At 48.2% G+C, this 72,089-nt stretch overlaps 1 protein-coding gene and 1 long non-coding RNA gene across 2 annotated transcripts; one reads left to right on the forward strand and one right to left on the reverse strand.

Moving 5' to 3' along the window:
* The first annotated feature begins 13,297 nt into the window (after window positions 1-13,297).
* On the forward strand, window positions 13,298-40,143 carry LOC147709397 (uncharacterized). The gene is made up of 2 exons (XM_086925975.1): window positions 13,298-14,749; window positions 40,048-40,143. Exons 1-2 carry the CDS (start codon window positions 13,298-13,300, stop codon window positions 40,141-40,143), a joined length of 1,548 nt encoding a protein of 515 aa, XP_086782101.1.
* Window positions 40,144-40,509: 366 nt separating this feature from the next.
* LOC147709398 (uncharacterized) lies at window positions 40,510-41,121 on the reverse strand. Its single transcript, XR_015296548.1, has 3 exons — window positions 41,039-41,121; window positions 40,708-40,794; window positions 40,510-40,622 (listed from the first exon to the last, which is right to left on the reverse strand). It is a non-coding gene; the product is annotated as an uncharacterized LOC147709398 (long non-coding RNA).
* Window positions 41,122-72,089: the final 30,968 nt, after the last annotated feature.

Below are 72,089 nucleotides of genomic sequence, written 5' to 3' on the forward strand. Positions count from 1 at the left end.
ACTGCACACACAGGCTCTGCAATGGCAGCCCTAAGACATGATTAAAGGGTTACATAAGGGGGTGTCACAATCAGGGGTGCAGGTCCACTAGTACGATTTAATTTACAGGCTCCGGTTACAAGGAGTACCACTTTACTAGGGACTTATAAGTAAATCGAATGTGCCATTTAGGCATGAACCAATATTACTATGTTTAGAAGAGAGAGCACAAACACTTTAGCAGTGGTTATCAGTGGTAAAGTGTGCAGAATCCTAATAGCAGCAAAACTGAAGTCAGAAAAAGTGAAGGTGCGGATAGTCGCAGTTAGCTCACCCTCCTCTTAAAGAAGAACCCTGACCACAGGAATGCTGGAATGATTGGAGTTATCAAGCTTTCCTACCTTGTTCAAGAGCTGGGCCCTTTTCGCTGGCTGTGTAGAGTTAAGTCAGCATTTTAAAGCCGGCTCCTACATTCTTTTCCTTGGAAGCTCCATCGCAGCAGAGGGGGCAGCATAATGGCACCTAAAGGAGTTAGGCAGCAGAAGGATGTTGAGGCCCGAAGCGTGCACCGCCACGAGCAGCGGTAAGGACATCCCAGTAGCTGTAATCCCGCGCACATCATTCCAGCAACGGAAAATCCTTGGGAGACATCCGGAGATGTCTCGTGGTAATGGCGGCGGAACTGAGCAGCTCACCGCGAAAGAAAGGGTCGTCGATTTCAGAAAGGACAGCGCTAGCACCAGCATCCCACCGAAACAGACAAGAGAATCCAGGGACCCCAAGGATCTGGCACCCCGTCAATTGACCTTGAAGGAGTCCTTTTCTGTCAAAACCCCGGAGGTCTCGGCTGCTGCGGAAGACACAGCAGAGAGCGAGGCATCTCGGGCAGGAGAAGCTGAAAAAGTGGTTGCCGGGCAACAGCCACGGCAGGATCAGAGTAAGCACACTGACGTGACCGCAGCTCGCACAATCGAGGCTGAGGCAGAGGAAAAGCATGATTCCAACGAAGCCCTGAATCTGCAAGGATCTCAACAGCAGAGCGCAAGTAAGGGGGCAGATAATAATGTGAGGAATGACCAAGACCTACTGAGCCGTTTTGGAGGGGCTAATGGAGGTCTAATAGGAGAATCACGATCCCCCGGGGGTAACAACCAATCAAGGAGAAGAGCAATCGATGAGGCAGTGATGGTGGAGGGAGATAGGAGGAATGCCCCAGCTTTTGACGGGGGGGTCCTTGGCACCCCGGATTGTGATTGCTTCTATTCAGTAAATGAAGACTCTGATTCGTACCTCTCAAGTGATGGTTCAGATGAAAGTTTGTCTATTAGTTCAGATTCTGAATCTGCAGCGAAGTCATCTGTCCAGAAAGCCCCACCAGGTCGCAAGAGTTGCCAAAAAATCAAAAAGAGGACCAAATCTAAAACAAACTCCTCACATAGTCCTTCAGTACAAGTCTCAAATACAAAGCAATGTTGGGACTATTCGGAAACCTCTCTTTTATATCATGAGGATGCAGGGGAGGGCTCGCAAATGGAAGGTGAGAAACCTGATAACTCTCCTCAAGCCACTTCACTTGATTTATTATACACAACCCTGAAACAGATGCAGTCTGAAGCTAGATCAGAGAGTCGTAGAGCTAAGCTGGCATAAAAAAAAATTCAGAGCTCCATGAGAAAAATTAACAAACTATACGAGGAGATGGCAGACAGGGTCACCCATGTGGAGGAGCGGACTGGAAGATTGGAAGATGATGTTAGTCGATGGCAGGCATTCAAAGAGGCGCAGGAGAAGATCTCTGAGGATATGCAATGGAAACTTGAAGATTTTGAAAACCGCCAGAGGCGAAACAACATAAGACTCTTGGGAGTGGCGGAAGGACTGGAAGGACAGGATGTGAGGACATATGTAATTAACTTGTCCAAGAGATCTTTCCCTGATGTCACAACCTGGAATTGGGAGAGTGAAGTTCAGCGAGCGCACCGCTTCCCGCTGGTTCAAAGAAAAACTTACGGGACTGCGCAAGCTACAAAACCAAGATGTTGCTTTTTTGCTAGGCAAGATATTATGGATTAGGCAAGGCCAGAGGCAAGGCGTACATTTGAGGGGGTTACCTTTTTTGCGCGCCCAGATTTCTGTCACGCCACGGTGGAGAGAAGGTGGAGGCTTAGACAGTTGATTCCGCCACCACAGAGTTTAGGGCATGAGGCATACTTACTCTACCCAGCAGGGCTGAAGACTATTGTTAAGGGGCTTGTGAGGATGTTTTCTTCAGAAGTTAAGGCCCAGCAGTATATTAATGAGCTAAGGGAGCAGAAGGGCGGCTAGGTAGGGTGGGGGTCATTCATTTATTCTTTAGTGTATTTATATCTTTATTTCTTCATTGAGAGGGCAAGGGATTCAGGGCTACACACGAGGGTTAACACGGGAGGAGGGTGAGTTGTGGCTGCTGCACTCAAAAAGCTGTCCCACTTAGGTCATGAGTGACCTATTTGCCTGTAGGGGGGTGGGAAGGGTGGGAGGGGGGAATGGGTAGTTTTAACGGGGGGAAGGGGAAGGGGGGCTGGTAATTGGGGAAGAATCGAGGGCTTCACGGATTGGCACAACACTAAAAAGGTACACAATTAGTAGTAGCAGATTATTAAAACGGAGGCAGATAACTTGGGACACGAAATGTAGCATTGGAGTATTTATTTAAATGTATTTATTTATTTATTTATTATTTAAAACACTCATAAAGTGCACTGTCACCTTGCAGGCATCCTGGCGCTGACTGGTTCAGAAGGGCGGACTAGTAACGGGTGGAGCGTGAACCTTTCAAGGAGTTGCTTTGGGAAACAGCTATGTTTTGATCTTTCTCCTAAATGGAAGAAGTTCCGTGATTTGCCTAATCTCGAGCGGGAGCAGATTCCGGGGTTTGGCAGCAGCCACCTCAAAGGATCTGCCCCCTGCTCTGACCTTCCTGAATCTCGGTACCTTCACCAACTTAGCCGCTGATAATCGAAGCAGTCTAGTTGGAGTATACCATGCGAATTTCGATTGCAGGGGGGCAGGGCCGGTTCCATGGAGAGCCCTGAAGACTAGGCAGAGGGCCTTAAATTGGATCCTCTGCCTCATAGGTAGCCAACGCAGTTTCGCAAGGGTAGTCGGCCCATGTACTCTTCTAGGAAGCCCCAGAGCCAACCTAGCAGCCGCTGATTGTATACTTTGGAGCCTATCCAGCAAAAACTCAGGGGACCCCTAAAAAGGGCGTTGCAATAATCCAGCCTGCTGAGGATTGTACACCTTACCACTTGAGCACGAGCCTGAGATGGTAAGAGTGGCAAGACTTTCCTCAAGGAGCGTAAGATGGCAAAGCAACAGCCAGTCATTATTTTTACATGAGTCTCCATACTGAGCCTTTGATCTAGCTTGACCCCTAAGTTGCGGACTGAGTCCGCAGGCCATGTTTTAGTCCCTGTTTCAGGAGGCCAAAGGTTTTCTGGAAACGGGCGGGAGATCTTATTCCCGGCGCTAAGGAGCACCTCCGTCTTCTCAGCATTAAACTGAAGGGAATTATCCTTTAGCCATCGTGACGTATCACGCAGACAGTTGTGGAAAAACTCCACAGATGTTGAATCCTCTCCCTCAGAGGAGAGGATCATCTGCGTGTTGTCAGCATAGTTTACAATCCTGATGTTATAGGTTTTAATGAGCGAGATCAAAGGTCTAGGATACAAATTAAAAAGTAAGGGACTAATTGCTGAGCCCTGAGGGACCCCGTGAGGTACCTGAGTGAAGGCCGATTGAAAGGGGGGCAAAGACACCGCCTGCTGCCTATCCTGCAAAAATGATCGAAACCACATTAGAGCGCTACCTCTCACCCCAGCCTCAGATAACCGATTCAACAAGATCTTGTGGTTGACCGTATCAAAGGTGGCAGACATATCTAGCAGGATTAGAAACGTTGCCTGCCTCCTATCTGCACGCCTCTGAAGCTCATCCATAGCGGTGACCAAGGCCGTTTCGGTCACGTGAGCTGGCCGGAAACCGTATTGAACATCCTCTAATAATTGATGATGTTCCAGGTGTTTGGAGCGAGTAGTACTAACCAGACGCTCTACAATCTTTGCTGGAAAAGGCAACAAGGAAATGGGTCTGTAATTTTTGGAGAAATCCGGGTCTAAAGAGGGCTTTTTCAGCAGAGGAGATATCACCGCCCGTTTCCATTGGGCTAGAACGATACCAGTAGCAGGAGATTGATTGCATAATAGGCAGAGTGAGGGAAATAATTCCTCTTCATATTCCTTCCAAATTTTATGTGGCACAGTGTCCAAAGGAGAACCAGAGGAGATCCCCCTGGCTAGCCCACTAAATTCATCTTCCGTGAAGAGTGGGAATTCAAGTAATGATTCCTTTGGTACCCAGGCTGGCTCGCCAGTCCTGTCCACCGGCGACCCAAGTCTAGTGTCATGAGAGAAACCAGACTCAGGAGAAACTTCCAAATCCTCAATAATTTGCTCAATTTTCTCTTTAAAGAATTTGGCAAGGTTCTCACAAAGTTCTTGAGACGGGTCAATCGCATTCTTGGAGCACTCAGGGTTGGTAAAGCTGTTTAATATATTAAAGATGCTCCTAGAGCTATTAGTGGAATTACAAATCAAGGAGGAGTAATAGTCTGCCTTAGATTTCTTTATCAGACTCTTATATTCCAAAACGTTGTTTTTCCATGCCTCCCTAGATGCTTCCTCGTATTCCTGCCTCCACCTTCTTTCACCTTGTTTACAGCCCTGCTTCAAGTTTTTCAATGTATCATTGAACCAGGGGGAAGAAACATTCCCCTTGCAATTACGTATTTTTAGGGAAGCATGAGCATCCAAGGCAGCCGAAATCCTCGTGCAAAGTGAGGTATAGTTTTCCTCTGCTTGCTTATCCAAGTCAAAGAACTTTCTCACATTAAACACCCCCCTGAGGATTTCAAGCGTTCAAGAGCCCTCCAGTCTCTGCATCGAAATTCCTTAGTAGTCACAGGAGCCCTGATAAGAACACCATTACTATTTACAAAAAATGTGACGAGGGAATGATCTGTCCAATCCATGGGCAGGGTTTCCCCCATAGCCAGCAGGTCAGGGGCCGCGAACACCAGATCTAGAAGGTGTCCCGCCTTGTGAGTAGCTCCCATGACCTGCTGAGAAAGGCCGTAGCTTTCACAAGACTGAAGTATGTTAAGGAGACCCAAGTCAAGGGCGCCATTGCGCCAGAGGTTAAATTCCCCCAAAATAACCAGCTTATGGTGTGACGCAGCGATATTAGTCAGGGTAGCTAATAGCGCTTGTTGCTGCTGCAAGCTAAAAGCCCCTGGCGGTCTATAACATAGTACCCCAGTAAAAATAGTCCCGGAATGAGTCCGGATAGAAAGACCCATCAGCTCCCTACCCTCAGCCGGGTCTAGGTCAATAAAATTAATTTGACAAGATTCATTAAAAATAACTCCTACTCCTCCACCTCTCCCATTAGACCTAGGGAGATGTAAAAATTTAAACCCAGGAGGGCAAGCACAGCCGGGGTCAACCAGACAGTCAGAGCGAGTCCACATTTCCGTCATGAAAAGGATATTCAATTTGTGTGTCTCAATCAACAGCTGAATCTCTATACTGTGCTTAGGCAGGGACCTCACATTCAAAAGCCCACATTTCAAGAGACTGTCCGCAAGAAAGTCTGCTCATGGGTGGGCCGTGTGCAACAGTCTAAACGTTCCTTTGTCTGCATGGAGCTTACCTAATTGTATGAGCATCTCTCTAGAGTAAGGAGGACCGGATGGTAGTTGACCAGTCTCTAAGGGGCCGAAACAGGCAGCGTAACTGGCGCATGGCGCTTCCTTGGCGCGGACGGGCGCAGACGGGCGCAGACGGGCTTGCCTTTGGCGCGCCACCGGCGCGCCAAAGGCGCGGACAAGATGACGTATATCCAGTGTTGAGGAGGGTGGGATGCGGCCAGTATGGCGGCTATCAGCACTCTCTCCTACAGCATCAGCACGTAGTCTTCTGCGCTGGGAGATGAGAAGTGCTCGGCAGTGAGGCTACTAATATTAAAAAACTTTCGCAAATCAAATCAAAGCAACATAAGATTTCCAAATGCACACTGTTAAAAACGCACGCTAGCCTCCGGCTTTCCGCCTCAGAGGTGAGCCCAGTCAGAGTAAATAATCAAATGTTCCAAAAAAAGAAAGAAACAGTGAAAAAGTGGTGGCAGACATCGATGGACGACAGTATGATGTGTTCTAATGTATACTAGAATTGCCTCTATCAATGTATGTGGTTTAAATAACCACGCGAAAAGGCAGAGGGTGGCAACAGCATTAAGATTAATGCAATTAGATTTCCTTTGTCTCCAGGAGACCCATCTAGAAGGGACAAGGGCTTACTTAATGGAGCAATTAGGTTTTACTCTTTTGGCATACTCAAGGCAGGGGACCAGGACCAGAGGAGTAGCTATTATGGCTAAAAAAAGGGATGTTGAGGTTATTAAAAAGTAGGAAGATCAGTGGGGGAAATGGGTATTAATAAAGTGTCAAATAAATAACCAGGCAGTTACTATTGGAACAGTATATGGCTCAACTGAAGATGATCCATACGGGTTTGATTTTCTAGATACTGAGTTGGCCTCGTGGCCAGAACCAATTATTCTCTGTCGGGATTTCTATATAAATAGTGTGGTGGGACTAGGCACACAACATGGGCAGGTGTACCAAGGCCGAAAGAAGAGAGCGCATCGTTCAATTTGTAACCTGGTACAACACAACGCTCTTGTTGATGCCTGGGCAAGATTAAATCCCATGGACAATGGTGTCACTGTCTTTTCTGCCCCGCATAAGGTCTGTGTAAGACTTGATTATTTTTGTATCTCTAATTCCATACTCACTTAAAGTAAAATAGAGAAGTTTCCCCGATTGATTTCTGACCACAACCCGCTTGTCTTGACGTTAGAAACACTAGGAGGAAATAGTAGAATATATACTTGGACGTTTGAAAGAAAGTTGTTGATGGATGAGGGCTATGTGGCGCATATGAATAAATGGATAAGCTCCTATTGGCACATCAATAGGGGGAGTACGAACACAGCCTCTAGCTGGGATGCGTTTAAAGCTGGGGTTAGAGGTGAAACACTAAGCTACAGTATGTGTAAACAGTGGAAAGAAAGAGACAGGGCCAATACTTTGGTCAATGCAGCATCAGACGCAGAGAGGGAGCTATGTACCGCAATGTATAATGGAGTCCCCTTGGACACAATACTTTAAAAAATAATAAACATTAGAGCTGAGATAAATGAGGGTTTCGCAAACAAGGCTGCTGCCGTGTATTTAACATATAAGGAACAGTGCCATGAAGCGAGCGAGCGGGGCACACCCTGGCGGTTTTGCACAAGGCAGAAAGCGGCTTTAGGACAAATTAAGGAAATCTCAAATGGTCAGGGAGGGACAACTACTAATGTTGAGGAGATTAGAGAGATATTTAAACAGTTTTACACTACCATGGGAACTGAGGACCAAACAAGGGACCCAGCTGAAACTTATGACTACTTGGGGGGTGTTACGATGCCCCGACCCGCAGAGAAGGACAGAGAAGTTCTTGATGCTCCACTGACCCTTGAAGAGATAATTACGGCTCTTGGCAGCCTTCCTTCAGGTAAAGCGGTAGGGCTGGACCACATCCCTTTGGAATTTTATAAGATTTTTCAAAATGCGATACAACTTGACCTATTTAATACAATCCTGCAGGCTCAGATGGGACAGTCCGTGCCAGGGTCATGGGCAGGTGCAGATATTGTTGTAATTCTTAAGAAGGGGAAAACACTCTTGGAAACAGGGTCCTACAGGCCAATCACCTTAATGAACGCAGTCCCAAAAATCTATTAAAAGGCGTTGGCTGTGAGAAATAAGTAAAAGAATAGAGCAATTAGTTAGTCCCACTCAGCATGGATTTATTCCTGGGAAGGGAACTGCCCAACATATTTGAAAAGTTATAACACTATTCGATGCTACAGAAGTCACAGGAGACCCATTGTCGGCTATGTTCTTAGACGCAGAAAAAGCCTTTGACCGGGTCTCCTGAGACTTTCTGTGGGTAGACTTAAATCATTATGGTATTGGTTTTATTAAGGGAATTCAGGCACTCTACCAAGCACCTACGGCGAGACTCAGAATTAATGGAGGCTATTCTTCAGCAGTGTCTATTGCCCGGGGCACGCGTCAGGGGTGTCCGTGCTCTCTGCTGTTATTTGCGGTATGGATAGATCCCTTAATTCGTAGATAAGAAGCAAATGATATGATTCCACCGGTTAGGGTGCAGGGGCAAGTGATCAAAACCCTAGCTTACGCAGATGACGTTGCAATTATGACTCCCTCTCCGGCTAATGCCATCCAGGAAGTAGAAAGGGAGGCGGCATTTTTTGGCAGGATCTCGGGCTATGCGCTGAATGGACCCAAAACACAAATAATTAAAAACAATCACATAGACTGTGATGATGGACGGGTAGTTCAATCAGCAGTATATCTGGGGATACAAATTACGGTGGATTTAGAGAAACTGGTAGAACACAACATCGGTCCTATACTGGTATAAACTAAGAGGGATCTTGACCGGATACACAAACTACATCTCACCTTGGTAGGGCGCATTAATGTAATAAAGATGATCATCTAACCTAAATTTCTTTATCTCTTCAGGACAATACCACTGACCTTCGAAGGTATATGGTTTGTTGCTATTGAGCAACTCATAAATAGATTTATCTGGGCACAGGGTAAAACCAAGAGGGCACTTCGGTTCTTGACCCTCCCAAGGGATAGAGGAGGATGGGGAGTCCCCGATTTCAGACTGTATTAATGGGGTGCGGCCATTCAATATATGTGGGGTCTGATGGGGGAGACACTTCAGACCCACAAATAAGGATAGGATCATCTGACATATATGCAATTCTCATGAGAGAGAATGTGGAGAATTGTTTTTTGAAGATGTCAGATCCGAATTACTTCAAAAGGACTAGGTTCAAGACGCTGAAGGCAGCATATAACATTTGGACATCACTTTGTAAAAAGCTTGGGCTTGGAAGGTTTAATGCTTATACACAAATAAATGGAAACACCACTCTTCCCAGAGAGATCTTTGGAGATTCAGTGATGATGGATTGGGGACAACGGGGGATTAGGGAGTTGGGTAACTTGATGGGGGCAAATGAGGTTTTGCAGTTTCCCGATTTTTTTTTTTTAATTTGTTTTTATTGCAGAATTACATATGCTACATCGAGATGAGTCAACCATTACATTCAAGGCATTGCATAGCATTATCCATTGTCGTTAAGATTGTACACAGCCATTTAGCCCACATTCCGAAGGCTGGGCGGCGTACCGGTATGCGCCTGCAGTCCATTACGATGGGCATCTCTCAGGAATGACTGGATGACAACATGATTTGGCATCTGCTTTCTGTTTTCACCCCTAACTCCCCCCCCCCCACTAGCCATTGACCAATGCTATGAAGCCCCCTGTGTGGGCCACCTGAGTGACAACGGTGCGCACCGCAGCGGGGTCCGGTCTGTGTCGTACATCAGTGGCCAGCTCTTAGGACTGATTGCCGGACCTCACTATCATCCCTAAAATGTCGGCTAGTACCTCATGTCCCATGTCCATAGCCCCCGACCCCTCGCCTCATGCACTCCCCCTAATGGCCCTACTGTAACCTAGTAACACCCCTACAACCATCCCACCCTCCCAACGTGCTGCTGATATGGGTAATAAGTGTCAATCGTGAAAGAGAGGGTTCACCACTAGTCGGGCATGTGCAATCTATCTTCCTATCACCACAGAACTCCGCCCTCCGAGCGTGCCTATTCCTCGTCCTCAATCAGGTAGTCTCGTAGCGCCTGCACCACCACTTCCCAGGCCCTCGCCATCTCTAAGCTCTTTTCATTGTCTGTTCTGGTCGCCTGCCTCATTCTGATCACACTCTCACAGCTGGCCCACTTCAACAACTCATTCGTCCACCTCCTCGCTGCTGGGCCCTCTTTGGACTTCCAGTGCCAAGTAATCTCCCTCTGGGCCAGTGTAAGTCCCAGGTCAATAAACTTGCTCGCGATTTTTGTCTTCGCTGTGTGGGGAAACCAGAGCAGCAAGCACGCCGCCATATCAAATTCCACCTCCCGATCAGTAACTGCATTTAGTACCTCTCCCACCTCTGGCCAATAGTCCCCCAGCTTCGGGCACCCCCACAGCATATGATCCAGCTCGACCTCCGGTGCCAAACACCTCGGGCAGGCCGCGCCTTGCACTTGAAAGTGTCGCCTAAGTTTCCCCGGGGTCAGATAGGCCCTGTGCAGAATGAAGAAGTGTACCTGTTGAAAGCGGACGTTCCTGCTACCCTTCCACGTCCTTTTCAATATGTGACCACAAACTGTATCCGGTATGGGCTTGCCTACGCTCTCCTCCCATTTTGATTTCAGTGCATGTAACGGCTCTAGACCCTCGTTCAACATTCGGGACTGGAGGCAGGTCACTGCTTTAAATGTGCCCGCGGCCATCACCACGTACTGACATGCCATGGTCACATCCGGTTCTGCCAGCCCACCCTTTCAGTGTTTTTGGATTGCTGCCACCACCGCTGCATGCAGGAGATAGTGCCCTTCCGGGAGATCGAACTGATCCCGCAAATCCCTAAATGGAGCCAGCTTCCCGTCTATATAGAGGTCCCCTATCATCTGTAGTCCCAACTCCTCCCATTCTAACAGCGGGGACCAATCACCCCCGTGTGGAAGCGCCGTCAGCATCCCAAGAGGGAACTCCGGAGCATACGGCCGGGCCACCTTCGCTCGTTTCAAACTTCTCTGCCAACACAGCCGAAGCGTCCTTTCCTCCATGGTGAGGGCTCCCAACTCTAGCCTCTGTTGCATTACAATATATGATAAGACATGCCTCTGAATACCTATCCCCTTCAATTGGTCCGGGCCTCTAAATTCTCTAGCAATGTTTTGGGTCAACACCTGTAGTTGAGCCGCCAGATAATAGAGTTCAAAATCCGGTACCGCTAACCCACCGTCCTGCTTGGGCCTGACCAGAGTGTCCAGCGCCACCCTGTGTCGTGCACGTCCCCAAAGGAAGTCTATAACCATTGATCTCAAATCCTTAAATATCCGCTGAGGGATCCAGACTGGTAGGGTGCGAAAATAGTACAGCAGCCGAGGCAGCGCCACCATCTTCATCAATGCCACTCGGCCTTGCACTGATAGGGGAGGGAGGCCCAGAAGGCCATGCTGCCCTTCAGAGCCCTAATGCTACGACCGATATTCCCTTCCAACAGGCTGGTAGCGTCGTGGTAAATTTGGACTCCTAGATATGTGAAGGATGTGTCCTCCCATACCACCTCCATCGCGAGAGGAGGGTATTGTACTCCCACTCGCAGCGGGAACACACAGGTCTTGTTCCAGTTCACTTTAAGGCCCGAAAACCTAGCGAAGCTGGACAACATCCCCACTGCCCATTCCAGCGCCCCCTCCATATCCTCCAGGTAGAGCAACAGATCATCTGCATATAAGGAAATATAATGCGCCTCCGCGTCCCATCCAACCCCATTGAACATTGCCCCCGTCCATGCTTGCGCCGCTAGCGGTTCCATCGCCAAGGCGAACAACAGAGGGGACAGAGAACAACCCTGTCTCGTCCCTCTACATACCGGGTAGGTGTCTGAAACCAACGATCCCAGTCGCACCCTGGCCGTGGCAGAGGAGTAGAGAACTCTCGTCCAGCGCCCGAATCCATCTCCCAACCCGAATTTCTTCAGGACCTCATCCAGATAGTTCCATTCGAGGCTATCAAAGGCCTTCTCAATATCCACCGATAAAACCGCCGGTTCATGCTCTGAATCCCGGGCGGCACCTGAAACACGGAGTAAGCGGCGAATGTTTGTGGACGTGCTCCTCGTCGAGATAAACCTGCCTGGTCTTCGTGGACCAGTGAGGTCATATGTGGCAGCAGCCTGGTGGCCAGTATACGACTTAAGATCTTGTAATCCACAGTTAACATGGAGAGGGGCCTATACGACCTCACATCAGAAGCCTCCTTGCCGGGATTTAGCAGCGGTACCACCAGGGCCTCCCTCATTGATGCTGGTAAGCGGCCCAACGCCATAGCCTCAGAATACACCGCCAGTAGTTTAGGCGCCACACTATCTATGTATTTCACATAAAACTTGATCGGGAGGCCATCCACTCCCGGTGTCTTATTTCTAGCCATTTGCTTAATGGCCGCCCTGATCTCCGATAGTGTTATCGAGCTACCCAGATCCTTTGCATCTTCGCTATCCAGTACCGGAAGGTGAACCGTCTCAAGATACTCACTAATCTCCGCTATCTCCACCCCAAGCTGGCTCTCATACAGTGTTGTGTAATACATTTTGAAGCGTGTCAGAACTGCTGCCTGTAAGTAGGCCATCTCCCCTGACTCTTCTCTGATACTCAGAACAGGGCAACTAAGCATGGGCGTAAAATCCGTTCCGCTCACGGATTTTACGGATTTTCGGTAAATTCGCAATCCGCGAGATTTGCGAATTTACCGCAAAATCCGCAAATTCGCACGCAGCGGATTTTTTTTTCTTGGTGATACAATTTTGCGGCGCGCGGCGTTTACTTACCGTCATTCATCGTTTGCCGAGTTATTTTTCTTGATATTTTGCGAGTGCTGCGCCATTTTGGATCTTGCTGCAGGATCCCGCGGGAATTTTGCAAGCGCGATTACGTAATCGCGGCTTGCCAACTTGTACAGCGAGAGTTTGTCAACGCGAGTACGCCGTGATCACGTATCGCGATACTTCGCAATTGCGAGCTTGGAGATGCGGCGAGCAGCAACAATCTCGCACTCGCGAAAATAAAAAATTTGCAATTCTGCACAAGAAATCCACCAGCAAGCAGCATAAACCTTCTGGAAATGAAGATTTTTATCTGAATAACTCCTCAGGTTGGCATTTGCCTGCACTTTTTTTGCGAGGAGTCCATTTTGGGGAGGGGTGGGGGGTGGTAGGAAGGAAGTGCCCCACAGTCTTCAACTTCCTGTTCCTGTCCAGCAGGTTCCTCCCAGTGCTTTGTCCATCTAGGCGGGCGCCATCTTGGAGCATCCCGACGCTCGAGCTCTTCATTGCGATGCCTACTTAAAGTCGTCCTCTCCCGCGCAGCGGGACCGCGCAGTGGGACGCCGTCGCTTAGCCGGAGTCTTGCCAGAGTCCTGCCCGTCTGCGCTCGTCCGCGTCGAAGAAGCATGAGCGGGGCCTGGACTCTGGCATTTAGTCATCATACCATCATGCAGAATACCTTGACGCTCAGGTACAATCGCGCCGCTCTGCTTTCTATTAGAGAGAGGCTCACGGTGTGTGTTCATGATCCTGTGCACACGTTGTCGGGTCCTTATGACTGTGCCTGTGGCAGTTTGTCACTTGATATCCCGTCTGGGGTGCGCTCTGTGGAAAGGAATGCCCCTAATACACGTACTAATATCTCTGAGCGTGTACTTAGCATCTGGAGTCTGAACGTGAGATCATTGGTCAAGCACCATCAGTCCTTACGTGACATGATCGAAAAGGACTCTCCTGACCTCATCTTCCTCACTGAGACTTGGCTTCAGGATGCGGACACTGCAATAATCAATCTGGCATTCCCTTCCAACTACACAGTGTTCACTCTTAACCGCACTTCTAGAGGGGGTGGCATAGCTATGGTGATAAAATCCTGCTTCCCGGCTGAATGGAAAGCTCTCGACTTACCACTTGGTGAGAGCGCTTCTTTTAAGTTAGCCTTCAGTCATCAGTTTACACTTAGCGGTATGCTTATCTACCGCCCGCCAGGGAATGACACTGTCTTCAAGGCCGCTCTTGCTGACGTGGTCAGCTATTTAGCTCCGAGATGTGCTAATTTTAACATCGTAGGCGATCTCAATATCCATTTTGATCAGGGGTCATTAGCACCTATTAATACCTTGCTAGCGGACCTTGAAGCCATGCAAATGGTCCAACTAGTTACCTCCTCTACCCACACAGGAGGTCATATCCTTGACCCCTTCTTTACCACACTGGAGCGGGCTAGGGTCTCTGACCCGATGGTGGTAGGCTGGACTGATCATCTGCTGGTTAAAGTTTCATGTCCTATAGATGACCCACAATTTAAACCTGTGGACAGACTGATCCTTAAAAGAAATTGGCATAAGCTCAAACTGGAGGAGTTTTATAAGATCTTGGAGGCGCAGCCCCTGGGCAATCTGCTGAATGTGGAACAAGGATACGAGCAGTTTCGTAACTGGGTCCTAGCCGCCCTTGACTCTCTTATACCGATGCGCTGGTCGAAATGCCATGCTAAAGTTCCCAGCCCATGGTATAATGATACTCTTGCCGAGCTTAAGAGAACGTGCCGGCAAGCTGAGAGGGCGTGGAGGAAATCCTTTGATCCCACCTTGAAATCTTTGTATTTTGCCCAGCTTAAGATCTATCACAGGGCAATCTGTCAAACCCGGGCCGCACACTATGCTTTCGAGTTTCAGAATAGCCCCAACCCGTCTAAACTAATCTTTAAGGTTCTCAAAGACCTTATGGGGAAACGGGCCACCTCGGTGGAAATCTGCACGGACTCTCACTGTGAAAGTCTGGCATCCTTTTTCGTGGAGAAAGTGCAGGCGATCTACCGAGGATTTACGTCATCTGTGCCCAATGCTGAGCAAACTGGTGTGATAGCTACGGTTCATGAAACTCTGTCCTCCCTGCCAGTAATGTCTGACGAGGTCTTCGATACTCTGAGCCTCAAAATTAAATCCGGTTCTCCATTAGATCCGCTGAAGCCAGAGTTATTCAGACTTCTCCCTCCCCTATGTCGTGAGCCTATACTGGATCTGATCAATCTATCGCTCACATCGGGTGTGGTCCCTTCTTCCTGGAAGCAGGCAGTGGTCAGCCCAATTTTAAAGAAGCCTAACCTTGACTCCCTACTACCAGAAAACTACCGTCCCATCTCCCTCCTGCCCTGGACCGCCAAGGTCACTGAGGCACACGTGTACTCCATCTTGTCCGCCCACCTTTCTCGAAATAACATTCTAGACCAGAGCCAGAATGGTTTTCGTGCACAACACAGCACCGAAACTGCACTGCTCTTTATGACCGAGCACTTGCGAACGGTGCTGGATGCTGGGCAGACAGCGGCGCTCCTCCTGTTAGATTTGAGCGCCGCGTTTGACACGGTGTCTCACGACATTCTGATCCGGCACTTGGAGGGAGTGGGAATTGAGGGGACTGCTCTCCAATGGTTTCGCTCTTTCCTCTCGGACCGGTTTTTTAAAGTGGCTATTCCACCTTGTCAGTCCTCTTTCCATCCACTGGGGCTGGGGGTTCCGCAGGGCTCTGCGTTGAGCCCCACTATGTGAAACCGCTGGCTGCAGTCGTCAGACAATGTGGCCTAACCATGACATCGTAGGCCGACGACACGCAGCTGGCGGTGACACTCAGCGGTGATCCCGAGGTGAACGCTCCCAGATTCCGTGCAGGACTCATAGCCGTGGCAAATTGGATGCGAACTAACTGTCTGCAGTTAAATGCCAAAAACACCGAGGTCCTGATCTTAGGAAAGCAGGCGGAGCTCTGGGGAGACCAGTGGTGGCCTCCAGAATTGGGGGTGACTCCCATCCCAGCTGCCGAAGTTAAGAACTTGGGGGTCTGGCTGGATCCTACACTCTCCTTCACCAGCCACACGAAGAAGGTTGCAGCTACCTGTTATGGTATTCTGCGAGGGCTGAGACCGGTCCTTAAATTCTTCGACCCCCCTACTCGGCAACTGGTGGTCCAAGCCTCCATTCTTTCTCGGCTGGACTATGGGAGTGCGCTGATGCTCGGAGTGAATCAGGCGGAGGCTACTAGATTGCAAAGGGTGCAGAATGCCGCGGCGCGAGCCATCGTTGGCCTTCCTAGACAGTGCTCTGTCTCTGCAGTTTTGACCTCTCTCCACTGGCTGCCGGTCAGACAGAGAATTACATTTAAGGCTCTCTGCCTGACATTTAGAATCTTGAAGCTTTCCTCTCCTCCCCTCGCTAAGCTTGTTTCCTCCTATGTTCCTACGCGGTCTCTTAGATCGGAATTTCTCCATCTGGCGGTCAATACACGGTTTAGACTGAGTAGGATGGGAGGTCGCTCCTTTCGAGTATTAGCGGCAGGATTATGGAATTCTCTCCCTGTCCATATTCAAGCCTTGAACAGCCTTACTTCCTTTAGGCGCGCCATAAAAACTTTTTTGTTCCCAATCGCTGACTGATTCCTTCCTCTCCTTCCCAGCATCGATTTGTTGTGTTGTGGTACCTGATCAGGCGCCGGGACGCCCCTTGGCTGGGGCAGCTGCGCGCCTTATAAAAACTACTAACATAACATAACATAACATCTCCTGGTCACTTTTCATTTGGATCTGGAGCTGGAAGGACTACTTTTTGTGGATGCTGCTGGATATTTGGATTTGAGGCCTTTTTGACTTTCTTTGGATCACTTTTGGATTAGAAATTTCACAAGTAAGTTTGTTTGGGGCATTACAGTTGCTGCAACTACAATTTTGGAATTTTCGATTTTTGGGCTGTTTTGGGGCCTTTTGCCCAGGGGTACTCAGTGGTGGGTGCACTGAGTCTTTCTGTGGGGTGTTTTGAATTTAAACATCATGGAGGGGCTGGATGGCTTGGGATTGTGCTGATTTTTCTGTGATTTTCGTTTTTTTGGCCTGTTGTGGCCTTTTCACCAGGGGGTAGTGAGTGGTGCATGTGCCTAGTCTTTATGTGGGTTGTCTTGAATTTAAACATCATGGAGGGGCTGGATGGCTTGGGATTGTGCTGATTTTTCTGTGATTTTCGTTTTTTTGGCCTGTTGTGGCCTTTTCACCAGGGGGTAGTGAGTGGTGCATGTGCCTAGTCTTTCTGTGGGTTGTCTTGAATTTAAACATCATGGAGGGGCTGGATGGCTTGGGATTGTGTTGATTTTTCTGTGATTTTCGTTTTTTTGGCCTGTTGTGGACAGGCCATGTGGTTGGGGGCCCTTTTGAGTGAAGCTACAGGCCCTGGCCATGTGCTGGGAGGGAGGGGGCCATTTTGAATGCAGGCAGTGTTCTCAAGCCTGCACCCATTTTGCCTAGCTTTCACCCATTATGCCCAGGGGTAGTGAGTGGTGCATGTGCCTAGTCTTTCTGTGGGTTGTTGTGAATTTAAACATCATGGAGGGGCTGGATGGCTTGGGATTGTGCTGATTTTTCTGTGATTTTCGTTTTTTTGGCCTGTTGTGGACAGGCCATGTGGTTGGGGGCCATTTTGAGTGCTGCTACAGGCCCTGGCCATGTGCTGTGAGGGAGGGGGCCATTTTGAATGCAGGCAGTGTTCTCAGGCCTGCACCCATTTTGCCTAGCTTTCATCCATTATGCCCAGGGGTAGTGAGTGGTGCATGGGCCTAGTCTTTCTGTGGGTTGTCTTGAATTTAAACATCATGGGGGGGCTGGATGGCTTGGGATTGTGCTGATTTTTCTGTGATTTTCGTTTTTTTGGCCTGTTGTGGACAGGCCATGTGGTTGGGGGCCATTTTGAGTGCTGCTACAGGCCCTGGCCATGTGCTGGGAGGGAGGGGGCCATTTTGAATGCAGGCAGTGTTCTCAGGCCTGCACCCATTTTGCCTAGCTTTCATCCATTATGCCCAGGGGTAGTGAGTGGTGCATGGGCCTAGTCTTTCTGTGGGTTGTCTTGAATTTAAACATCATGGAGGGGCTGGATGGCTTGGGATTGTGCTGTTATTTCTGTTATTTTCGTTTTTTTGGCCTGTTGTGGCCTTTTCACCAGGGGGTAGTGAGTGGTGCATGTGTCTATTCTTTCTGTGGGTTGTCTTGAATTTGAACATCATGGAGGGGCTGGATGGCTTAGGATTGTGCTGAGTTTTCTGTGATGTTCGTTTTTTTGGCCTGTTGTGGACAGGCCATGTGGTTGGGGGCCATTTTGAGTGCTGCTACAGGCCCTGGCCATGTGCTGGGAGGGAGGGGGCCATTTTGAATGCAGGCAGTGTTCTCAAGCCTGCACCCATTTTGCCTAGCTTTCATCCATTATGCCCAGGGGTAGTGAGTGGTGCATGTGCCTTGTCTTTCTGTGGGTTGTCTTGAATTTAAACATCATGGAGGGGCTGGATGGCTTGGGATTGTGCTGATTTTTCTGTGATTTTCGTTTTTTGGCCTGTTGTGGACAGGCCATGTGGTTGGGGGCCATTTTGAGTGCTGCTACAGGCCCTGGCCATGTGCTGGGAGGGAGGGGGCCATTTTGAATGCAGGCAGTGTTCTCAGGCCTGCACCCATTTTGCCTAGCTTTCATCCATTATGCCCAGGGGTAGTGAGTGGTGCATGGGCCTAGTCTTTCTGTGGGTTGTCTTGAATTTAAACATCATGGAGGGGCTGGATGGCTTGGGATTGTGCTGATTTTTCTGTGATTTTCGTTTTTTTGGCCTGTTGTTGTGGCCTTTTCACCAGGGGTAGTGACTAGTGAGTGTTGCATGGGCCTCGTCTTTCTGTGGGGTGTCTTGAATTTAAGCATCATGGAGGGCATGGGATTGTGCTGATTTTTCTGTTTTTTTTCGATTTTTTTGGGGTGTATACCTGAACTGATGTTCCTCTGTCTTCCATTGCTTTTAGGTGCACAAGACTCAAGAGAACCACCAGTGCCAGGAAGAAGTCCTGCAGCGGTGTGTGTGTGCAGCATAACGTCACGCGACGTCACGTCTGGCCTCAGACAACTCTGCAACTCGTGCAACTGCGGCCTGCTGTTCTGACCTGCTCTGAAGAAGATGGCCCCAAAAAAAGGTCTCCGTAGCTCCTCTAGCAAGAAAGTTGCTAGTAAGGAGCAGAAGAAGCAAGTTACCAAGGAGGCTGGTGTGCCGGCCGCCGCGTTTTTTGGGAGTAAAAAAAAAAACGGGATCTGCTGGGGACCAAGCTGGGAGCAGCACCCCCGCTCCATTGGGCTCAGTGCCTCCACCACCACGCCAACTTAAGTCAAAGCCCTTGAGTGCTTCAGAGGCAGTCAGTGTACTTCTTCAATCACCATCGACCAGTGATGTTGGCTCATCGCAAGAAAGTAGCAGCAATGTCCCTGAATCAACACAGGTTGTTGTAACTCATCTGACAAGTGTTGAACAACCACAGCCGCAAAAACAACAACATGTGCAAGTACAAGCCCAAGTACATGTGGAAGGAGAGGCAGCGCAAGGAGATGCGCAAGCAGAGGTGCATGGAGTGTCACAAGTGCCCACAATAGTTGTTCCTCCCAAAGTAGGGGCACATCAGGAAATTGACAATCAAACCGAGGTATCATTTGAGGAAGCCACTCCTCCTGATGATCATTCATTGTCTTCCACATCCCTAGCAAGGAAAAGATCTTGGGGGTGTCTACATCTTCTTCAAGCCCACCTCCTTCTGATGATCTGGATGAAGATTGGGAACCATCACGGCAGTCTGAGAGTGAGGCACACCATGATCTGACAAAGATACCTAAGCGTAAAAGGAAGGTCGTCGAAAAACTCATAGCTATGGAGTGTGATGAGGCTCAACAAGAAGTGACAGATACTGCTGCTGATGAAGCCTCTCACGACGACGAGCCAGTCATCATAAAGGTCACTGCAGCCCCAGCGGGCATGCAGCAAAGAGACATTTTGACCCTATCCCGAGAAGCTGCTGAGCGTGATGATGATGTCGACGAGGAGGCAATGGAAGAAACACCACAATCATTGGAGTTAACTAGTACACCAACACCTACCGCTTCCATATTTCTTAGTCGCCAGAAGGGACCTCCATCCACCTCGACCTCAATTAGTGGTGGTGAAAGTGCAAAACGTACTGAAGTTCGGCAATCCACATCCTCCACTTCATCTGGCATTAGCAGCAGGACCACCACCACCAGTATCGCCGCCTCCTCCGGCCCCCAAAGACATTTCAAGTCTGCAGTTTGGGACTTCTTTAGTGTTTGCCCAAAAAAGGAAAACGTAGCCATTTGTAGCATTTGTAAGCTTCGAGTTAGTCGTGGTAAGTTTGGTTCCAACTATGGTACCGGAGGCCAGAGAGGTCATCTTGAAAGAAAGCACGCTGTCAAATGGTTTGCGCACCTACAGGCGATCAAGGAAGCCCGAATTGCACGTAATGCTGTTTCATCTGATGATGACGAGGAGGAAGAAGACGTGTCAAACACTTCACTTACACCCAGTACCCCTGTCAGCAGCACACCCCATGTGAGCCACACTAAGAGTGTGGGAGAGAGTGATACACCAATGCGAAAAAGTTCATCAGCGAGCGTAACTGGGTCGAAGATATCATCATCATCATCCCGTAAATCCTTGGTCCAGGGCAACATTAAAAAGATGTTGTTTACAGAAGCGCAATATGAACGCAACCACCCACTGACGCGTCTGTATAACACTAAGCTGGCTAAAATGCTAGCTCTGGACCTTCTCCCTTTTTCTTTTGTAGAAGGGGTTGGTTTTCTAGAATTAGAGGCAGCGCTCTGCCCTAAATGGAAGGTTCCTAGCCGGTTCTATTTTGCCCGAGTTGCGGTTCCAGCACTACATGAAGATGTTCTGGAGGTGATTGGGGCAGCTTTGCAGAAGAGTGCTGTTCACACTATACATCTGCCAACAGACATGTGGACCAGTGGCGCAGGCGCTGATTACATGTGCATCACTGCACACTGGGTCTCTTTTTCAGGGGTTAAAGCAAAGCTAAACGCTGGTGTTGACCCGGACCAAGTTTTTAAAGCTGCTCGGAAACATGTTTGGTTTGGAGAAACAACACACAGCAGAAAACATTTTGGATGTGTTTAACACAAAGGTCCTTGACTGGCTGTCCCCAAAAAAACATGAGGTTGGTTATGTTTCCACGGATAATGGCACCAATGTAGTTAAGGCCATGGAGCTGGGTGAGTATTTCAGAGTGCCGTGTTTGGCGCACTGTATAAACCTGGTTGTCAAAAAATTCTTGAGTGATAAAGACAGTGCAGCGTACAGGGTAGTGGACACCTGCCGAAAAATGTGCAAACATTTCAGCCATTCTTTTAAGGCCCGGAAGCATCTGAGGAGCCTGCTATATGAACGTCAAATGCCAGTGAAAGCACTCATCCAGGAGGTGGCAACACGTTGGAACTCAACCTTCTACATGCTTGAGCGTCTGTATGAGCAGTATACGGTACTCAATCACTATTTCTTAACACAGGGTACAGCTCAGAAGGAGGACCTGAGGATGGGTGCGGCGCAATGGGACATAGTTAAAAGCCTGACACGCATGCTTCGTCCTTTTGAGTTCTTCACGCGTGCAGTCAGCAAGGAGGACTGTAATTTGGGAAAAGCTATCCCATTGTTGTACATGCTGGAGCACCAACTGAAGGAGGTGTGTTCTGTGTTTCAAAAAGATGAAAAAAACCAAGACCCTTTTGTTCTGGCGGAGAAATTATTAGAGCGCCTACAAGGTGATGAACGTCTTAAAATGATCCACTCAAACCAGCATTACATTTGTGCTACTATTCTGGATCCACGCTACAAAAAGGCGCTGGCAGGCCAAGCATTCTTTCCTTTTGCTGATGAAGATGTTACAAAGTACAAACAGTGGCTAGCCTCCTCAGCCAAGAGGTTTGAAAGAGAACGGCAGAACATTGAAGGAAAAGGCAGTACATCAGCATCAGCAGGCCATCCCCAGTCACAACAATCCACTTCTGCACCTGTGGCTGCGGCACAAGTGACCTCTCAGCCGTTAAAGAGACCGGCAACCGGATCATCTGCACCACCAGACACAACAGTAACATTGGAGGCTGAAGAGGATTGGCTAGCTCGGCTTGGGTTTGGTTCTCAAAAGGTCACAGCAACAGCTAAGCAAAGTGGAGGAACCTTGGAGGAGCACCTTGAGTCGATGGTGAAGGACTATCTGAATGACTCAACAGAGGTCTATGTTAATGCTGACCCATTGGCGTATTGGCATGGGAAAAAAGAATTGTGGCCACAGCTCTCCAACCTGGCTTTAAACTACTTGTCTTGCCCACTCGCAAGTGTGTCTTCTGAACGTGTTTTCAGTGCTGCTGGTGGCATTGTAACTTCCAAACGGAGCCGCCTATCGCCCAAAAATGTGGAGAGGTTGTGGAAAAAGGTAGGGCTAGGACCTTTCTCAGGATTTGCCCGGCGCTAACCGCCCTTGTACCATTCAAGTTTACCAAGCAATGAGGCAGGCGCCGGAGACCAGAAGGCAGGAAACAGAAGTTTATTCCGACGGAGCAGAACACATCAGATCAGACAACAAGGTATCGTCTCGAGGTGCTCTAACAGCCTCTCGGAGGCCTGGCCTCTTATACACTGGTTTATGGCATGTGACCTTTCTTTATTACAATCAGAACATTGACATAAAGGAAAAGACATCCCCGTAATCCTCGTGTCCATCCCACCCCCATGTATCCCCACAATAGAGGTCCTCAACCTGCTGATAAGATGAGGGGGTCATCACGCAGCTGAGTGTTCCGTCGAGTCTTAGGATGTGTGCGCCTGATCAAATCACAGGGGGTGGGGAGGCCTGGATCAATAGAGGGTCCTTTGAAGGAGAGCGACCTCGTGCAATAAGGGGCAGTGAATGATATCTGCCGGCTTAGGCGATGGCCTCAGACCTGTGTGGACAGCTGGACACGGGGAAAGGGGTCATCAAAGGAGTGGTATTCATGCTGCGTGGACAATCGGGCTGAGGGAAGGTTTATCAACAGAGGGGCATTCATAGGAGGAGAGGAGGTGCTGGTCAGGCGCTGGTGTGACTCCCAAGGACGGGGTCATGCAGAAGGGTCACGCTCATGAGGGGGAGGGAGGGGGAGCCAGGGTGCGCGGAGGCTGCTTGCTGGGTCAGAGAGGCGTGCTGGTGATCAATCGTGGACAGGGAGACCATGATATCTAAAATGGCTGCCGTGCACGTAGTACATAGGTGACAAGCTGGCGCAGATGATGTTCAGATCGCAAACTAAAATTCCACAGTCCTCCCTTTTAACATGTCTCGCCAACTTGTCAGTTCGGATTTATCCCCATAAGGCCACGTATTTCTACTTCATAGAGGGGGCTGATGTGCTCATTTCGGAAGTCCAAAGTCTTTGGGCACATACAGTTAGAAACAAGGCCGCACAAAGGTGGCAGACATTGGATACCTAAGCAACACCCACATAATATCACAACAGGTATCAGCACGAAGGAAAACAACTTCCAACCCCAATTCTTCAAAGTGTCCCAAAACCAGCTCCCAAGCGACCATCCTTCCTGTTCTTGGTGAACCTCTGAGGACAGTCTGTGGAGGTGTTCAATGGCTTTGTAGACTGAAGGCGAGTTGTCTGGCACGTAGGTGCAGCAGCTGGATCCGATGATGCGGCATGCTCCTCCTCGGTCGGCTAGGACCACGTCTAGGACAAGACGATTTTGAAGGGTCACGAGGCGGACCGCCTGAAGCTCCGCAGTGTTGTTGGCGAGGATGCCAGCCGTGATGTTGATCGTTGTTTCTACTGCCTGGGTCAGGTGTCGGATAGCACGGCTGTTTGCCATTGGGCCCCACAGAGGAACAAGACCCTTTGCTGCATCCAGGAACTGTGCTCTGGTGGAGTCGGTTTGTCCAAGGTCGTCTGCACGCCTCTGCCGGTGATGGTTGGCAGGGGCTACATATGTGGGTGGAAGAACGAAGGCAATGTAACAGATACCCCTCCAACCCTTCGGGAGCCAGGTGTAAGCCTTGGTGCCACATACAAAGTACATGTTCGGAGAAGCAACAAAGGAAGGGGGGTCAGCTGAGTCCAATGTTCTGGTGATTCGGCAGGCGCTGTGACCCACCAGCTGCGTTCCATGGCCTTCGAGACACACGAGACCTGTGACATTGATAACAGACAGGGCCACAGTTAGAGTGGCGGTAGTTTGTTTTTGCAGATGAGTGAAGGTGGTTCTGGCTGGATTGTGGAGCACCTGTACTTCGACTCGTTCTTTGGCTGGAATGTCTTTGATGAAGGTGGCGCCTGCGAGCGCAGGACACAGGGCAGCAGGGGTCTTTCCTGTTTTGTTCAGCCAGAACCCAGAGTAGAAGTGTGACACTGTCCGGCTGGAGGTGGCGTTGTCCTTGTGGCTCTCTTGCATGAGGATCAACCAGGCGAGGCAAGAGCCGTGAACTGAGAAGGGTGAAGGGATGAAGGGGATGGAGTGTCCAGTGGCATGCGGGAGCAACCCGCAGATCCAGCAGTTCGTAGCATTTGCAGCAAGGTTGTGTTGGTGCAACAGTTGCACGAAGGAATTGTTCCAGAATTCCCTGCGCCTTTCTCGGAGCTGGGGCGACAGAGAGATTAGGTGATGCTCTTTCAGGGGTGTTGGCTGTACAGTAGGTAGCAATGCCTCATGAGCCGGTGTGCTTTCCTCCAGAATCCAGAAGGAGGTCATGAGAAGGAGGCAGAAGAGGAAGACAATGAAGAGTGCGATTGTCTTTGATTTGTGCAAGTTGTCAGTTTTTGGATTTCTATACTGGGTATTTCCTGTTGCTTCCATCATCTTCTTATCTGGCGCTTCCATCATCTTCTTATCTGGCGCTTCCATCACCTTCAAGGGGCTCGGTAGTGGGCAGGACCACAGACTTCGTTTAGCTTCTCTTCCGGTAACCCTTGATTGTGTTTAGGTCACCGTTCTGAGATTTAACTTAGTCCGTGGCCTACTTAGCCGAAACTCCCTCCTTTCGACGCAGGAAATACCCTTCTCTGGATGGCACAGTGGGATCAGAGAATTTTGCAAGTTCGAGTGCCTCAGTAGCGGAATAACAGTCCAATATCGGTCGGTCTTTGCTCAGGAGCTCTTCTTGGGCGCTGACGTTTTCTGTTGTGGCCAGGTTTGCAGAGACCTTCCGGCAATGATGCGCGTGCAGCCAGTGCTTCTTCCCCTCCACTCGAAGTGCCGTTCGGGTGGTGATCAGCACTTGCCAGGGGCCCGTCCACCGAGGTTCCAGACTCTTGGTTCGCTGGAAATTTCGTATCAACACGAAATCTCCCGGTTGGATGTCATGGCCGGGGCCCCTGGAAGCATCGGGGATGGCCTGCTGCACCTGTTGATGAATGACAGACAACGTTTTAGTTAACTTGCACAAATAATCAGACAGTAGGACGTCTGGGACGTCATGGATGGAGGTCGGTTTGGGAGCAGTCCAGAGATTCATCGGTCGCCCAAACACGACCTCGTAGGGGGTCAAATGGTGCTTGGTGGGAGTGGAGCGCATCGATAACAATGCCAGTGGGAGGGCATCCGGCCAGTTAAGTCCAGTGGTGGCCACTATTTTTGCCAGTTTCAGCTTCAGTGTGGCATTATGGCGTTCCACTAGACCGGCGGATTGGGGGTGGAAGACCGCATGAAATCGTTGCTTCACCCCCAACCCCTTTAGGATTAATTGGATAACCTCAGCTATGAAGTGGGGGCCATTGTCGCTCCATAGAATTCGACAAAGGCCATAGCGAGGGAAGAATTCCTTCAGTAGTACTTTGGCAGTAGTCATGGCAGTGTTGTCACGGGTTGGATAGGCTTCTACCCATTTGCTGAAGGCACACACGATGACTAGTACATACTTCAGGCTTTGGCATCTCTCTAGTTGGATGTAGTCCATCTGAAGGACCTCGAAGGGGTGATTGGGGGTCCCAAACCCTCCCCGGGGTACTACAGTTCCTTTCCCGGGGTTGTGTTGCAGACAGATAAGGCACTGCTGAACTAGGCGTCTGGCTGAGTCAGGGATTTTGTCGTTATGCCAGACTTTGGAAATGAGTTCGATCATGGGTGCAGATCCTATGTGTGCGGGGGAGTGAGCCATTGTCAGTATGGGAATCAGATATGAGTCGGGCAGCAACCATTTGCTTGCATCCTTCGTTCGCCAACAGCCCTCCTCATCCTTCAAACCCACCCTTGCCCACTTAGTCAGCTCGTGAGGGGTGCTGGCCGACTGTATGTCTCTGATCATTATCCTTGTGTCACTCCATGTTTCTGCTTGTGACCTGGTCATGTACATGCGTGTCACCGTCCTATTCTCAGCTGTGGTTCGTGCAGTGATGTCGGCCAATGCATTCCCTTGTCCGACCAAGTCTGTCACCCTTTTGTGTGCCTGACATTTTATCACCGCTAATCGTTTGGGGAGGAGAACTGCTTCAATCAGAGCGGAGACTAGATCTCCGTGGAGGATCGGGGTGCCGTGGGACGTCAGGAATCCCCTCTCCCTCCACAGGAGCCCAAAATGGTGGACCACTCCGAAGGCATACTGGCTGTCCGTATATACGTTCGTGGTGGTCCCTGCGGCTATGATGCATGCTCGGGTGAGGGCTATCAGCTCTGCTGCCTGGGCAGATCGTTGTGTGATGCAGGCTGTCTCAACTACTGTTCGGGCTGTCGTTACTGCATAGGCAGCTGAAGTGGTGCCATCTGGGAGTTTGATGCATGAGCCGTCTACCCATAGCTCTCCATCGGGGTCAGGAAAAGCAGTGTCTCGGAGGTCAACCCTACTCCTAGTTTGTTCGTCCGTGAGGGTCACACAGTCGTGGATGGGAGGAATGTCGGGGTCATTTTCAGGCAGGGGTAACAATGTGGCAGGGTTCAAAGTCGTGCATCTCTTTAGTGTGATGTGGGGTGCAAGCAGAGTCAACTCATACCCTGTCAGTCGTGCGCTAGTCAGGTGTTGGGTCTTGGTCTGGTTCAAGAGGGTGTCGACTGCATGGGGTACTAGCACTGTGAGGGAGTTGGAAAGTACAATTCCCTCGCTCTGACGGATAGAGACAGCAGCGGCGGCTACTGCTCGAAGGCAGGCAGGCAAAGCTCTGGCTACAGGATCAAGAGTGGCGGAGAAGTAGGCACAAGGGCGCTGCTTAGGACCAATTGATTGAGTTAGGACAGACAATGCGCATCCCTCCCTTTCGTGGGTGAAGAGGGAGAAGGGTTTGGAGTAATCCGGGGTTCCTAGGACAGGCGCTGAGCAGAGTGCATCCCGTAATTCCTTAAAGGAGGCTTGACACTCAGCGGTCCAAGGAAGCGGGGAGGGGACATCTTTGGTCAGCAGGGCAAGTAATGGTTTCACAATGAGGCTGTAATTAGGCAACCACTGTCTGCAAAAAGAGGTTAGGCCAACCAAAGAGCGGACCTGCTTTTGTGTTTTTGGGATGGGGGTGTCTAGGATGGTTTGGATTCGGTCGGGTGTAAGTTTCCTCCCTTCTTTGGACAGAAGATGGCCTAGGTAAGTCACCTGTGGCTGACAGAACTGTAACTTCTTTTTGGAGACTTTATGGCCATTTTCTGCAAGAAAGTGTAGGAGTTGGACGGTGGCTGTCGTTGCAAGCGGGGTGGTGTCGGCTGCCAAAAGGATATCGTCAACATATTGGATCAACACCACTCCATCTGGTAGCTGGAAGGCATCTAGCTGCCTTTTGAGGGCCTGGCTGTAAATGCTGGGACTTTCAGTGTACCCCTGGGGAGCTCTACAAAATCGGTACGAGCGGGATTTTAAAGTGAAGCCGAAGAGATAACGGCTGTCTGGATGAATGGGGATAGAGAAAAACGCGTTCTTAAGGTCGATAACAGTGAAGGTGGTGGCAGTGGACGGGATGAGGGTCAGAATGGTGGTGATATCGGAGACTACAGGATATTGGGGTACAACCACTTTGTTAATCTCTCGCAAGTCGATGATGAAGCGGTACGCTTTCTCATCTCCTTCACCTTGCTTCTTAACAATAGGCAGGATTGGGCTGTTGCAGACGTTGCTAACCACCTCTTCAACCACTCCTGCATCTACCAGAGACTGAATGATCGCTACCAGTGCCTTCTCACCCTCTGGCGATATCCGATATTGCGGGAGTTTCGGGAGCATAGCGTCCTGTCGTACAGTTATGTGAATAGGATCAATCATCATTCGCCCCACATCAGAGTCATTTTTGGCCCACAGGTACGGAGGTAGGGTGTCAAGCAGGGACAGGTCAGCGTCAGTTATGGAGCACATGTGTCGTGGGGGGCGGGATCTGGACATGTCTGGGTTGTCGTACAGGATGACTCGTATTCCATCTGGGGAACACCTAATGGTAGCTCGAAAATGTTTCAGTAAGTCAATGCCCATAATGGCGTCAGGGGAGTTGGAGGAGAGTAGAAATGTCGCGTCAGTGGTGTTATTTTCTAGGTCAAAGGTAATAGGTACGGACAGGGGGTTAGTGGAGGGCGTTCCATCGAAACCTATCGACGTTATGTGTGAGCCAGACAAGGGTGCCCTTGGAATCAGTCGTTTTGATAACACACTACGTGTCGCCCCAGTGTCTACCAAGAATGGAGACTCTGTACCCAGGACCTTAGCGGTGACATAAGGACCTTGCTGGTCAACACAGAGCTCGACTGGATCCCTCCCTTGCCCCTGGCAGTCCTATGCAAAATCGGGGGCATTGTCACCTTCGGATAGCTGATATTGGTTATGTCGGGGACGGTCAAATGTGTTCAGTCTCCCTGATCTGTCATTGTTGGTGTCGTTGGGGTTCCCTCGTCCCTGTACTCTATTCCTTGGACCACCTGCTACATCCCTGGAATCCCTATTTCTATTCATCTCTAGCAGAACCGGACACTGGGATTTCCAATGGCCGAACCCTTTGCAGAAGGCGCATTGGTCATTGCTAATGTCTCTACGTCCAGTGTGGGATGTTGGGGTGTGATCTTTAGGAGGTAGATCTCTGGGGGTGGTTGATTGGTAGTTCCCCCTTTAGGGTTCCCGTCCTACCGCTATACCCTGTATCTGGGCTATCATTACCCTTTCCTTTAAATCTTTCTTCTTTTTCTCGGACGCCCTATCATTCTCATTCTTTTGGTGCTCGTAATACTGAGCCATCTGAAGGATAGCTGCGGGTTTGGAGGCCCCCCAACTACTCTCACTCGTCTGCAGTTTTTGGGAGACTTCTTGTGTTAGTCCCTTTACATAATTTTGCACAAACAGGTGCTGTCCGGTTGCGGTGGTCATGTCTTGGCCACTGTAGTCGGAGAACACTGTCTCGAATCGGGAGAAGTATTCTGACACATCTTCCTGGGGTTTCTGTCGACAGGCCGTGACTATCGACCAGTCTACTTTTCTTTCCGGGACCAGTGTTTTTAATTTCTGAACTAGTTTGTCTGGGAGTTCCAGTATGTCTTTCACTGGTTTACTCCCCGGCTCTCGCTGTCTATCTAGTTTACCGAGTTGGTCCCAGGTATGTCCAAACAGATCCGTGTGGTCAGCCTTCCGGATTTGCTTCCACACATCAGCTGGCAGGCATAACCCAAAGAACAAGTCAATGTCCGCTAAAGTCATTATTGTCGAACCCAAGGCTGTGCCTAATTCGGTATAAAATGCCGTCGGGTTCTTTCTTAAATCGGGCAGGGTTTGTTTGAAGGTTAGGATATCCTGTCGGTCCCATGGTTGGTAAACCCAATTGTACACAACCCTCCCCTTTGCATTTTCATTATTAATATCATCGTTCGTTCCCTGGCCCCGTGGCGGGATCCAGTAAGGAGCCGCTTCTCTGATAGGCATCATAGTATTGGCTACTTCTGCCGAGGTTGTTTCAGGGACCGTAACCTTGGCTTCTGGTTTCTGTTCCGCGAGGTGGCGGAAGACCTCAAGCATTTGCATGAAGAGTTCCGTCGCCTCACGTTCAGTCCCATCTCCAACATCAATCTTCCTATACAGTGTTGTTAGTTTAGCGGGACCCTTACTCTGATACCTATCTTCATACGCGTTCAGGGTGTGGTAGCTGAACCGCAAGATGAAATGCCGTCTGTGGCTGTCGGCATGTGAGTTATATATGTTCATTGTGTATTCTTCGCTCTCCCTTCGTTCTACCAATGTCTTTGCTATTTTGTCGATCCCATCCCGCTCATCTTTGCTTAACCTACTTAGCCTGGCTGATGATTGTTTGCTAGCCTCGGGGTCGTCTGACGAAGTTGTTAATGTGGCTGGTGCGGAGGCCGTGAGGGCCGGTGCACTAGCACTAGGGTCACTTTCACTCACACTCGGGGCTTGCAGGTTTTGTTGGCTGGGAGCATATGGAGGGGGCATGTAGATGATTGGGGGACCTAGCAGTAACTCATCGTTTGCCCGTTGTTTGGAGGGCAATTCAGGGTAGAGTGCAGAGGGGGTCCTAACAGGGCATTGGCCTGTTGACCCTGATTCTTGGTTTTGTGTAGCTTCTTTTCTTTCTTTTATTTCCTCTTCTAGTTGCTTTGCGGCTAGGTGGGCTGCCTTTCGTAATTCTTTCCCTATTTTTGCTTCTTCTCTTTTCTTTCGTTGTTCCGTTTCTTTGCGCCACATGCCGATACTGTCGAGCATAGTGGGCGTGGTCTTATTCTTCTGGAGCGCTATTTCTAATGTTCTTATTTTATTTTCAATAAAGGAACCTATCAGTGGCCACTGACTTTCAGGGTTCTTTTTCGTATATTTATGCCATAGTTTAGTGTAAGCTATAGCGACTAGTCCATACTTAGGGAACATGTCCTTATTAGGGGTGCCCTCCAGTGGAGCTGGATGGTTCATCTCTAATAAGCGGTCCGGGCTAAACAGGCTACCAACCAGTGGGGAGAAGATAGGCATGACGGATTACAACGGGGACAAAAGTCTGCACTACCTATCTTATCACGGCGGGCAAAGACTAGGCAGAATATTTCTATTCTCCGTTGTTTGCCGGCGGTGAATACCTCAAACGAACCAATACCGAATAATCGGTCAATCAAAACAATTCAGTGGGGAGAATAAGTGGGCACGAAAAGTTATCGTTACCTACTCTTTCTCTCCCTGCAAAGAGAGACCTTGTTCTTCCCTGTTTGCAGAAAAAGAATCTCCAGACAATAATCCACGAACGACAGTTCGGGAAACAGTGGGGGAGGAAGATAGGCACGACGGATTACAACGGGGACAAAAGTCTGCGTTACCTATCCTTCACTGTTTGCAAAGCGAGAGCCTGTTGTTTTTCTCCGTTTGCAGACAGCGAATCTCCAGAGGTTTCAACAAAGCGTAATACTAGTATTATCCAAACAAAAACAATTTTCCTCAATTCGTCGTGTTTACACGACCTTACCCGGACCGCATGGACGGTTTCCTGTCCTCTGGATCCAGCGCCCGATCGTCCTCTCTCCTTCGTGATGTTCGCGGCACTCCTGATGGTTCCCAGTCAGGACCGTAGATCACTCGAGAGAGGTCCGTTCAGAACTAGTGAAGGTCGGATGATCGGCTGTCAGACGAGGGTCTATCGGACACGAGCTCTTCCCGATCGTTGCAGTCGTTCACTCTGTCATCGGGACCTCTCCCACTGGATCCACGTGTCGCTGATGGGCCCCACGCTTTGGGACGCCAATTGTGGAAAAAGGTAGGGCTAGGACCTTTCTCAGGATTTGCCCGGCGCTAACCGCCCTTGTACCATTCAAGTTTACCAAGCAATGAGGCAGGCGCCGGAGACCAGAAGGCAGGAAACAGAAGTTTATTCCGACGGAGCAGAACACATCAGATCAGACAACAAGGTATCGTCTCGAGGTGCTCTAACAGCCTCTCGGAGGCCTGGCCTCTTATACACTGGTTTATGGCATGTGACCTTTCTTTATTACAATCAGAACATTGACATAAAGGAAAAGACATCCCCGTAATCCTCGTGTCCATCCCACCCCCATGTATCCCCACAATAGAGGTCCTCAACCTGCTGATAAGAGGAGGGGGTCATCACGCAGCTGAGTGTTCCGTCGAGTCTTAGGATGTGTGCGCCTGATCAAATCACAGGGGGTGGGGAGGCCTGGATCAATAGAGGGTCCTTTGAAGGAGAGCGACCTCGTGCAATAAGGGGCAGTGAATGATATCTGCCGGCTTAGGCGATGGCCTCAGACCTGTGTGGACAGCTGGACACGGGGAAAGGGGTCATCAAAGGAGTGGTATTCATGCTGCGTGGACAATCGGGCTGAGGGAAGGTTTATCAACAGAGGGGCATTCATAGGAGGAGAGGAGGTGCTGGTCAGGCGCTGGTGTGACTCCCAAGGACGGGGTCATGCAGAAGGGTCACGCTCATGAGGGGGAGGGAGGGGGAGCCAGGGTGCGCGGAGGCTGCTTGCTGGGTCAGAGAGGCGTGCTGGTGATCGATCGTGGACAGGGAGACCATGATATCTAAAATGGCTGCCGTGCACGTAGTACATAGGTGACAAGCTGGCGCAGATGATGTTCAGATCGCAAACTAAAATTCCACAAGGTTAACAATGATCAAGATGAATCAGCACCTCATACCACCAGATTACAGAGTACGAGAAAGCACGCCGGATGAAGACGAGGTGGACAGCAACATAGATGATGGAATTTCTTCTCTGTCAGGTGACACTGAGCTCACCCTGCCTGAACTCGCAGAGTATGATGACGAAGCCTTATTCTTATTCGTGGACCGTGACACCGAGCCCTGAAAATGAGACAATGAATCAATACCTTTCTTTTTCGTCCTTATTCACTTTTATTCCTGTGTGTCTGTCTTTCTTTGTTGTGCACAGTTAATATAATTCAAACTTTAATCACCTAATCACAAAAACAAGCCCATCAGCAGAACTGTCTTCACTTGTTTGCTTATTGATTTGAAGGTGCCGCAGTCTGCATTCCTCAGGTTCACAAGTTCAGAAGAACATGCTCCTCTATCCTCCTCCTCCAGACTCCTATTTCCATCAAAGCAGAGGGCTGGTTTACGCCCAATGAAGAAAGACTCAGCACTTGTGGGGGTGTTGTTCTACCTCTTTGCGGGTGAGTTGACGGCTCTGGGGCCTTTGCTGGGAAGCTCTAATACCGGCTAAAAGTGGTTTGGACCAAATCCGAGGCGGAAATTTTTTGGTGTTTTTGCTGACTTGCTTGCCTTTGAGGTGCTCTTTGGGGGGGTTCCGGCTGTTTGTGGGTGAGTTTCGGGGTCTGGGAGCACTGCTGGGACACTCTAATCTTGATTGCATTTGCTTTTCAGGAAATCCGTGGTGGTAAACCGGACTTATGGCCTAGCTACACAGCGCGTTTGGACCGAAGGCCGAGAAATATTGTAAGTATGAGATTTTGCTTTTGGCCTGTTTGGGGGTGTTATGCTTTTTGGCGGGTGGGTTGGCGGGTCTTGGGGCATTCCTGGGAAGGTCTAATACCGGATAGAAGTGGTTGGGACAAAATCCACGTTGATTTTTGTTTTGCTATTTCTGACATTTTGCTCAATGTAGCGTTTTCGGGGGCCTGTTTGGGGGGCTTCCTGGTATTTGTGGGTGGGTTTCGGGGTCTGGGAGCACTGCTGGCTATGGATACTTTACTTTGCAAGAGGTTTGAAGCAAATCCATGGTGGCAGAGGGGAGTTAGGGCCTAGCTGCAGAGCGCGCGCGGAGTGATTTGGGAAATTGGCAAAAAAATGACTAAGTCCCCATTTTTGTACTTTTGCTCTTTGGCTGTTTGGGGGTCTTCTACTCGTTTTCTCCTGGGTTGACGGCTCTGGGGCCATTGCTGGGAAGCTCTAATACCGGATAAAAGTGGTTTGGACCAAATCCGAGGCGGAAATTTTTTGGTGTTTTTGTTGACTTGCTTGCCTTTGAGGTGCTCTTTGGGGGGGTTCCGGCTGTTTGTGGGTGAGTTTCGGGGTCTGGGAGCACTACTGGGACACTCTAATCTTGATTGCATTTGCTTTTCAGGAAATCCGTGGTGGTAAACTGGGCTTATGGCCTAGCTACACAGCACGTTTGGACCGAAGGCCGAGAAATATTGTAAGTATGAGATTTTGCTTTTGGCCTGTTTGGGGGTGTTATGCTTTTTGGCGGGTGGGTTGGCGGGTCTTGGGGCATTCCTGGGAAGGTCTAATTAAGGATAGAAGTGGTTGGGACAAAATCCACGCTGATTTTTTGTTGTTGCTATTTCTGACATTTTGCTCAATGTAGCGTTTTCGGGGGCCTGTTTGGGGGGCTTCCTGGTGTTTGTGGGTGGGTTTCGGGGTCTGGGAGCACTGCTGGGACACTCTAATCTTGATTGCATTTGCTTTTCAGGAAATCCGTGGTGGTAAACCGGACTTATGGCCTAGCTACACAGCGCGTTTGGACCGAAGTCCGAGAAATATTGTAAGTATGAGATTTTGCTTTTGGCCTGTTTGGGGGTGTTATGCTTTTTGGCGGGTGGGTTGGCGGGTCTTGGGGCATTCCTGGGAAGGTCTAATACCGGATAGAAGTGGTTGGGACAAAATCCACGCTGATTTTTTGTTGTTGCTATTTCTGACATTTTGGTCAATGTAGCGTTTTCGGGGGCCTGTTTGGGGGGCTTCCTGGTGTTTGTGGGTGGGTTTCGGGGTCTGGGAGCACTGCTGGCTATGGATACTTTACTTTGCAAGAGGTTTGAAGCAAATCCATGGTGGCAGAGGGGAGTTAGGGCCTAGCTGCAGAGCGCGCGCGGAGTGATTTGGGAAATTGGCAAAAAAATGACTAAGTCCCCATTTTTGTACTTTTGCTCTTTGGCTGTTTGGGGGTTTTCTACTCCTTTTCTCCTGGGTTGACGGCTCTGGGGCCATTGCTGGGAAGCTCTAATACCGGATAAAAGTGGTTTGGACCAAATCCGAAGCGGAAATATTTTGGTGTTTTTGCTGATTGCTTGCCTTTGAGGTGCTCTTTGGGGGGTTCCGGCTGTTTGTGGGTGAGTTTCGGGGTCTGGGAGCACTGCTGGGACACTCTAATCTTGATTGCATTTGCTTTTCAGGAAATCCGTGGTGGTAAACCGGACCTATGGCCTAGCTACACAGCGCGTTTGGACCGAAGTCCGAGAAATATTGTAAGTATGAGATTTTGCTTTTGGCCTGTTTGGGGGTGTTATGCTTTTTGGCGGGTGGGTTGGCTGGTCTTGGGGCATTCCTGGGAAGGTCTAATACCGGATAGAAGTGGTTGGGACAAAATCCACGCTGATTTTTTTTGTGCTATTTCTGACATTTTGCTCAATGTAGCATTTTCGGGGGCCTGTTTAGGGGGGCTTCCTGGTGTTTGTGGGTGGGTTTCGGGGTCTGGGAGCACTGCTGGGACACTCTAATCTTGATTGCATTTGCTTTTCAGGAAATCCGTGGTGGTAAACCGGACTTATGGCCTAGCTACACAGCGCGTTTGGACCGAAGGCCGAGAAATATTGTAAGTATGAGATTTTGCTTTTGGCCTGTTTGGGGGTGTTATGCTTTTTGGCGGGTGGGTTGGCGGGTCTTGGGGCATTCTTGGAAAGGTCTAATACCGGATAGAAGTGGTTGGGACAAAATCCACGCTGATTTTTTTTGTTGCTATTTCTGACATTTTGGTCAATGTAGCGTTTTCGGGGGCCTGTTTGGGGGGCTTCCTGGTGTTTGTGGGTGGGTTTCGGGATCTGGGAGCACTGCTGGCTATGGATACTTTACTTTGCAAGAGGTTTGAAGCAAATCCATGGTGGCAGAGGGGATTTAGGGCCTAGCTGCAGAGCGCGCGCGGAGTGATTTGGGAAATTGGCAAAAAAATGACTAAGTCCCCATTTTTGTACTTTTGCTCTTTGGCTGTTTGGGGGTTTTCTACTCGTTTTCTCCTGGGTTGACGGCTCTGGGGCCATTGCTGGGAAGCTCTAATACCGGATAAAAGTGGTTTGGACCAAATCCGAAGCGGAAATATTTTGGTGTTTTTGCTGACTTGCTTGCCTTTGAGGTGCTCTTTGGGGGGTTCCGGCTGTTTGTGGGTGAGTTTCGGGGTCTGGGAGCACTGCTGGGACACTCTAATCTTGATTGCATTTGCTTTTCAGGAAATCCGTGGTGGTAAACCGGACTTATGGCCTAGCTACACAGCGCGTTTGGACCGAAGGCCGAGAAATATTGTAAGTATGAGATTTTGCTTTTGGCCTGTTTGGGGGTGTTATGCTTTTTGGCGGGTGGGTTGGCGGGTCTTGGGGCATTCCTGGGAAGGTCTAATACCGGGTAGAAGTGGTTGGGACAAAATCCACGCGGATTTTGTTTGTGCTATTTCTGACATTTTGCTCAATGTAGCGTTTTCGGGGGCCTGTTTGGGGGGCTTTCTGGTGTTTGTGGGTGGGTTTCAGGGTCTGGGAGCACTGCTGGGACACTCTAATCTTGATTGCATTTGCTTTTCAGGAAATCCGTGGTGGTAAACCGGACTTATGGCCTAGCTACACAGCGCGTTTGGACCGAAGGCCGAGAAATATTGTAAGTATGAGATTTTGCTTTTGGCCTGTTTGGGGGTGTTATGCTTTTTGGCGGGTGGGTTGGCGGGTCTTGGGGCATTCCTGGGAAGGTCTAATGCCGGATAGAAGTGGTTGGGACAAAATCCACGCTGATTTTTTGTGTGCTATTTCTGGCATTTTGCTCAATGTAGCGTTTTCGGGGGCCTGTTTGGGGGGCTTCCTGGTGTTTGTGGGTGGGTTTCGGGGTCTGGGAGCACTGCTGGCTATGGATACTTTACTTTGCAAGAGGTTTGAAGCAAATCCATGGTGGCAGAGGGGAGTTAGGGCCTAGCTGCAGAGCGCGCGCGGAGTGATTTGGGAAATTGGCAAAAAAATGACTAAGTCCCCATTTTTGTACTTTTGCTCTTTGGCTGTTTGGGGGTCTTCTACTCGTTTTCTCCTGGGTTGACGGCTCTGGGGCCATTGCTGGGAAGCTCTAATACCGGATAAAAGTGGTTTGGACCAAATCCGAGGCCGAAATTTTTTGGTGTTTTTCTGACTTGCTTGCCTTTGAGGTGCTCTTTGGGGGGGGTCCGGCTGTTTGTGGGTGAGTTTCGGGGTCTGGGAGCACTGCTGGGACACTCTAATCTTGATTGCATTTGCTTTTCAGGAAATCTGTGGTGGTAAACCGGACTTATGGCCTAGCTACACAGCGCATTTGGACCGAAGGCCGAGAAATATTGTAAGTATGAGATTTTGCTTTTGGCCTGTTTGGGGGTGTTATGCTTTTTGGCGGGTGGGTTGGCGGGTCTTGGGGCATTCCTGGGAAGGTCTAATACCGGGTAGAAGTGGTTGGGACAAAATCCACGCGGAAAAGCCTTTTGGCACTTTTTGTAACGTAGGGTTCGTTAGGGTTAGCCATAGCAGCAGGATTGCATGTGTTTCGGGGTGTTCTAAATTTTTTAAACTGAGTTCTGGGGTCTTAGAGCACTCGTGAGAATGTTTAATTTTGGTTGCAAGTCATTTGAAGAAAATCCATGGTGGGAAAGGGGGGATTTGGCATAGTTAAAGAATGCCTTTGCCACTATTCTTAACTTAGGGTATGTTAGGGTTAGCAGTATTTCTATTGCATGTGTTTGGGTGGGGGGGGTTTCGAGTCTTGGAGCGATGCTGGCTATGGATACTTTTGCTTGGTTGCTTGCAAGTGGTTTGAATACAATCCACGGTGGGTAAGGGGGTATTTGGGCCTACTTTTACTTTCAAAGTACGTTTTGTCACCAGTTTTCTGCTAGGCCTCGTTTTTTGAGATTTGATTGGGGGTCTTCTACATTTTTGCGACAGGCTTTAGTAAGGGTCTGGGTGGGAGCACTGCTGGGAAGATCTAATTTTGTTCTAAAACACAGTTTACAGTACACCTAGCTTGAGGGGAAAGATCCGCTACATTAATTTGCCCATACTTATTTATCCTTCAAAAGGTGACTCAGACAGAGTACGCACTTTCAAAAATATTGTACTGTCTACTAGGAAAATCAAAGTGTGACTTTTTGCACTCCACAGCCTACATACCTTATAATTATTTATCAGTGGTGTTGTAATATTATATCACTTCCTGTTTTTCGTTGAATAATTACAGGCCGGGTTTCAGTCTGTGCAATGGGGAAAAAAGGATTGAGTCAGGCTTCACATTAGCGAGCCGCAATTCAGCATCCGCCAGGCAGGCAGTGGACAGGGTGTCTTCTGGTCACCAACATTGATGGACGAAGCGTCAGATGGAATGGAGGAGTGCCGCTAATAAGAGGAATTGTTTTCTGCATGCAACTTACTTACCAAATTCAACAGGACAACTACAACAATATACAGATACAGTATCCATTGTTTTTTTTCTATGACTGTGACTGCATTTCTTGGATCTCTCTCTGATTCTAAATTGATCCCTTAACACATCACTTAGTCCACTCCACTATCACATCTGCACCACACATAGTCATTTGTAAGTGCTCCTACGTAATTCGCAAGTCGCAGCACGCCCCAGCCCGTAGAGGACTGGGATGGCCCCAATGATGAAGCATGTCACCAAGGGGCAACCCTGGTGAGTGAGGGGACACCTAGTAAAAGAGCAATTTCTCCTTTTCTATCTACTATACCTTCCAGACCAACCCAATCGAGTGTTGTGAATGGATTTATAGTGACCAGCAAGGCTCTCAGGTATCTGGCAACAGAGACCTTATGTTGAATATAGTTATCAATAATTCCACACACGCCCTGTACTGTCGCATTCTTTCTTCCACAGTTGTCGAAAGTACTACTTACTTTTCACTGACATGCATGCAGTAGTGCATGCACTTTCAAAGATTGATGGATAGGTTTGTACCCAAAGATTTGTTTATGTTCAATTGTTTGTCCATGCTGTGCTTTTTTACAGGGTGTCTTCTGGTCACCAACATTGATGGACGAAGCGTCAGATGGAATGGAGGTGTGCCGCTAATAAGAGGAATTTTTTTCTGCATGCAACTTACTTACCAAATTCAACAGGACAACTACAACAACATACAGATACAGTATCCATTGTTTTTTTCTATGACTGTGACTGCATTTCTTGGATCTCTCTCTGATTCTAAATTGATCCCTTAACACATCACTTAGTCCACTCCACTATCACATCTGCACCACACATAGTCATTTGTAAGTGCTCCTACGTAATTCGCAAGTCGCAGCACGCCCCAGCCCGTAGAGGACTGGGATGGCCCAAATGATGAAGCATGTCACCAAGGGGCAACCCTGGTGAGTGAGGGGACACCTAGAAAAAGAGCAATTTCTCCTTTTCTATCTACTATACCTTCCAGACCAACCCCATTGAGTGTTGTGAATGGATTTATAGTGACCAGCAAGGCTCTCAGGTATCTGGCAACAGAGACCTTATGTTGAATATAGTTATCAATAATTCCACACATGCCCTGTACTGTCGCATTCTTTCTTCCACAGTTGTCGAAAGTACTACTTACTTTTCACTGACATGCATGAAGTAATGCATGCACTTTAAAAAATTGATGGATAGGTTTGTACCCAAAGATTTGTTTATGTTCACAATTGTTTGTCCATGCTGTGCTATTTTTTCTTGTCTCCCAAAACCTTTCCCAAAAACCCCCGTACCCATCCATTTTCCAAACCCTAACCCTCTTCCCCCGGGCAATGTGGTTTTGATTGATGTGTGACTAAATTACAGCAATAAATCCACACACTTGCTGGGGAGGATAAGGTGATAGCAACAGGCTGGTGAAGAAATCCGAGGATATATTCTTACTCTGCTTGACAAAGACCCATGGCTAATGTCAGAGAACTTCAACCGAATTAGTAGTTATACTTTACCATTTGTTAGGCTACAATGTGGCACTGTTCTAGTGTACTGTCACCTGCTATATTCTCTATTGTACCGTTGCATTGCTCCGGAGGACAAACCAGATTTCATTTTCTTTTTTTTCATAGGCATGCAACTGCCACTGTGTCACACCACTAGTACCACCGCTATGAGGAAATTTCATCCGCCCAGGATTGCCAACCTTAATCGCCATTTCCCGTGGAGCCAGCCCTGTGCCTAGCCCTACTTTGATCTGTATTAGCAATGAAGAGTTGGCTCTAATCAGTTAGGCTAAGCACCTATAACTATATAACAAAGAAAATTGCCTAAACTAATACAGCAAGTCAAATGCAAATTGAACTCAAAAAGGAAGAAATCTCATTTCAATTGCGAGATATTGCTAGTTAATAGCGATTTTTTCATTCAATTTTTAGTGATTATTTTTACAATTTTTTTTTACATTTTATATACAATCAAACACTACACCATTATTCAATATGACAATATTCATTCATACTTATCAGACATATCACAGTCGTTCAAAATCCAAACATCCATTCATACATAAATCTGACAATTCCAACAGTTGCGGAAATGACAGTGGGGGAAAAAATCAGTGAAAGGAGGGGGGAGGAAGACAAAGGTTGCTCAATGAATCAACGTGTATGGTATGGTATAATACACAAATGTCTATTAACCTAAAACAGTACACTTGGAATTAAATCACAATCGAATTAATTGGTGAAAAATTATATAGCAATATGTACAAATAAAATAAGACGCAGTATTTATCAACACTTGGGTTAAGTAGGAGCAACACTTTGTGCAAAGGCCTACGCGTTTCGAGTCCCAGTCAAAATTAGAAGGGGGGACTCTCATCAGGGCCAATGGAATATCTGAAAAACACAAACATGATCTCTATGTAAGAAAGTTCTTCGGTTGCCTATGTTACACTTAAGAGTGAACCACCATCATCTAATACAGCTTACCCAACTGGTCTGCAAGGCCACTTGGAGGGTGTATAGGAGCAAAAAGTCACTATTATTGAGGACCGGCGAGTAAGGACTCTATCTTTTGACGGGCGCTGGAAAAAATCACACTAAAAAGGAAAAGATTCCCTCATTACCATCCGCTGATAGCACTAGATGGCATGAAATAGCAGGAGGATATAACTATTCTCTTACCTCGCTGGGTTGTAGTTCTCGGTTTCCGTTAGGAATCTACGGATCCAGGGAAGCCAGGGAGGGGGAGAGTTCCGCACGTTGTGAAATCTTAACAAACCAAAGCGGATGTTACTCGCCTGTGTGTAAAAAAAGTTACACGCTATACGTGTCTAAGACGCAAGGGAATACCTCAAAAGTTCCTACACAGTCCAATAATGTTCGCGTTTTAGTCTGTTCCGAAATTTTAAAAGAATGTCTGTGGAAATTGCGGAGCATATACAGTAATTAGAGGATCGTCCTAGATCGACAGTGCGTTTAATTAAATAGAACAAAAAAGAATCTAAACAGGTACCTGCACGATGGCAGACGCTTCACTCAATTAAAGAGCGTGGAGAGTGGACTGGAAGTTAAACCGTCATCCAAGCAGGTGACTCCGACAAAGAGGGAGCATGAGGATCAGTAAGGGAGTAAATGAAGCGGAAATTGCCAGCGGATGGCACCTCCTGAAGCTTAACTCACCTAGTGGAACTCTATCTCGCCGCATCTATCAGCCGGCATACTGTATTGGCGTCTGCGGGGCACTAATCCTAAACGCATGCGCCAAATAGCAGAAGTCAATTACCTAGCTGCCTGAAGAAATAGTCGTGGCCGCGGGAGAGGAAACTACTCCCCTGCGCATGCGCTTAGGGGTTTTGGTTGAAGAATGACACAGAGTCACAAGGCTCGTCAGTCTACTTCAATAAATGGAGCCCTCATGACACAAAAGAGAAAACCGGACAAGAGCTAATACTGCAGGGGACAAGGGATGTCTAAAGTTTATAAATTTCTGACAGTTCATTCAGACCTATGACGGCCGTATTAAACTTGACAATGAGGAGCGCTTCCCTTTTGGAGAGTCTGGCATCCCAGTCTCCTCCTCGGGGATCACGCTCCACCTTGGAGATGATTGTCCATTTAAGATCTTTGACCTGATGTTTTAGTCTATTCCAATGATTGACCAGGGGTGCTGTCTCAACCCGATTCTTAAGTCTGGACTTATGCTGGGAAATTCTTTGCTGGGCCTCCTGATTTGTTTTACCAATATACAGGAGTCCACAGGGGCACAAGACACCATAAACAACATATTTAGACTTGCAATTACTGAATGTCTCGTGTTTCCACGAGATGCCTCTATGTTGAAATAAAGAACCTTCTATCGTTGACTCACAGCATAGACAGGTTCCACATTTGTGGTGTCCTGTGATGGGGTTTAGGCCCATCATTTGTCGAATGGAGGTAGGGGCTTCCTTTGGAGTAGCTGCTCTTACTACATAATTGGCTATGCTTTTTTCTTTTTTGAACGCAAAAAGTGGGGGCTCATTAAGGCACTCGTCTAGCTTTTTAACTAGGTGGCAATTTTGACTTATTACTCTTTTTAACTGATTGGCATTGGGACAGAATGTAGTGACACACACCTGACGTTTTAACTGTGGTTTAGTGCATCGTTCCAGGAGACTTTCCCTTGGGGTCCAACGCGCCCTTTTCATACAGTTAGATACCAGTTTTTTCGGGTATCCGCGATCGCATAGCTTAGTCGTCAAATTACTCGCATGAAGCTTGTAATCTTCATTCATGGTACAATTTCTTCGAATTCGAAGAAATTGTCCTAGTGGTAAATTCTCTCGCAAACTCCTCGGGTGGTTACTTGAGAATAGGAGGGCTTTATTGCGATCAGTTGACTTAACAAAAAGAGAAGTTGATAGTTTACCCTCAGTTGGAAAAACTTCCACGTCCAAAAAGGATATTTTTTTCTTTTGAAAGTGTCATGCTGAACTTAATGTCCGCTGTCCGTGCGTTCAGCCAAGCATAAACGATTCAGAAAAGGGGGTGGTGATGAACAGAGTGTCTGAATTAAGCAGACCACTCTTACCCAGTCCAAAGATCAGGGCTTGATCCATCACCGTTATTTATCTCACTGCACCATCCCAGCTCAGAACCTGGCTATATGCAAATCAGCCTGTCCCTGGCCCAGTGCATCATGGGAACAGGGCAGACTAAACTACCAAGCCAATTCTTCACCAGAAAGGAGACAAGCTACCGGGGACCGGTTTCTGGCATTTCAGCCGTCTTCGGCCCGGCTTGCTTGAATCCTGATGGTGCAGTGAGAAAGGGACTCATGTCTGAGTATACCCTGCCACACCTATAGTGGCCAAAAACGATTCAGAAAAGGGGGTGGTGATGAACAGAGTGTCTGAATTAAGCAGACCACTCTTACCCAGTCCAAAGATCAGGGCTTGATCCATCACCGTTATTTATCTCACTGCACCATCCCAGCTCAGAACCTGGCTATATGCAAATCAGCCTGTCCCTGGCCCAGTGCATCATGGGAACAGGGCAGACTAAACTACCAAGCCAATTCTTCACCAGAAAGGAGACAAGCTACCGGGGACCGGTTTCTGGCATTTCAGCCGTCTTCGGCCCGGCTTGCTTGAATCCTGATGGTGCAGTGAGAAAGGGACTCATGTCTGAGTATACCCTGCCACACCTATAGTGGCCAAAAACGATTCAGAAAAGGGGGTGGTGATGAACAGAGTGTCTGAATTAAGCAGACCACTCTTACCCAGTCCAAAGATCAGGGCTTGATCCATCACCGTTATTTATCTCACTGCACCATCCCAGCTCAGAACCTGGCTATATGCAAATCAGCCTGTCCCTGGCCCAGTGCATCATGGGAACAGGGCAGACTAAACTACCAAGCCAATTCTTCACCAGAAAGGAGACAAGCTACCGGGGACCGGTTTCTGGCATTTCAGCCGTCTTCGGCCCGGCTTGCTTGAATCCTGATGGTGCAGTGAGAAAGGGACTCATGTCTGAGTATACCCTGCCACACCTATAGTGGCCAAAAACGATTCAGAAAAGGGGGTGGTGATGAACAGAGTGTCTGAATTAAGCAGACCACTCTTACCCAGTCCAAAGATCAGGGCTTGATCCATCACCGTTATTTATCTCACTGCACCATCCCAGCTCAGAACCTGGCTATATGCAAATCAGCCTGTCCCTGGCCCAGTGCATCATGGGAACAGGGCAGACTAAACTACCAAGCCAATTCTTCACCAGAAAGGAGACAAGCTACCGGGGACCGGTTTCTGGCATTTCAGCCGTCTTCGGCCCGGCTTGCTTGAATCCTGATGGTGCAGTGAGAAAGGGACTCATGTCTGAGTATACCCTGCCACACCTATAGTGGCCAAAAACGATTCAGAAAAGGGGGTGGTGATGAACAGAGTGTCTGAATTAAGCAGACCACTCTTACCCAGTCCAAAGATCAGGGCTTGATCCATCACCGTTATTTATCTCACTGCACCATCCCAGCTCAGAACCTGGCTATATGCAAATCAGCCTGTCCCTGGCCCAGTGCATCATGGGAACAGGGCAGACTAAACTACCAAGCCAATTCTTCACCAGAAAGGAGACAAGCTACCGGGGACCGGTTTCTGGCATTTCAGCCGTCTTCGGCCCGGCTTGCTTGAATCCTGATGGTGCAGTGAGAAAGGGACTCATGTCTGAGTATACCCTGCCACACCTATAGTGGCCAAAAACGATTCAGAAAAGGGGGTGGTGATGAACAGAGTGTCTGAATTAAGCAGACCACTCTTACCCAGTCCAAAGATCAGGGCTTGATCCATCACCGTTATTTATCTCACTGCACCATCCCAGCTCAGAACCTGGCTATATGCAAATCAGCCTGTCCCTGGCCCAGTGCATCATGGGAACAGGGCAGACTAAACTACCAAGCCAATTCTTCACCAGAAAGGAGACAAGCTACCGGGGACCGGTTTCTGGCATTTCAGCCGTCTTCGGCCCGGCTTGCTTGAATCCTGATGGTGCAGTGAGAAAGGGACTCATGTCTGAGTATACCCTGCCACACCTATAGTGGCCAAAAACGATTCAGAAAAGGGGGTGGTGATGAACAGAGTGTCTGAATTAAGCAGACCACTCTTACCCAGTCCAAAGATCAGGGCTTGATCCATCACCGTTATTTATCTCACTGCACCATCCCAGCTCAGAACCTGGCTATATGCAAATCAGCCTGTCCCTGGCCCAGTGCATCATGGGAACAGGGCAGACTAAACTACCAAGCCAATTCTTCACCAGAAAGGAGACAAGCTACCGGGGACCGGTTTCTGGCATTTCAGCCGTCTTCGGCCCGGCTTGCTTGAATCCTGATGGTGCAGTGAGAAAGGGACTCATGTCTGAGTATACCCTGCCACACCTATAGTGGCCAAAAACGATTCAGAAAAGGGGGTGGTGATGAACAGAGTGTCTGAATTAAGCAGACCACTCTTACCCAGTCCAAAGATCAGGGCTTGATCCATCACCGTTATTTATCTCACTGCACCATCCCAGCTCAGAACCTGGCTATATGCAAATCAGCCTGTCCCTGGCCCAGTGCATCATGGGAACAGGGCAGACTAAACTACCAAGCCAATTCTTCACCAGAAAGGAGACAAGCTACCGGGGACCGGTTTCTGGCATTTCAGCCGTCTTCGGCCCGGCTTGCTTGAATCCTGATGGTGCAGTGAGAAAGGGACTCATGTCTGAGTATACCCTGCCACACCTATAGTGGCCAAAAACGATTCAGAAAAGGGGGTGGTGATGAACAGAGTGTCTGAATTAAGCAGACCACTCTTACCCAGTCCAAAGATCAGGGCTTGATCCATCACCGTTATTTATCTCACTGCACCATCCCAGCTCAGAACCTGGCTATATGCAAATCAGCCTGTCCCTGGCCCAGTGCATCATGGGAACAGGGCAGACTAAACTACCAAGCCAATTCTTCACCAGAAAGGAGACAAGCTACCGGGGACCGGTTTCTGGCATTTCAGCCGTCTTCGGCCCGGCTTGCTTGAATCCTGATGGTGCAGTGAGAAAGGGACTCATGTCTGAGTATACCCTGCCACACCTATAGTGGCCAAAAACGATTCAGAAAAGGGGGTGGTGATGAACAGAGTGTCTGAATTAAGCAGACCACTCTTACCCAGTCCAAAGATCAGGGCTTGATCCATCACCGTTATTTATCTCACTGCACCATCCCAGCTCAGAACCTGGCTATATGCAAATCAGCCTGTCCCTGGCCCAGTGCATCATGGGAACAGGGCAGACTAAACTACCAAGCCAATTCTTCACCAGAAAGGAGACAAGCTACCGGGGACCGGTTTCTGGCCTTTCAGCCGTCTTCGGCCCGGCTTGCTTGAATCCTGATGGTGCAGTGAGAAAGGGACTCATGTCTGAGTATACCCTGCCACACCTATAGTGGCCAAAAACGATTCAGAAAAGGGGGTGGTGATGAACAGAGTGTCTGAATTAAGCAGACCACTCTTACCCAGTCCAAAGATCAGGGCTTGATCCATCACCGTTATTTATCTCACTGCACCATCCCAGCTCAGAACCTGGCTATATGCAAATCAGCCTGTCCCTGGCCCAGTGCATCATGGGAACAGGGCAGACTAAACTACCAAGCCAATTCTTCACCAGAAAGGAGACAAGCTACCGGGGACCGGTTTCTGGCATTTCAGCCGTCTTCGGCCCGGCTTGCTTGAATCCTGATGGTGCAGTGAGAAAGGGACTCATGTCTGAGTATACCCTGCCACACCTATAGTGGCCAAAAACGATTCAGAAAAGGGGGTGGTGATGAACAGAGTGTCTGAATTAAGCAGACCACTCTTACCCAGTCCAAAGATCAGGGCTTGATCCATCACCGTTATTTATCTCACTGCACCATCCCAGCTCAGAACCTGGCTATATGCAAATCAGCCTGTCCCTGGCCCAGTGCATCATGGGAACAGGGCAGACTAAACTACCAAGCCAATTCTTCACCAAAAAGGAGACAAGCTACCGGGGACCGGTTTCTGGCATTTCAGCCGTCTTCGGCCCGGCTTGCTTGAATCCTGATGGTGCAGTGAGAAAGGGACTCATGTCTGAGTATACCCTGCCACACCTATAGTGGCCAAAAACGATTCAGAAAAGGGGGTGGTGATGAACAGAGTGTCTGAATTAAGCAGACCACTCTTACCCAGTCCAAAGATCAGGGCTTGATCCATCACCGTTATTTATCTCACTGCACCATCCCAGCTCAGAACCTGGCTATATGCAAATCAGCCTGTCCCTGGCCCAGTGCATCATGGGAACAGGGCAGACTAAACTACCAAGCCAATTCTTCACCAGAAAGGAGACAAGCTACCGGGGACCGGTTTCTGGCATTTCAGCCGTCTTCGGCCCGGCTTGCTTGAATCCTGATGGTGCAGTGAGAAAGGGACTCATGTCTGAGTATACCCTGCCACACCTATAGTGGCCAAAAACGATTCAGAAAAGGGGGTGGTGATGAACAGAGTGTCTGAATTAAGCAGACCACTCTTACCCAGTCCAAAGATCAGGGCTTGATCCATCACCGTTATTTATCTCACTGCACCATCCCAGCTCAGAACCTGGCTATATGCAAATCAGCCTGTCCCTGGCCCAGTGCATCATGGGAACAGGGCAGACTAAACTACCAAGCCAATTCTTCACCAGAAAGGAGACAAGCTACCGGGGACCGGTTTCTGGCATTTCAGCCGTCTTCGGCCCGGCTTGCTTGAATCCTGATGGTGCAGTGAGAAAGGGACTCATGTCTGAGTATACCCTGCCACACCTATAGTGGCCAAAAACGATTCAGAAAAGGGGGTGGTGATGAACAGAGTGTCTGAATTAAGCAGACCACTCTTACCCAGTCCAAAGATCAGGGCTTGATCCATCACCGTTATTTATCTCACTGCACCATCCCAGCTCAGAACCTGGCTATATGCAAATCAGCCTGTCCCTGGCCCAGTGCATCATGGGAACAGGGCAGACTAAACTACCAAGCCAATTCTTCACCAGAAAGGAGACAAGCTACCGGGGACCGGTTTCTGGCATTTCAGCCGTCTTCGGCCCGGCTTGCTTGAATCCTGATGGTGCAGTGAGAAAGGGACTCATGTCTGAGTATACCCTGCCACACCTATAGTGGCCAAAAACGATTCAGAAAAGGGGGTGGTGATGAACAGAGTGTCTGAATTAAGCAGACCACTCTTACCCAGTCCAAAGATCAGGGCTTGATCCATCACCGTTATTTATCTCACTGCACCATCCCAGCTCAGAACCTGGCTATATGCAAATCAGCCTGTCCCTGGCCCAGTGCATCATGGGAACAGGGCAGACTAAACTACCAAGCCAATTCTTCACCAGAAAGGAGACAAGCTACCGGGGACCGGTTTCTGGCATTTCAGCCGTCTAAAAAGCATCTCAATTCATCCTCCTCGCCTTTCCACACCATAAAAACATCATCAATGAAGCGCAGCCACGCTCCAATGTGATCTTTAAAGGGGTTGTTGTTATAGACGAAAGTGTCCTCATATAATGACATAAAAAGGACTGCCAGTTCTGGGGCGAAAGGACAGCCCATCGCTACTCCTTTTATTTGAAAATAAAAGTCTTTCCCAAAACAAAAATAATTCTTTTTTAGGGCAAAAGATGCTAGGTCAATCAAGAATTCAGTTGGTACCTGTACTGGTCTTGCTCTCAGTTCCAGGAAGTGAGTGAGCACTGCAACTGCTTCATCCTGGGGGATCTGAGTGTAAAGTGAAGTGACATCCAGGGTGACCAGGATGTCACTGCCTTCACCAAACTCTATGGTTTCAAGTTTGTTGATGAAATCTGTAGTATCCTGCAAGTATGATGTCACAAGGGTCATGAATTGTTTGAGAAACACGTCAACATATTTGGTGACGGGTTCGAGCAGGGAGTCACATCCTGCCACAATTGGTCTTCCCGGGGGTTTATTAGGGTCTTTGTGTACCTTTGGTAGAATATAAAATTAAGGTACCTTTGGGTGTTTTTTTTGTAAAAAGTCCAGCTCTTTAGGGCCTACAAAGCCTTGTTCAAAACCCTCCCTAATGATGGAGAAAAGTTGGTTCTGTAATTCTGATGTTGGATCTTTCCCAATTTTTCGATAGCATGCCTGGTCATTTAATTGCCTTAGGACTTCATTGTTGTAATCTGTAGCGTCCCACACCACTTTGGCACCGCCTTTATCGGCTTGCTTTATAGTGATAGTGGGGTCGTTACGTAGATCCATAAGGGCTTTAGTCTGTTCTTTTGTTGTATTAAATTTGACGTATTTTTTCTGTGTTTCCATTGCAGAGATGGCAGAAAGTACAGTTTTTTCAAAGACTATAATCTCGCATAGGCCTTTGCACAAAGTGTTGCTCCTACTTAACCCAAGTGTTGATAAATACTGCGTCTTATTTTATTTGTACATATTGCTATATAATTTTTCACCAATTAATTCGATTGTGATTTAATTCCAAGTGTACTGTTTTAGGTTAATAGACATTTGTGTATTATACCATACCATACACGTTGATTCATTGAGCAACCTTTGTCTTCCTCCCCCCTCCTTTCACTGATTTTTTCCCCCACTGTCATTTCCGCAACTGTTGGAATTGTCAGATTTATGTATGAATGGATGTTTGGATTTTGAACGACTGTGATATATATCTGATAAGTATGAATGAATATTGTCATATTGAATAATGGTGTAGTGTTTGATTGTATATAAAATGTAAAAAAAAATTGTAAAAATAATCACTAAAAATTGATCGAATAAATCGCTATTAACTAGCAATATCTCGGGTTGAAATGAGATTTCTTCCTTTTTGAGTTCAATTTACATTGGACTTGCTGTATCAGTTTAGGCAATTTTCTTTGTTATATAGCCCTACTTTGAAACACAAATTACAGGTAAGATAAGCGTTTGGTGGGAGGGAGTATAATGGAGTATTAGGAGAGACGAGAGACTGACGGTAGTACTACTAAAGTCCTAGGACTCTTGTTTGGGCATTTACACTTAAAGGAAGAAAATGGAACTAAACTTTCAGGAAAACAAAGTTACTGTTAAACACCCACCCACCAGGCAAGCAGTAAAAACAGGTATGGTCAGATAAAGTTTCAAAAAGTATATTTTTATAGCCCTAACAAAATAATCTCCCGCAAGACCCTCCCTAACCCCAACGGTTGTCCTTTAAAAGTCCCAAACCCAACTCCCGATTCCCACCCCCCAAAAGTCTCTAAAAAAGGGGCAAGGGACACTATGGGTGGATGCTGTTGACTTTTTGGGCCAGGGCATCATACTCCTCGCGGAGCAAGGCGTGCTCTTAGCGGAGCCCCTCCAACACGTTGGTAAAGTGATGGAACTCCTGCTGAAGGCAGGACACCCTCAGGGTACTGCGGCGCAGGCGTGCCTTGCAGTTGCAATGGCTGTGAGAGGTAGCTGTTGTCCTTGCTGCTCGGCGTCGGCGTTTGGCTTTGGCAGCCCGGCTCAGTCTGGCTGGAGCACTGTGCTGGGTGGCAGCCCGTGGGGGCACGGAGGCCGATGCAGCCGACGTTGTTGTCGTGGCCGACTGCGCACTTTCGTCGTCCTCCAGGGCCACCAGCCGCCGATATTCTGCAACAGTGGCATCGATCCTCCGTTGCCGGGCCGCTCTAGCCAGCTCCTTCCTCCTTGTTGGTTTGGAAGCAGCATCTATATGAAGAAAGAAAGACATAGTCTGTAACCAATGCTCTTTAAGATAAACTCAATCATTCAGCAGAAATTTGTGTTGCAGTACAACTAGCAACTTGCAAGCGCATTACATAACTATTGAGGCCAGTATCTATCTAACCTCCCACTTCTTCATCCTTGCTCTAACATTAGTGGGAGTTTAAGGAACAAATTCTACGAGCACTATGGACTTCCATTGGAGTCGACTATGAAAGTACACCAGTCTTATTCTTCTTCTTGTCTCTTGAAAATTGGTACTTTATCTTCTGCAAGCCGGCATAATGCCAGCGCAGTGAACTTGCACCCGAGAAAAAGAGACGCACGCCATGATGAGTGACCTAGACTTGCGTTACTGTACCGGTCCAGTACATGCAGGTGGTGAAGCTCTTACTTTTCTATTACGGGTGGCACTGAGAATACTCTGTTACAAGGGCTACTGCTTAATTAATTTAACTTTCACCGTACAGTGCAAATGAGTACTAGAAATGGAAAATGAAGAAGATAAATAATCTGATTATCTATCACTTCACATGGGATGTTTTTGCTTACATATGGGATGACTTTAGGTGCTTTGCTTTTTATTGAGTGACCAGTGATACATCCACACATGAATGACTGAGTACTACTAAACTTATTAAGAGAGGTAGGGAGTGGCCACCGTAATAACCGGATCTATGCTGTGCTTGCAATACAAACTACTGCTACTATTGATGGTAGTATTTGGACAAAATTACAACTTCTTTTTCTTGCCTTTCCTACACTGGAACGGACGTGCGGGTGCAGTGTTACATGCTCTTCAAAGTTACACTTAGTTCATCCACTGACCGTCTACTCTCTCTAGATCATGGGTACTCACAAACTTTCTCTCAGGGGCTAAATGTACAGTGTAGTTTGTGGCCGAGGGTCGCACTGGTGGGGGCGGAGTCAGAAGGGGCGGGGCTAAAGCAAAACGAAAACTTGTGACCGTGAGGTTGCACACAGGTCCCTGCAGCAGATGCCTTCATCCACTGAGCCACCAGACCCAGCATTTACATACATCTCTCTCCCTCCTGCTCTCCCTCCTGCCCTCCCTCTCCATCTCTCTCTTCCTCCTGCCCTCCCTCTCCCTCCCCCTCTGTCATCTCACTGTGTGTGTGTCTGTCTGTGTCAGCCTTCAGCCCGGGCTGAGACAGCTTCCTCAACGCGCACACACAGACAGCCACACCAAAGTACTTAACAGGTCTTTAAAAGACCATTAACATATTATTGAGGCTTTGTTTGTTGTAGCGCCCTTACATCTCCACCCTGACAATCACTGCTTGCCCGGCCCCACAGAGCAGAGGCTTTGTTCTATTTCACCTCTTTGTGGCCCTGCATCTCCACTCTGCTCTGTGGGGGCCGGGGGAGCAGTGATTGTCAGAGTGGAGATGCAGGGGTGCTTACAGGTGAAATACAACAAAGCCTCTGCTCTGTGGGGGCCGGGGGAGCAGTGATTGTCTGCAAGGTCTGCGCACCGCCAAGGAAGGCTTGCCGGGCCGCCACCGGCCCGCGGGCCGTACTATGAGTACCCCTGCTCTAGATACACATATGCTATCTAAGAGTCAGATAGTAGCATGATCCAGGTATATGGACACATACAGTTTCTGTGTCACCCACCCAGGCTGTTGTCCTTCCACCAATCATTGCTTCATCATTCACCCAGCCATGCATCTCATATTCTTTCCTTCCCAGCCACGACTTCAATCTCAATAAGTAAGGAATATATAAGAGCTTACCTCTGCCCGCCACCACCTCCGTCTCAACTCTCACAGCCGGCACTGGAGCCGCCGCCTCCTCCCCTGAAGAATTGCCCTCCGCCTCCGTGTCGAGCACCACCACCTCCGCACTGGCCCCGCCACCAGATGTTCCACCTACAAAGTACATTTAAGAATGTTAGAATAAACCACTCACTAGTATTTGGTCTAGGAATTAAGACATGTGAAAACAATGTAATTTGTGACTGTCTACTCTAAAGTAAATAAAAATGTCCCTTTTTCCAGGGAAGGGTGTTGTCTTGCTGCACTTTTTGGCACAACTGATGAAGGCTGGCTTTTTAACACGCACCATTTTTCTCCACACAGACAGAAGATGGACTCCTAACAACAAGATCAAGTTGAAACCAGGTGAGAGCTCGGCTCGACTACAAGAAATGTCTTCAATTAATCATCAGCACTAACCACTTTTCCATTCTCAGTTAAACGTTTAGTTTTTTTATTATGACTTCATTTTAATAAATGTGTTTACTTTTAATAAAGCTTTTAATCTTAAATAGACTCTGTGTTTTTTGGTCCAGACTAGAGTGACTGAGCGAAAGGTTTTGCAATTTTTGCAAGCATGAGTCCGTGCCTCTAACACTTCTTGACTCTGACTCAGTACTCTTGAGCTACGTTGGATAATCATCATTGGGGATCAATCATCGATGAATTCGGGAGGTAAATGACTGTGCCACACTATGTAGTCAGTCAGTAAGGACATTGGGGGTTCAAAGTCTGTTATCACAGAGGTAGGTGGAAACTCTAACAGCGCCTATTATAATTGATAAGCAATGCACTATTTATTGTCCATAGTTCTGTTTCTGCAGAAGAATTGTCCCCGCAACAGTAGTGGTATGGATTGCCTCCTATCCAAACCAAAAGGTAGTATATTATTCTTTCTTGGTGGTCATTCACATTTTATAGTTGGGAATTTTCAAAGCAGATAGAACACTTCAAAAGACATTATGGACAATCCCAGAGGACTGCACTAAGTTGATAGAGCTATTGCTGACTAGAATGGCAGTTTCGCCAACCGTGCAATCTTAGTTAGCTACACAGACAGACTAATAAGAATAATCTAGTAATACCACAGGGAGTCATAGTAGAGGCAGGATAAGAATTTAGATACAGTCTACAAGAAGATCAAAGACGATTTTGAAAAAATCAAATGAGGAACGCTAGGAAAAATAGGTACTAGTCTAAAATGAAAACTTACTGGGGCCAGCAAAGGAGCCCTCGCCTGCCCGATCCTGGCCCTGTTCAACAGCATCCGCCGCCGCCTGCTGCTCCTGTGTCCCCTCGCCCCTGGGGGGAGCTGACGTACAACATGAAAGAAAGAACAGAAAACATGGATGATTGTTGCTTGTCAATGTCAACCAAATCAAACATTTCAAAACAACAATAACAAATGATTTCCGCGAAATTATATTGATTAGGGTTAGTTTTCATTGATTTGCGGACCTGCGACTTCGAAAGTCACGTTACTCACTAAACAAAGTACTGAAAGGTTCACCTAGGACTGGCAGGCAGCAGTCCGCAGGCAAGACGCAAAGTGACAGACAAACTCCATTGTGATTTCAGTCAGATCAGTGACAACACTAACAGTTGCCTGCTACATAACCAGTCTTTTAAATAGTCAAACTATCAATCCACCGCCACTATTTTTCTTATTGTCAGGGGTACAAAGGAAGGGGCAGATTTAAGCCCCTTGCGCCTCTTTTTCTCCGTTCTTGCGTGACTTTTGTGACGCAGCAGCTGAACAAAAGAGGCGCCATGGTGCGGCGTATAATATTATAACAACGTGACGCATTTGGGAGATGCATCCCGTTATAAAGCCCTGCGCCATCAGGGGGCGTTCTGGCGCAAGGAAGGGCATTCCTGCGCTGGAACACATCCTAAAAGTGGCTGAGGGAAATCTACAAAATTTCAATCAGTCACCTTTAGGACAATGATGCGTCACACAAACCCTGCACCTGCTTGAAGCAGACGTACGGCTTGACCCAGCATTGGGGAGATAGGGTACCCCAGAGCATTGCTGGAGCTGCGCCATCGTTGCGACGCAACTCCAGCAGTAAAGCTTCGGTGACGTTTTGGGCCCATGGTGCGCCGCATTGCAAATACTTACAACAAGGGGTGGTGAGGGACAGAGTCTCTGAATTAAGCAGAAAGCTCTCACCCAGTCAAGAGATCAGGGCTAGATCCAACACCGTTTTTTAGCTCACTGCACCATCCCAGTTTCAGAACCTGGCTGTATGCAAATTAGTCTGTTCCTGTCCCAGTGCATGATGGGAACAGGGCAAACCAAACTACAAAAGCCAATTCTTACACTGGGAGGTGGACAAAAATATTTACAACAAGGGGTGGTGAGGGACAGAGTCTCTGAATTAAGCAGAAAGCTCTCACCCAGTCAAGAGATCAGGGCTAGATCCAACACCGTTTTTTAGCTCACTGCACCATCCCAGTTTCAGAACCTGGCTGTATGCAAATTAGTCTGTTCCTGTCCCAGTGCATGATGGGAACAGGGCAAACCAAACTACAAAAGCCAATTCTTACACTGGTAGCGGGCCGCACAATTACTGGTGCATCCCTGCTACTTTGCAGGGATGCGACGGTAATTGCAATTCTGCCCCTTAGGGGCATACTTACTTACGCGTTCTGGCGCATCTCCAGAGATGCGCCAGATCAAATGCGTCACGCAAAACTACCCTTGCGACACGGCAGATGCGCCTCATTTACAATGCGGCGCGCCCTGGCGCAAGGGTAGGCACTTGCGTGACGCATCTCGTCACGTAAGAGCGGCGCATCGCTGGAGTCACGTCGCCAACGCAATGCAACTCCAGTAATGCTCAGGGCCACCCAATACTTAACATGCTGTGTCAGTCCTTACGCCTGCTTCAAGCAGGCATAAGGAATTGAATTGACGTAGCAGCGTCGCAGAAGTGCCTGCGTTAAATCTTGTAGATTTCACGCAGGCACTTTTGCGAGGCGCACAGCCGCCGGACCGCCCACCCTGCGTACTAGGAACGCACCCATTGTGGCGCAGGCCCATGGCTTTATAACGTGACGCATCTCCCTAGATGCGTCACGCTGTAAATGACTCGCAGGGATGCGCCACGTTTACGCCGCTGTTGCGTCACGCAAGGCAACGTAAACGTGGCGCAAAGGGCTTGTAAATGTAATCTGCCCCCTATTGTCTAGCATTACGCCGTTCTGTAAAGTACACTCATACATAATAGTTACTCAGGCCAATGAGACCACAAAATAGAAAACAAATAAGCATAGTAGCAACGCCACTGAGAAGGAGAGCAGTGCACCTGAAATGCACAGAAGATTTTGAAATATAATTTAACTACAATGTAATCGTCAGCAGCATTATTGGCTTGCTCCATGTAAAAAACAAATATTTGCAATACAACAACACAGAGCAGGAGAAAACATAGTAGTGAGTGATGAAATAACTACTACTACTCACCAAGCCCGGGGATCTCCAAGCCGAGCTGGTCCAGCAGGTCGCGCTCCCGGTCCAGGAGGTCCGTCCAGCGGTGGGTGGCCTGGCTGTAGGTGCGCTCGACCCCGGAGAGTTGGGACATGGCCCAGCACACCTTCTGCCACCGCTTCCGGCGCTCCCGGATGTTGTAGCCGCCGGCCGCAATCCTGCCGCCTCCCGCGATGGTCCTGGGCAGGCGGCGCTGGACGAACTAGACCAGCGCGCCCACTTCCTCCGGGCTGAAGATCTCCCGTTGCGTCACCTGCTCCCCCCTCAATCACCCGCATGCTGTCCTGGCACGGGGTCCAGGACTCCTCCTCCCCTCCGCCGCTGCCGCCCTCAAGTGCCTGGGCAGCTTCACGGCGCCTGGCTTCACCATGGTCTGGGCAGGTAAGGTAGGAAGTAGAAAATTAAGAAAGAATAGGATAGGGAAGAAGAAAAGAAAAGAGTTTAAAAAAGTAGTTTAAAAGTAAACAAAAATAGCAGAAAAGACAAAAATATACAGCTAGGAAAAGAGAGGGATAGATAAGAAGCAAAATCGTTCGAAAAAAAACTGAAAACAAGCAAAGGATGGCAAAGATAGCAAGAGGATAAACACCATGCCTAGAGATCTCGTGCGAACTTGTACTCGCAATGCGCTTACTTCGCAAGATTATACATAGCGGGTGGAAACGGAAATACGTCACGCAAACAAAATGGCCGCACCCGTACTCGACCTTGCGGTAAATTCGCGTGTTGCGCTGCAAGCATCTCGCGAATACTGCAAAAAAACTCACGAAATAACACGCCGCAAAAAAATATAAAACTCATTCGCACGAATTGGCGGCTTCCGCGGTCGGTTTCGCACGATGCCGAGCCTCGCAAATAGCGCGAAATTACCGAAAAACGATTTTTGCAAAAGCAAAACAAATGAGCAGGTGCAAAAGGTCAATCTCATGATTTGTAACGATTCCCTGTTGTGCTTCCTGAGGGGGCCCTCCAGAATTCGGTTGCCTACTTGCAACTATTGTGTGACCCTGCTCTGACCTTAACTGTATGCCACAAAGGTCCTGATTTACAGCTAAGGGAGCAGACAAGCAGGTGCCAGGCTGGAACTTCAAATTCAGTGACACATTAATTAGCCCCTAATTCATTATTGTCAGTTGGGGCAGGGCAGGTGTTGTTAATAAACTAACCCCAAATTAATTCATGTCAGTTGAAGCAGGGCAGGTGTGCTTGCTTTTCCCCCCCATCTTCTACAGTGATGATGAACCAGAGGGTGGCATTGATGTAACAGAGGGTGGCATGGGTCAAAGAGAGGGTGGCAGTGGTGAAACAGAGGGTGCTGGGAGGCTGTGATGATGAACCAGACGTAGAAACAACATAGTCGCGACCGTTGCGAGCCGACAAGTAAGTTCGCAATTGCGAACTAGTACCAAATCCTCGCGAACTGGCAGAAACACTTGCGAACACAAAAAAAGAAAAATCCGCAAATTCGCGGGAATTCGCGGATTTTGCGGATTGCGAGTTCGCAAATTCGCTAAATTCGCGAACGCCAAATTTGCAAAATTCGCCCATGCTTAAGGGCAACCCCTAGGTACTGGTCTAGCTAGTCTCGCCAGCAGTGTACCCACCTTATCTCATTCCACATGTATCTTGGTATTATAAAGCTTGTAATCATAACACCGCAGCCGCTCTGTCTCTTTCGCTACCAATTCTTTCGCCTCTAGTAGCCGACCCTGCAGTTCCGGACGCTCCGGACTGCGCCTCTCTAGTTCCCTCAGCTCGCTTTCCGCCTTATCTATGTCAGACAAGACCGCCGCCCTAGCATTCGAAAATCTGCCCATGCAGACCCCTCTCACCACTACTTTCATCGCATCCCATTCTATTGACCTCGTAGCAGCCGAACCCTCATTCTCAACAAAATAGTGCTCAATACCCTGCTGGATCGCATCACTAAACACCAAGTCCTCCAGCGTGTCAGGCCGCAACTTCCACATGGGGACCGCCGACCTCGCCTGCTGCCATTGCACCCTCATTAACAGTGGGTTGTGATCTGAGATGGTTCTAGCTAAGTATTCCGTGTGTGTGACCAGTGTGGCTAGCGGCCCAACACATAGTATTGAGTCTATCCTGACATGTAATGCATGTAGAGCCGAGTAAAAGGAGTAGTCCCTAGTTTCCGGATGCTGCGTTCTCCACACATCTGTAAGGCCCCACCGCTCTTGCCAATCCCTCCTGTGTGCGGCTAGTCTGCGGACTGGGGAGTCAGCCAATGGTGGATGCGACCTATCGAGCGCCACATCAACAATTGAGTTGAAGTCCCCTCCTATAATGGCAGGACCCGCCAGGAAGTGTGCGAGCGAACCAGTAAGGCCATCAAAAAACCGGGCCTGATCAGTGTTGGGAGCATACAAGCTACATAAGACCACATCCCTGCCATACAGCCTCCCTTCCACTGCCACATACCGTCCTTCAGGATCCACAAGCTGGTTTGTGACCTCGAATGGGATCCCTGCTCTCACCCAAATCAGGACCCCCCTAGCAAATGCAGAGTACGTGGTGCCAAACACCTGCCCATGCCATCTTTTCTGTAATGCTATACATTCTTGTTTAGTTAGATGCGTCTCTTGTAACATTGCAATGTGGACACCCGCCTCATCAAATAGGCATGCACCTTATACCTTCTGGACATCGTTCGGAGTCCACGGACATTCCATGTGACACATTTCAAATTAGGTAATGTCCCCATAGCAGTACAGTCCCCTCCAGTACCTCAGTGACCGTTTAGCACCCATATCAGAGCAGCATGAATCCCCACTCAAAACACCCGAAGAAACTTCCCCAACCCCACACCCCAGAACAGGACCTAGCATTAGCCCCCATCCAAACCTGTAACATTACACACAGTCTACTATTCTGTAGTCGCCACTACAGAAAGCCTTAAGGGCAACGAGAGGGTAGTTCAGGGCCGACCAGGGGCAAGCCAGGCACCCGCCCCGCGCCCATGATCCCATACTGCTCTCCCACCATAGTACCTGTCAGTACGCCCACTTCCAAGATAAGGTAGTCCCACAGGGCCAACCAACAGAGTCCTCGCTCCAGCTATCATTCATTAAACAGTCCATCCGCCGTCTGTGGGGTGACCTTTGGACCAACAGAGCTGTCCACTTCGGAGACGTCCCCTCCCGATTTCCTGCTGTCGTCCTCGGTGTCCGAGCCCATCGAAAGACTCCCATGTTGCGACCCCGTGATAATTGCCGTCGCCGCCACTGCTCCCTTTCTGTCCACTGCCAATTGATCATCCTGCATCGCTCTTTTAAGTCTGTTCTTCTTGCGGATGCGTTGCGATTTTCGGAGTGGGGCAGATCTCGGACGCTCTCTCTCGCCCCTGTTTTGGCGGTCCGTACCAGCTCGGTATTGTTCGAGCCACGACCATGCTTCATTAGGGGTCTGAAAGAACTGGGTCTTACCATCCAGGATCACTCTCAGCCTTGCCGGGAAAAGCAAGGAGTATTGGATGCCCTCTTCTCTCAGCTCCCTTTTGACGGCTAAGAAGGACGCTCTGTTCTTCTGGACCTCCTGGGTGTAGTCCGGGAAAACTGTGACTGAGCTATTGTCCACCTGGAATGGGCCCTCTGAGCGCGCCTTCCGGATCAGCAGGTCTCGGTCCTTAAAGTGTAACAGTTTGACTACCATTGGTCTGGGTGGGCTACCCAGCATAGGAGGGCGGGCCGGGACCCTGTGCGCCCTCTCAAGAGAAATGAAGGGCGAGAGGCCCTCCGGGGCCACTACTGTCTTAAACCAGGTCTCCATATAGGCCACTGCGTCTTCTCCCTCGACTTTTTCCAGCAGGCCTACAACTCTTACGTTATTCCGTCTATTGCGGCTTTCGGAATCTTCCACGCGTCTTTCCAGCGTCGACAAGCGTCCCAGGATATCAGACAGTTTATGTTCCGCAGTCACCACCGCTGCTTTGAGCTCCTGCAGCAGCTGTTCGGAGTCCTTCACCCTATCGGAGAGTTTAGCGTGGTCCGCTCTGAGTAGGCCCAATCCCGAGGCGACCTGCGCAATATCAGGATGCAGTGATTCCTTGGTCGCGGCTATGGCTTCTAATATTCCATCCAGTCTTTTGTTCAGCCGCTGTTCCTGTGCGTCAGTGTCCGGGGCCGCTTGCAGTCCACCCCTCGCTTCTAGAGTGCGTGTCGAGTCCATCCTCTGCTCCCCTGGTAGGTCGCCTCCCTTGGCCGCCATCTTGGGCTCCGTGCGCCTCGTCAAGTGCTGGGCCCCCGGAGGGCTCCCGCCCCCTTCCAGTCGCCAGACGAGCAATGGGCCCCGGTTCCTGCCCGGTTCACAGTGACAGTGCCTTTCACTCCTCAGCAGCCGCCCCCCTTCCAGGAGTTCAATCACCTACTGAACCGGTGCACCACCTCACGGGTCAAAACGACCGTCCTTTACACTTCAGCTCATCCAGCCGCTTCTCGAGCCTCCCCGTAGCCCAGCGGGTGTCTCCCAGCGTGATCACCTCTCAATCACCCAAGGGGGTCGCAAGGGGCCCCTATCCGGTTTGTAAAGAGACTCACTGCTTGGGGCCGGAGCAACCGGCAGTTCCAAAGTGCACCAGGGTGCAGCCTATGACCAGGCGCCACCCCTCCTCAGCGCGGCTTTTCCCACAGTCACTCCGACGAGGTGCCCCCACCACAGCAATGCCAGTGCGCTATCCGGTATCTCAGGGCTATGCAAGGCAGGACCAACCATCAGAGCTCCATCTCAGGCGCCGCATGCCCTTTCCAGGAGCCCCCTCCGCAGCCAGCAACCAGCCAAGGATGTCTTTCCCCCCGTCCGAGCGCTCCTGCCCAGTCAATGCAGCCCCGACAACCGGTGCAGGTCCCCTGCTTATATCGATTCTCTGTTTATGCTCCTGGGGGGCACCGCGGCAGAGGTCCACCCGTATTAGGGTTGCGGGGCGTGAAGGGCGCCCCTCAGGCGTGGGGCCGTGCACATATAGCCGCTACGGCAATGGTGGGGGATGGGCGACCCGTCCGCCGAGAACAAAGGTGGGATTTCACTCTCACCGTCGGTCACGCTGCCATGGTAATCCGCTCTGCCTGGACCTCGGGCTATCCGCTCCCATCCGATCTCCACAGGCACTGCAGTCCTGTCGCGGGCTGCAATCCCTTTCTCTTCCGCTCAGCTGCGGAGGGTCCGGGCCGCTGCCATCTTAGCTCCCTGGTCCAGCGCCGTCCGTCTCCCAATCACGGCCTTCCGCGCCGTCCTCCGGCCCCCGCTGGCTCTTTTTCGCGGCTCTCCACCTTCAGAGCGCTGCTGGCATGGATTCCGCGCCCCGACCGGTGATTGTAGAGCCAATCCCAGGATAAGTTGCGGGATCAGGCGCAGAGCTTCAGGCTCAAGCCGCCATCCCGATCGGCGTCCAAGCCACGCCCCCTGTTTTGCAGTTTCCCGATATACAGCGTTTGTAAGATATTCCTAGCAATTGTTTTTTTTAATTTTTGCAAATTCGAAGTTCTCTGGCAAACAAAAAGGGGGTAACATTGGATTTGGAAATGTTGGGGTCCTGGATGCAATTGAAGCAGGGACAGATTGTACAATTAGGCGGTTCCATGCAGAGTTGGCAGCGCTTAAGTCGGACGACTTGGAAACATTTGGCGAAAAATGGCTAGATAAAATTCAGGTGGGCAGGGAAACATTTTTGTGCTCTCTTGAGCGGGGGCAAACTCTATTATGTTCTGCATCCTTACAAGTGCAGCACTACAAAACATTATATTTTCTCTATCATATGCCTGCTAAGATTGCACAGTGGGGTGGGACTTCAGGAATTTGCTACCCCCAGTGCGACACCCCATTGGCTGATAGTATACACCTGTTTGCAACACGTCCCCACCTCAGTAATTTGCACAAAGAAAGATTTAACTTTAAGAATCAAAGACGCACTTACGCCAGCTTGGATTATGCTAGGTGTGGGGGAGGGAGAGCAGTCTTGCAAATATTTCTTGTTTATGGCAATGGCAGTTTTAAGACTTTGTATAGCAACAGCATGGCTGGATAAAGAACCCCCATAATTTCACCTATGGTTGGCTAAACTGCTGGCAATATATAATCTAGAAAAAGGGATATATGACAGGAAAGGGAATAAAGGAAAAATCCTTGGGAAACGGATATGGGAACCTATTATGAAATGGAAGGAGAATAGTTAGGGGATAGGTAGAGACAGTGATAATGATGTTGCATGTTCCTTCTTTCTTTTTCTTTTTTGACATTTGTTAGTATTTATGATTGATTACACATTTTTGATGCCTCTTTTTTCATTTTCTTGGTTTAAAATGAAAAACTGTGTATTTGATTGTGCTATGTGTAAGAAGTAAAAAATGCAAATAAAAACATTTATTAAAAAAAAAGTGAAGGGGGAAGACAAAAAACTGTGGGTAAGACCACCCTGAGGCTGTCGGGTCTAACAAAGTCTAACTACATACAACTCCTAAACTTTAAATCATTCATGGCCATTCCCTACTGAGGAATAATTTCCCCTAAAATATCCACAACTATTTGACAAAAATATTTTTCCACCCTCCTCAAACCATGTTCGTCTTCGAATCCCTCCACATGATAAATTCTAGGGAACATGAAAGCTAGATAACATGAACTCACACAGTTCTTCCAAAAATTTAAATAAGCAGTCTTTCAATACACATATTAAATACCTCTTATAATGGGCTATTCTCCAGTCAAAAAATGTCCATTAACTTTGTAAGTTTTATCACATATACCCTCACCAACAAATTCTACTCTCTCACTTTCTATGGAGCTTCGCCTTGCCATACACATCTCACCTTTCCTTTCTTGCTCCATCTTCAACCTTGGATGTACCCCAAGAAACCTAAATTCTTCTTCAGCTCTAATTTGATCTAAACCAATCTTTAGCTCTTCCAAATTTTTCACAGCCTTTATATTTTTTTAATTATATTTGTTAATCAAATCATGCTCTTCGCTGCTCAACAAACACAAATACACTTTTTCCATGTTAGTATTAGCTGTGGGTTGTTCAATCTAGAAGACATATCCATTGGATAAACAATAATGAGAGGAAAAGTCTCCCTTGTGACTTCCGTTGGAAGTATTTTGACAAATTCAGATTTGCAACAATACCGTCCTGAAGATGGTCCCAAGGATCTTTTAGACCAACGGGGGACCGAAACGTCGACGCTTAACACCGTTTTGCTTATATGTTGATTGTACAGAACGTAAATTTGATTAAATGTTTTGTTTAATTTCCACTAATATGGTGTTTTGATTTTCCTTATTCTGAGCAAAAGGTGTTGTCTATACTACGGATAACCAACTAAAGAACTCCAGTAGTATGTCAGTTGCCAGGCAATAATTGATACTGCAAAGTTAAGTTGAATAAAATAACCTTTTACATATACTCTGGTATTTGTGAACAAAACTCCCTGTATGACTAGATTAATAATCACGAGTGTGACAGCAATGTAAATATCAAATATTGTGAAATGTTTCTTCTAGGGTCAATGAGATTCTGTGATTGATGATACCCAGTCCTAAGGGGATTATTGGGTGGCTCTATTGTATCTAGGACTGGGACAAAGTCACAAATTCAGGCTGACTGCGATGGAGTGTGGCCGGCTACAGGGAGTCAGTTAGGGCTGCTGAACAAACTACCTTGAATTCTGGTTGTGGAGAACTGTGTGGATCTGTGTCAAAGATGCATCATGCAGCAGAGACATTGCGTCGTTTCTAAGATGCGACAAGGCTGTGGTGTGAGGGCCTGGTGCGTTGACGTCAAGGATCCCATCGACAGGGCTTGTGATGCAAAGTCCGGTGTCGAGGGTGCGAGGTGCAGGAGGTGATGCATCAGTTTGGATGAGTGGTGAAGCTGCGATGAGGGGTTCTATTTGTGAACAAAACTCCCTGTATGACTAGATTAATGATCACGGTTGTGGAGAACTGTGTGGATCTGTGTCAAAGATGCATCATGCGTCGTTTCTGAGATGCGACAAGGCTGTGGTGCGAGGGCCTGGTGCGTTGACGTCAAGGATCCCATCAACAGGGCTTGTGATGCAAAGTCCAGTTTCGAGGGTGTGAGGTGCAGCAGAGGTGATGCATCAGTTCAGAAGATTGGTGAAGCTGCAATGAGGGGTTTCGGTGTCGCCATTGTGGATGCCATTCATGATGGATATCAGAAGCTTGCGCAGGGTAGAGCGACATGCAGTGTTGACTCCAAAGATGCCGGAAGGTACCAGAGGAATGGCAATGCAAGCCTTTTGTGACAGGTCCAAACCATGCAGCTGCTGTGATGTTTTGGTTCTGCTCGCATATGCACTGCTACTCCTAGGAGATGTGTCAGTTCTGCTCAGGAATGCGTTGCTCAGCAGAGAAGATGCTTCAGTTTCATTGGCAAGCACCTTAGACTCTCACCAATTAATATATTTTCCAAGGTCACATTATAATTAGTCAGATATGGGGAAAGAACGTCTCATAATTACAGATAGCCACAAAAAATTTACAAGAAAGTGAATATGAAATGTCTATTTGGACATAGATAGCTTCTTCTCCAGCTGATGTAGGAAGGAAAGTGCATATGTAACAACTGCTAACCTTTGTAATTTCAATATATTCTTTAATATTTCAGTACACATGTTATCTCTAAAAACGCTAGCTACATGCTTTCATGTAAAGGTACTATTTACTTAGTTTTTTCATCATTAGACCTATTTACGGTCTCACTAATTATTTGCTCTGAAACATTTCCCCCAGGAATCAGTAAGCATGCCAACAGGCCAGCTAATAATATTGATATCAATGTAAATAGAAGCATCCCTACAACTTTACAGCATGTGCTGTTTTCCAACTTTATGTTGGAGACTGAAAACAAAAATGTCTCAAAAATAATTTCTTCTTTTAGTTTATCATAAAAAATTGCATTTACTTCTCAGTTCTTGTAAAAAGGAAAAAATACAAAATTCAAAATCAGCTTCATCAAGATGTATCAGTCTCTGTATGTTTTTTTCTCTAGGTCTCTATTGAAAAATCTCCCATCTCAATATAGTGATTTTCATCAAATGTTAGTATTTCATAGTCTCTTGTTCTCCTTAGGGTGACTCTCTTGATCTGATATTGTTTTTTGCCTTCTCGCTCTTGTTTTCAGAACTCATTTTTGTTGGCTTCAAGGACTCTGCAGACTTTAACACTGCTAACCCGGGCTAAAGTGCTTGTGCTGTCTTCTTTAAACATGATGGAATTGTCTTACACCTGTACTGCATTTGCCATTTTACACGTGCTAAATTACATGTTGACCTCGATTCCATGTGATGCTCTGATCTTCCATTTTGTTGCATCACACTTCCATTTTGTGCTGCTTTGCCCTGTAGTTACACTTCAACAGTAACATAAACATGTTTTCCACTTAAACCAGTATGAGCTGGTGCGAGACATCTCGTGAGGTTATTTTGTACCTTCAGCTTGTTTTTGTGCATTCTATGCTTATCTCTACGACAGGGGGAGGATGCGCTGTGCAAGGCTCTCCAAGGCCGGAGATAGGGAAAGGCATGTCTTTTGTCTCGGCGCACCCAAGCAGAATCTGGCCAATTCTGTATGGGTGGATCTGATGCAGAGATGCGGCCAGCACCTATGATGGATAGATGGGCGAGAACGCCTACTAGAGGCTTCTCGAACGTGTTGATTTAACTATAATTAGCAGTGTCTGTGGAATGCAGCTCAGGAACTCAGTCTTGGAATGGACGCACTCGAGGGACGACTTTGGTGCCCGGAGAGATTACTTCCTGTGCCCCAGTCTCTACAGGGTTCCCGACTTGGTGTTTGTGGTTCTTAGCCAGGCATGTTGAAGACTCCGGTGCAGACGCATCTGGTGAGGTGCTTTGTACATTAACTGTTTATATACCTGTATTCACAGTTTCATATTTATATATATATATATATAGTGTGGTGTATTCACTGTTTATTGCCTTTCACTCGCTGCCTAAAAATATACTAGCTTCAGTGACTTATTGCCCTTGTCTACGATGTTAATAAAGCTCATTTTACCTCCAGAGGAGTGTTGGAGTTTCTGTGTGAGTAAGTGGTGTGCGTGAGTTCAGATTACGGAAGTGGGCAAGGCAATATATTTTGGCATAGTTGGCAGGATTCGTAAATTACCCGGGTAGGAACATGTTTAAAAAGACGAAAGGTGGTTTTGGTTCTTTGGCACAGAGTGAAATCGCTTTAGCCCCCATGCAAATTCCTGGATGGGAGGCAACGCCGTACTCCGCGCTGGAGCGTGAGTACTCGAAAAGCTCAGGATTAAGTGAGATCTGGTTTGACTGTTTGGGCAAAGCAACGCCAGAAGATGTTTTAAATTGTTTACGGAAGGTTCCTGTGGAGAAAGGTAAAGAATTATGTACAGTGGGATGCACAGTTTGGGCTCTGTTGCATGCCTACCGTCAAGTTTTTGACAAATGTTTATCTCTGCAGCGGGAACAGTTGAGCTTGGAAAAACAACTTATTGAAGCTAAGAATATTTCCAATATGCTTTCCTGTCAGAATAAGTTATTACAAGACAAATTAGAAACATATCAAACTATAGCAGAACGGGCTGCAGTCCATGTTGCTGAATACAGATACAGGAAAAGGAGGGGGCTGTGGTAAATAAAATTACCGAACTATTTTTCCATACATTAAATATCAATAAGGATAGCTCAATCAAATGAGAGGCAGAGTCCGTGGTATCTGAGTCATACGGATTTTAATTATGATCCTCGAGGAACAGGACATCATGTTCCATCACCACTAAGGTTCAGGAAGGGATATTCAACGTTTTATTAACATCACACATTATATATAGTAAAACAGTATAATTGAAATGAATACAGTAGGCGTAACAGGTGGAACGAGAGAGATAAGAACACATGTGCGTAACAGGAGGCTTGTAAGAAGGCGTACACGTGGGCGTGCACTTGACATGTCAGAGAAACGTCACAAGAAACGTCACAAGTGGGTGGATGCTTAGAGAAAGTTTGCAGGATCAGCAGAAACTTATGACCTAGATGCGCGCGCAACTGAGCATGACGTGTAACTGGGGAGAGCTGGGGGCTTTGACTTTAGCACTAGTAGAGGAGACTGGTGTCTGGGATGTCAGAGCGACCTGTACCTATAGCATATCTGGTATCTTCATGTTTGGAGGATGTGGTGTCTGAAGTAAAAGGTCTCTCGGGCAGAGGCCGTTCAATACTGAATGCTAGTGCTTGCATACGTGTCTTGGTGCAATGCGCGGGGCCATGGGCCTACCATGGTAACGGGTTCAGTAAATCACTTGCAAGGAGGACAGGAAGGCCGGGCCCTTTGCTCTGCAGCCGGGAATATGTTTACCTATTTCACTAGACTGGAATGTGTTTTCGAGGAGGTTGAGCAGATAACTTGTAGGCAAAATACTAACTTGGCAGGCAGGCCAGGCCGAGCCGGGCACCGCTTCGCCGGGCAGGAAGTAAGGCAGAGGTCAGGGATGCATACCTAAACTACAGCTTTCAGAGACAGGGAAGACTCGGAGCCTCAATTAAGGGCCTAGCTCGACTGAGCCAGGGAGACATGGAGAAAACGTGTGCAAGATTAAAAAATGCACCATGTAAAGACGTTGGCACCATAGGCCTAGAAGCCTAATTAACGTGGTTTTCATGTAGGACTGGATAGCTGACATGTTAAGGTTGGACGCAAATGTATATGCGTCTTTCTAGCATGCACGGAAAAGAAGTTACACGACATACATGGAAACATGGGTGCATGGATAGGGTGCGAGTGGGGGACACAATGGCTACCTGAAAATTTCTATTACCTCATTCCCTCCTTGGCCCCTACTACACCCTTTAGGATATGTCTATCTTCATGAGACTATCTATATGTTCGTATAGCATCATTTGCTCATCTTTTTTCATTCGGGAACGGGAACGCGAACTTGGATGGGGAATACAAGCTGTGGCGCACAAGCCGCAAATCGCTGGCCCACATTGCAGACAGAGACAACAACTGAATACTATGAGCAGTATTATTCCTAGGAACGATAATAATTTCCATCCCCAGGCGGATATCACACTCCAAAGCCAACCGGACCAGGTCCAAGTGTCTGGATTCTGGTGCATCTGATGAGCTATGTTATGGAGCCTTGCTATTGCTTTATACACGGACGGCGCGTTATTAGGAATAAACACGCAACAACTAGATCCGATGACTCTACAAGCCCCGCCCCTATCGGCCAGGATGACGTCAAGGACAAGGCGATTTTGAAGAACAACGAGTCTCATAGCAGACTGCAGGTTACCTAAAGCAAAAGTAGTCTCGTTCACTACTGCTTCCAAAGTTCTGGTCAATCTTTGAATTATCTTACTATTTTGGACGGGACCTATGAACCAAAAATATCCTTTAATATAATCCTTATACTGATCCCATGCTGATTCAGAATAATCGATAACGGGAGGAAGGTCTCTCTTATGTCTCACATGTACTAGATGCGGATTTCGATGATAATCAGGTGGGGCTAGAAAAACAGGTGGCAATAGGAACGCGATATAACACGTCCCATCCCAATCTAATGGCAGACGTACATAAGCTGTCTGACCACATATGAAATAAGAATGACGGGAGGCTTTGAAAGTAGACTTTCCTTTATCACTGAATTCGACCACAGTATTACAATCACTGTGTCCTAGATGTACTGAACCATTCTTTCTGACGCATAATTCGCCTTTCACTGGCAAAACTGTAATAAACGGCAAGTCTGAATTAGTCTCGGACTGCACATTCAGAATCATGAGGTTAAGTGTAAAATTACCTAATCCATACACTTAATTTTCTAGATCGGTCCCTGTCCTTTGGGGAAGACCTTCCTTGTCTGGGAAACATATTTTATTCATAACTGTATTAAGGTTCCCCCATATCCAATTGCCTTGGGAAACCGTGGACTTACTGTCTAGGGAGGACATTAAAGTAAACCATGCACCACACGAACGATTATGTGTGAACGGGTAAGGAAAGAGGGGCAGAGCTCCCTTGTATTTCTGATAGGGAGGGAGTCGGCCACATACCCAGCAATTGGTGGCATTGCTGGTCTGGTGAGAATGGTGTAACATACGGATGAAAGTATTATTACGCATTGCTAATCGATAGGACAGTTCGTGAGGGGGCAGGTCGCTGAAAGTGTGCTCTACAGTGTCGTTAGAGGAAGTATGTACATGAGAATCAAGAGGAAAGAAAACATGTAGCATTAAACTTATGCATATAATCGTAAGACTCAGAAGAAACATAAAAATTAATGTGATAACGCATCGGCTGTGCAAATTTTCACAATATTTGTCTCTTTTCTCGATTCGCCTATCTCTCTGACTACTTGGGTCTATCTTATACATGTCAGAAACCTGTCTAACCGCTTCACCCGAGGGGGACTTAAACAATTAAACGCTGTCTGACTTACTAGACCTCAACTTAGCTCGGTACTCCTGCTGAGGAGTTTTCTCTAACAGGGGGAGTTTAGAGTCAGTGTCCGAAAGGGGGCAGTCCTTTATTACAGTCTCTGGACACAATCCATGAAATCGCTTCACGTGGCTGGAGTGCAACCACCCCTTCCGGCCTTCTAGCTTCACTGCGGTCCTCGTCGTCAACAACACCAACTTTGGCTGCTTCCACCTCGGCTCCAGAGGGCTTGATCGGTCGAAATTCCGGACGTAGACGTGATCTCCTGGGACGATTTCATGCGGTTTTACTTGGGTGTTGTCCGGGAAGGCAGCCGCGACCTGTGAACGACAAGATAGTAGTGCAGACATCAAGGAAGCTAGGTAATCTGTCAGCATAGTACTGTCAACATCGGTAATTTTTCGGGGCATAGGCGTACCCCACATATTTGGGGGACGTCCAAAAACTATCTCATACGGGGACAATCCAGTTCTAGAATGGGCTACCATTCGCATGTAAAAGAGGGCAACTGGTAAAGCTACTATCCAATCTACACCTTTGTCTTCACAGACCTTCGCTAATCGTGTTTTCAGGGTTTGATTATGTCTCTCGACGAGACCAGCGGCTTCTGGGTGTCGTACGCAGTGGAATTTCCACTGGTATCCTAACAGGAGTGATACCTGTTTCATGAGCTCGGACGAGAATGGCTGACCATTATCAGAGTACACGACACGGGGCAGGCCGTATCGCGGGAAAAATTCACGGACCAGCTGTTTGGCAGTGGTTACAGCAGTGTAATCTGGGACTGGATATGCTTCTGTCCATCGGGAAAGGGCACATACGACTACGAGGACATACTTGAATCCTCGGCATCTGTTCATCTGGATATAATCCATCTGGAGGACTTCAAAAGGGTGGTCAGGAGGATGAAATCCACCTTGTTCCACAGGAATGCCTTTGCCTGGATTGAACTGACAACAGATCATGCAAGTACGCACTTTCTGTATGTGTATATATGTATATGTATATGTATATGTATAGGCATTTATATAGCGCACTACTTACCCGGAGGGTCCCAAGGCGCTTCGACCGCTGCGAAACCCTTCCTGGCTTCCCTGAGAGATGGTCCCTTAATGGGTATCTCCAGGGTGAGACCAGGCATCCCCGGCGGTCTGGTGGGGCCGTTAGTGAAGATGAGGCAAGCTAATGCCCAGAGTTGCCGAGTGTGATCGCTGATCAGAGTGGGCACCGAGACGAGAGAATTATCGAGTCCGCTGACCCTGGTCCAGAAACCTGACGCGCCGGGAATCGAACCCTGGTCCCAGGCCGTCCTCTGCTCTCGGGTCTGCCGCCTCTAACCAGTGAGCCACACTACTTCACTAGCCACACTACTTCTGTTTCGCTGCTGCTCGTAAATGTTTGTTAAACCAAAGATTCTGTAAACTGTCTAACATGGCTTTCTCTCCTAAGTGTGCTGGACTATGTGCTGTGTTAATGATAACTTGAACCATAGAGTCGGGGAGGAACCATGTGGCTCTTCCCTTCGTCATCCATCCCTGATCTGTCTGGACCCCTCCTTGTTCAATCCATTTCTTGATTTCATCTGGAGTTGCATGTGTCTGTATGTCGAGTACATCTAGTGTGGGATCCTTAACTGTCAGGCAATGTGTCAGTGAAGTTACTTCAGTCTTTGTTGGATCAGTCGGTATGTCTGTCTGAGTCTGAGCTGTGAGTTTGGCTGTTCGATCTGCCAGGTCGTTACCCTGGGAAATAGTATCAGTGACTTTGGTATGTGCTTTGCACTTCATGATAGCTATGGCTGTAGGCAAATGTATTGCTTCTAACAGGGCTTGAATAAGGGGACCATGTTATATCTTGGCACCGTGAGAAGTTAAGAAACCTCTTTCTTCCCAGAGAACACCGAAGTCGTGAACGACTCCGAATGCATACTGTGAATCTGTGTATATATTTACTTTCTTGTTCTTGGCTAGTATACAGGCTTGGGTCAGAGCGATGAGCTCTGCAGCTTGAGCAGATAATGTGTCAATACGATGTGTTTCTATGACTTCAGTTTCAGTGGTCACTGCATATGCGGCTACTAACTCTCCTGTGCTTGTTCTCATACATGAACCATCCACGTAAAGTGTCAGGTCTGGGTCGGGCAATGCGATGTCTGTCAAGTCTTGTCGGGGCTTTGTCACGGTATTAATGACTTCTACACAGTCATGGGGTGCTGGATCAGTTGTAATGGAGGGTAACAGTGTGGCAGGGTTGAGTATGTTGCAACGTCTGATTTCTATGTGTGGCTGGAACAGTGTCAGTTCATAACCTGTCAGTCGTGCTATGGTGAAGTGCTGAGTCTGGGTTCGGTTTAGGAGAACTTCCACGGAGTGTGGAACCTGTACTGTCAAGGGATGTCCTAACACTATTGAGTCGCTTTGTCTGATAGCTAGAGCTGTTGCTGCAACTGATTTTAAGCACGCAGGCAAGGCCTGGGCTACTGGATCCAATGTACTAGAAAAATAAGCACAAGGCTTATGGTGTCCTGCTTGATCTTGTGTGAGAACAGATAATGCTGTGCCATCGCGTTCTGTGACAAAAAGTGTAAAAGGTTTGCTATAACATGGTGTCGCTAAAACTGGTGCTTGACATAAAGCTTTCTTCAAGTCATTAAAAGCTTGTGTATGTTCCTGAGTCCAAGGGAGGACAGTCGAAGTCGCTGCCTCCTGTGTTGTCAACTGTATGAGTGGCTTGGCTAGATATGCATACTGAGGAATCCATTGTCTGCAGTAAGAAGTGAGGCCAATGAAGGCCCGTACTTCCTTTTGTGTCTTGGGTTGTGGCAGATGTGCAATTAACTCAATACGATCAGGTGTCAACTGTCTACCCCTCTTGGACAGCAAGTGTCCAAGGTATACCACTTGCTGGGCACAGAATTGTAGCTTCGAAGGGGACACTTTATGCCCCTTTTCGGCCAGAAAATACAAGACTGTCAGTGATGCGCGTTCGCAGTCACGTTCGGTCCGTGCTGTAATTAACAGGTCATCAACATATTGCAGTAGAGCAGTGTCAGTAGGCATGTGAATACAGTCTAGTTGTCGTTTCAGGG

This window comes from Lissotriton vulgaris, chromosome 6 (assembly GCF_964263255.1).
Source record: "Lissotriton vulgaris chromosome 6, aLisVul1.2, whole genome shotgun sequence".
NCBI lineage: Eukaryota > Metazoa > Chordata > Amphibia > Caudata > Salamandridae > Lissotriton > Lissotriton vulgaris.

Bases quoted from the DNA above. Each gene is read 5' to 3' on its own strand.
- LOC147709397 (XM_086925975.1), top strand. From the start codon at position 13,298: ATGCAGAATACCTTGACGCTCAGGTACAATCGCGCCGCTCTGCTTTCT. The intron at 14,750-40,047 runs GTAATGTCTGAC...CATACTTATCAG, and splicing joins AAACTCTGTCCTCCCTGCCA to ACATATCACAGTCGTTCAAA.